Source organism: Cajanus cajan, chromosome 10, assembly GCF_000230855.2.
Source record: "Cajanus cajan strain Asha chromosome 10, NIPB_CcT2T_4, whole genome shotgun sequence".
In the NCBI taxonomy this organism is placed as follows: Eukaryota; Viridiplantae; Streptophyta; class Magnoliopsida; order Fabales; family Fabaceae; genus Cajanus; species Cajanus cajan.
The window spans coordinates 17,464,116-17,536,204 of NC_138526.1; the positions used below are offsets into that span (position 1 = coordinate 17,464,116).

The window sequence follows — 72,089 nt, forward strand, 5'->3', positions numbered from 1 at the left end:
CCAATCACAAACTGGCTCTAGGTGGTTGAAGAAGTAGTTCCAAGGATGAAAATTAACCAAGGTGGGCAACCAAGGTATCCTCGGCTAGTGGGCAACCAAGGTATCCTTGGCTAGTGTTGGTTGAACTAAAAATCAAGGAATTGGTTTGCTTTGATTAACCAAATGAAGGTTAAACCAAGTCAAATCAATTTCTTGGGCTAAGAGAAGAAAAACAAGTCCAATATCACTTTGGTTATTTTCACACCTATACTACTTCCACATCATTTAGAATGACTATTGCCACACCACTAGAATGACTATTTTCACTCTAACTACCAAACTAAAAAAAAAAAAAAAACAAAATAGTAACTATGAATACAAAGTCAAAAGGAATACATTTCAATAAGGAACATCCCTCTAACTCCTAAAGGCGTGACCTACAAATAAGGAAAGATACACCCCTAAATACAAGGGTAAAAACAACCTATACATTTAACTACTACATACAAAGAAATGGAAAACAAACTATACAAAGTATATACAGACTAGGCAACTAGGAGGGGAACACATACTCTATGTTCATAATACGCACAGGTCTAAGAAATACATTCTCTCTAGTAACTTCTTCTAGCCTCCTAAATATAGATCTTGTTAAAAGTTCCATGATCTTCAAGAATGGTCATCCATCAAAGGGTTTCTGAGAACAGATTGCTAAAAGCAATTCAAAGAAACCCTTAATTGGCAGCAAATACTAGAATTGATGTCCAATCAATTCCCACTTGCACAACCCTTGCATCCACAATGAACTCACTCTATGAACTTCTCTTCCCCAAGTTGCTTGGGAACTTGGCAAACACAAGTGGTGGTAAAATTGTGATCCCGCGGCTGCGTGCACCTCAGGCAGCAATTCAAACAAAAAACGTAAGTACTCAAAATCCAAGAAGGCACATAGAATGTACAAATGAAATAAAATCTTAGAAACAATAATACGATAATTTGTTTTTAACATTTTTTGCAACCAGCGAACAATAACTTTACAACAATTAACATCTTGGAGAAGGCACAAATGAGTATAGCATTATCATATTTTTTTCATTTCACAAGTCCTCAACATCAGACTGGGAATGAGTTCAAACTTATTTTTGGATGATCTTGACTTTGTAAAGTTGATTGATTATTTGATTATAAGTGAATTTGAAACAATGTAATAATATGGGAAGACTAAATATGACAAAAACATAGTAAAAAGTTTGAGCCATGATTTTAGGCGTGGCAAATGCAAACTAAATATGATAATCTAGTTGTATTGACTATTGAGCATATATCATGGTTGCAAATCCTAGAGAGCAATTCAAGCAGGCAGCCCAAAAACTCTAGCCAGATGGGTGCTATACTGAAGGTTATGCTTACAAGATAAATTATTGTATATTATACACATAAATGCTAAAGAAACCCAAAATTGAAGACGTTTCTTTAATAATCAAATGCAAGGGGTATAAGTCCAAGGCATGATCAAAAGTTTCGTAACAAACAAAAGTGAAGGATCATAAGCCTGCAATGAACAACAGGAATGGCAATGAAAGTAAAAAGAGACGGATGATGCCAGGGTATGGAGTGTGTACACAACATACAGAGCAGGGGAAAAATAAGAACAGAGGAAGTCTTAAAAGAGCATGCTGCACAGACCTGTGAAAACCTTGAGCACAACAGAGGGACAGGACAAAAGGTTTGTTCTAGGCTTAAAATGAAGGGGAATCAGGCTTGGTAATTTGGCATCTTAACAGAAAAACATTGCCTCAGAGGTTAAATGACTTTGGCACCAAGCATATCAGAGAAGTACAACTCAATAGAACAGGTGGGATGCAAACCAACCGAGCAACACTGACCACCATAGTAGTTTTTGGAATTGGAAATTTTCCAATAAAATATTTCTATTGTTTGGGTGATGGCATCCTTGTCAAGCTTTTCCCATATGATATTTCAAATACAAAGCTTCTTAAACATTCAATGAAAAGTGAGGGTGGCTGTTACCCAGAGAAAAGAACGGAGGAAGTTAGGGGTTCAGAACAGAGGTGATTGAGAGTGTAAAATAAACAGAAGTATGGAAGGTGAATGTTGCTAGAAATATTCCAAAGATATGCACATCATGGATCTGCACCTAAGAAGGTTGATACCATCTCAAATCTACTCGAGAACATATGAAGGAAAGGAGTTAATCTATAACTGTACCTTTGCAGATGCTTCTATGAGGCATTCAAGCACTAAAGCAATTGCACATTCGTCAAACAATGCTAGTTGTGTAACTATTTCAACGTTAGCTTTACACTGAAACAAGAATATGAAGCATTAAGCACAAGGCTTTAACCCAATACAAGTTACAATAACCCTATCACTAAACCATTCAGCAGAATCGACAGTTACATCTCAAAACCCAGAAACCAACCTCATGACTTTATGAGCATCATTGCTTGATGTGGAACCTATCTAGACACCTCATCCATAAAACCTCAGCTGAGAGTGTGTCTCTTACCTGTGTGATGATAATTCAATATGCAGCCATAGAAAAAAAAATGATAAAAGGAAAGAAAAGGGGGTTCATAACTCCAAAGAAAAATATTTATTCAAACAAAACAACTTATGCTAAAAGATTAGAATTACAAAAAAAAAAATGTTGTAGAGATATTTCAAAGTATAAATGTTCAACTAACCTGTCATTGCTGAAAGAAGGTCTTCCCTCGTACGTAATATATAACTAATTGAGTGCATAAAGTGATTCCAATCTGCAAATCAAGAACCTTGAAGTCAAATCATTAATTTAAATGGGGGAAAATGGTCAAATGTTAAAAAAAATGTTCAAGATTCTGTTAATTAGACTTGTAGAAGGGGCAGCATGCATCCATGTAATAGATCTCAGATTTTTGTTTCCTAACAGGTAATAAATATAAAAAAATATAAAAAAATTATAATAAAAAAAAAAAAACTATCACAATGAACTAGGAGAGAGGATAAGTACAGTGCAGGATGAACAGGAATCCTCCTAAAACAAAAGAAAAACAAATAAATACACAAGAAGGAAAACAAGGTATAAAATAGAAATAGCTCAAAAGAGCGATCCATGATAAAAATGAAGCTACTGAACACTTGCTCATACTACAGTAAATTTGAGTGAGAAGTTTCCATGATCCAGAAAATTTTTGAGTGCTCCACTAAAGTTCACCTTTTGTATAACATATCATAGAATAGATCAATATATATTGTCTAGTTCATCAGATTTTTTCTGTTGAACTTGATGGTTTGTACCTTCATAGTTGAAATTTATTAATTTAAATACCAGTAGCTGGAAAAGGAATGAGCCCTAAAACCAATAGATAGAATCCATTTGATAAATGTGTAACATTCGGCAATTAGCCAATTACATGATTTCTTACAAGTATTGAATTTACTTTGACAGAATTTATGCTGTCAATTATCATTTCCTAGCAACATTAATTTAATTATTCTTAATGTTATGGGGAGAAAAGGCATCCTAATGTAACTTGCTTCATCGGTAAACTTACTTGAAGGCAAATATATACTTTTAAGTAAAAAAAAATAAAAATGCAAGGATAAGGCCTAATTTCTAAATTGCATATAGGTCTTCTTAGAACTTAGTCCAAGACTTAACCTTACAAAATTAGTTTGCAAGGTGAAAAATTGTTCTAGCCTTACAACAACTACATTGGTTATATCTCTAGTCAATATGGGATCTCAATCGGTCAATTATTTATTCTAAGCTATTTTAATAAGTTGAGAATATATCAAAATAAATGTGCACGCAAAAGTGGTAATACTCACCACTAAAAATGTCAAGGAACAATTCTCTTAAAAGTTTTAGCTGTTCGGTGGAGCTTAGAAAGCCTATGCCAGTTCTCACTTTGGGATCCTATATGGACTTGGAACATGAATAAATTGAGAGGCTGGATTTGACTAAACGCTAGTGAAACTCTTGAAATTTGCTATCTTTTTGGAAACAAAAATTCTTGAATTCTGGTGTCTCCTTTATTAGTAGATAAGTAGTTGATAATCATTTCTGTGGTGGCAGCATCTACTGAAAAACCTTTGTCTCCCATTATTGTAAGGTATTTTATTGACTTTACAACCTCCCTTTTTGTCAGCAAGCCTTGAACAAAGACATTGTAAGTGCAATTATTTGGAAGGCAGCCATTCTCTTCCATAATCATCAGCAAGTCTTCAGCTTTATCCAACAGCCCATGTTTACAGAGACCTTTAATCATAATGGTATAAGTATAAACATTAATTTGCAAACCTTTAGCAGGCAAACTAGAAAAGAGTTCCCATGCAGCATTCAGTTTTCCAGCACCGCACATTCCGTCAAGCAAAATACTATAACTCACAATATTAAGATCCAAATTACTCTTGGCCTGCATCAGTTTTCCTTCTTTGCAGAAAGCATCCACTAAAACATTGAGTGTTTGCAAATCCGGCATCATCCCCGTTTTCACCATCTCATCCAGCAGAAAACTAGCCTCTTTCCATCTTCCCAAATTGCAAAGACCTTGAATCAAGCAAGTGTAAGTGACAAGATTAGGCTGAACACCTTTGCCACTCATTTCCGAGAACAAATTTAACGCCTCAGAAACCAATCCATCCTTGCACAAACTATCAATAATTGTGCTGTAAACGACCACATTAGGTTTCCAATTTCTTTCCTCAATCTTCCTTAGCCACCCAACCGCCATGGAAGTGTCTCCCATCTTACACAACCCATTGATCAACACCCCATATGAGTAAACATCTAAGGGATACCCCATTTTTTCCATATGATCAGCCAGCCTCACTGCCTGAGCCACATTGCCTTGCACACAAAGCCCATTAATGAGAGTGGTAAGAGTCATCACAGTTGGCTCCAAACCAAGTTTGAACATAGTACCCAAGACAGAGAATCCAAAAGCTATCAACTTCAAATGGCAAAGGCAATTGATGACAATATTAAGAGTAATGGTGTCAGCTTCTATGCCTAGAGAAGAAAACATGTGTTTAACTAAAGACATGGCAGTGGTGTAATGCTTCAACCTCACAATAACCCCTAATAACAAAGTGAAGTCCTTCACAGAAGGCAAAGGCTTCATTTTGGTCATGCCACTAAACAAGTCCAAAGCTTCATCCAAGTTTTTCACTTTACCTGACCTACACAGGCTTCTCATGGAAATCAAGAAGTGGGTGTGCTTCTCAGAGTCGTCGGAGTTTGCAGTAGGGACTGTGGAGCAATGACAGAACTTGAAAAGGGAATGAGAGAAAGTATCATTGGGATGAAGAAGACGAAAACGAGAGAGAGAGGGTATTCTCCGAAGCATTCAAAATCACTCTTTTGCTTCAAAACACCATCTTCGTTGCAAAATCTGGTGAGGGTTTAGGATTCTTACTTTTGCTAAGAGGCACAAGGTATAGTTTCTTTTCTTTTCTCCACCACGACGCTACGTGTTTCACGATATCTATTTCCGTTTCTATAATTGGTATAATTTTTGTCATATCTAAGTTTTTATCAGATATTAGGTATATTTGTACTTGTATTTATATATATAAAAAATTATTTTTTAAAAAAAAATACACAATATTTTTTAATTATTTTACAATTATAATTATATGCCTATACTTGTACCTGGTCAAACCGAGTATTCTTCGTCAAAGTCGAAACGAATTCGAGTATTATCCATAAATATGAATTTATTTATCATCCCTTACCACAAGTCCTACTTTACCCCCAAGTCCCTAACCCTCCCTATACTCATTATGGGATTGATATCAGAAAAGTTGGATTTTTAATAGGTAGGATTAAATTTTTTTGTAATGCTGAAATTTTCAAATTTTTAAGGAATTATAACAATATTTTTATAAATTAAACTGTTTTGATATAACTAATTTTTTAAATTAAATAATGTAAGGTATGAATTTTTTTTTCTTCTCCTTTTCACTTATTTTTCCTTTACACTAAGTGATGTGTTATTGATAAATAGATAATCCATGTAATTAACTTACTCTTTCTTCTTATCAAATAATAGTTCAAGTGTTTTAAATTATTTTATAGAAATTACAATAACTTTGAGAAAAACACAATTAGATTTTATTTGCTGAAGTAAAGGAAGATTTATATTTAAATAGAAAAGATAAACTTCATGAAAATTAAACAATTTTAAAATCAACTTTTCATGTATTTAAAAATAAATAAATAAAAATAGTCTCAAAATTCTTTAAATATATAAGAATATTTAAAGGGTTTTGAGAGGGTCATCCAATGTATAGTGATCTAATCCAAGACTCCTAGGTTGTCGTGTATTGGTGATGATGAGATTGGTATTACATTCATGTAGAGTTAAGAGCCTATATTGCATAAGTCGTTTTTTATGTGAAAATTTATATGGAATAAATGTATTGGTGTTGTTGAGATGAGTGTGCTTTGGATGTTGGACATACATACATACATACTTGTGTGTGTGGTTGATGTTTATTCATGGATGCATGTGTGTTAGTACTATTCATATACCTTGTAAGTGTTATACATGGATGAGATATATTCTTACTCTTTGCATTTGTGTTGTTATGTTTGTTTGGGTTGATCAATTGTAGAAATAAAGCAAATACATGAGGTTAGGTATATGATAGAGAGGAAGCTTAGTACGTTGATGTTGTTTTGAAATCTTGCTCTAACAATGTGACATTGGAAGTTGAGAGTTTTTTATGGTTTCCTAGTAATAAATGGGATTTATTTTACTTATGATTGTTTATGTTTTTCGTTTAGAAGTTTTGTATAAAAGATTGATTTGTCCTTTATTTTTGGACGTGTGTTGATGTTTATTAACCTATTTATTAAAGAGTTTTTTTTATTCAATATATTGTGAACCCTTTTACTTTATCGAGTTATATTTAAAATATTTATAACATTTTAAATTTAATGTATTTTTATTAGAAGTCCTTATTTGTAATGCTTTAAAGTAGAAGGGTATCACAAATTAGATTGAAAAATGCAAATTTAATAAATTTGTATCGGATAATAGATTTTGGTGTTGAGAATCAAATCCAAACCGATTCTTTGATCAATTATTATATATTATTATTATTTTTTATATTTTCATAAAGATTTAAAATTTATTAGTAAAAAAAGGTTTAAACTTTAGAGTTTTGATTAAAAGCTCAGTAAAATATTTCTATTTATTCTTAATATTATAACACTTTAATTAACACAACATAGTTTACACACACTTCTATATTTCTATATTTTTATTTCCCCTTTAATATGTTAGTGTTAAAGTTTAAGTGTATACTAGTATTTTCATTTATACAATGCACATTTTAAATATTTATTATATATAACTAAAATTAAAATAAATTATGTGTAGAAATAAATATTATGTTTGAATATAAATTATATTAAAATTTAAATAAATAGATATTTTTAAATATATAAATTACATTTTAAATTTATGATAAATAATTTATATTCTAACACAAGATTATTTTTATTTATTGATAATTTATTTTAAAATATTGAAATTCAATTCATAAATAATTATAATAAATAAAAACTTAACCAAATATGAAATTATGAAATCACTAAAAAATTTATTGTAAAAAAAAAACCTTTAATAAAACTCTAATATAAGATAATCATTCGTATTATATATATAAAAGTTGATTTGTAACAATAATTCATTTTGTATGAGAATGAATATAACATTAATTTAATTTTTTTCAATATTTTATTTTGTGTTAATTTTTAATTTTTATATGATAATTCTAATAATATAATCCATACCAATCTAACTTGTAATCAAATTGGTTTGGTTTGCATTACAACTTTTTTTTAAGAGAAATCTAATCCAAAATGATACAATTACATTTAATTAAATTGAAAAAGAAAATAATTACACAAATTCAATCCAAATTGATTTGTGCCCACCCCTAATTAATGACTAAAAAAATTGTAAAAATTAAATGCCCAACTTCATAAAAGTCTTATAAAGACACAATCACTCTTTCAAGTTACAAATGTACCAAAAGTACATGTGACAAATAAATAAATAAAACTAAACATAAAATAAGGTCTAGCAAAACGCATCATTGCATATGAGCATAAAATAATGAATAAATCAAACAAAGGATATATAAAATTATATTGACATTCTTTATACAACATGTGACACCCTTACTACCCCAACACATATATAATAAAATTTAATTAAGAAGAATAAACTTCCAAAGGGTTCGTAAAAGGGTTCACATAAAACTTCAAATCTGTTCTTTCTTCAATATAAGAGAATGACTGAAAAATAAAACTTGAAAGGTGAAATTTAAGAGTTTACAATTTTAAAATCATTTATTACAATACCAAATCCATATAAATATTCTGTCCTAGAAATCCTCTGCCCCGATGTCACACTATCAGAACATTCCCATAATTTAACTATTGGCATTCTAGATGTCACTCGTAGCCGGATCTTCTTCACCTAAAATATCCACAGTTTATACGGTGAGAAAAGAAAATATCTATATGCAAAGTACATACAAACACATCACAATATAATCTCATCATAATTCATTATTTAATAATATATATATATATATATATATGTATATATATATATCAATCATTCATCATCTTTACATCTCAATTCACATTTAACATATCTCATTTCACATGCATATCTCAATCCATCATAATCCACACCAATTATACAATTTACAACATTATTTCCATATTCATAATTCATGTCAATCTTACAATTAACAATATCATTTCCACATCCATAATTCACACCAATTTTACATTTAACAAATATAATTTCCACATCCATAATTCACACCAATCTCACAATTAACACTATGCCAAGACCTCGCCACATCTGACACAAGTGATACGGGTTAATTGCCTCCCACACCAAACCAGGGTCACGCCCTCCCTGTAGCATCACTTACCCAGGGGCCGTGCCATCCCTAGTCATTAAGGAGTACGCTCGTCCCTGAAGCATCACCTACCCAGGGTTCGTATCATCCCTGATCATCCAGGAGTACGCTCGTCCCTGAATCATCAACTACCCAGGGTTCGTATCATCCCTGATCATCCAGGAGTACGCTCGTCCCTGAAGCATCCACTACCAGGGTTCGTATCATCCTCGATCCTTTAGTGTGAGGAACCACAATCACATTACAATCCACATACTCTCTTGCAATTAACTCTATGTCAGGGCTGCCATAATCGACATAAGTGGTGTGTGTTAACTGTCTTACTCATCCCACACCATGCTAAGGTCACGCCCTCCCTGTAGCACCACTTACCCAGGGGCCGTGCCATCCCTAGTCATTAGTGTGAGGAAACACATCGCAATCACATTTTTAATCATGTCCATACAACATCTCATCTCATATCACGATTCCATATCACATACACAATTCCATATCACATACTCAACAAATAAGTCTAACAAAATAAGGGTTTACACATCCTCAAGCAATTCACATCTCGATCATCAATTCTTATAAAATAATATAAGAATAACATTCATAAACTAATATAATAAACATTGGAATTATCAATTTAATATAATTTTAACATAAACAGTAAAATTTCCAATTGTTCCAAAACCTAACTCACAGGCACTTTTCTACAATTTCGTTCTCCCTCTCAGATCATCATTCTTACAAGTTATTAGCATATCTATAATCCTCAACACATACAGAATCTAATGGGATCCTCAATTTCTCAAACAGAAATCATCCAATTTTTCACAACCTAACTTGCAGGCACTTTTCTATAATTTCGTTCTCTCTCCCAGAGCATCATTTTCACAAGTTAAACATATATTCGTAATCCTAAATATATATAGAATCACATAAGATAATTAATCCTCCAAACAGAAATAATTATAAAATTATTCATAACCCTAAGGGCTCTTCCTCTACCCAATTCCCTCATGTAACTCTACATATAAATAATCTCATTTTCCCCCGTACCTGGATAAATAGGAACTCGGGCAGAACCTCCTCCTCTTTTTCCTTAAACAAGGATCGGAACTAAAACTGGAGTAGAACCTCATCCTCTGAGTTCCTCTTGGTCTTCAGAGAGAAGAAGAGGAACAAAAGAGAGAACAGAAGAGAAGAGAGAGTGAGAATGAGAGGTGCGTAGAAATGAGAGGATTTGAGGCCTATTTATAGGATTTTTCGCCCACCTACCACTACGGCCCGTTCCAAAATCGGAACGGCCCGTTCTGGGCCCTTCAAACCTACGTAAATTTTTCAACTGGAACGGCCCGTTCCCAAACCAGAACGGCCCGTTCTCAAACCCAACAGAACGGCCCGTTCTGCTTCCAGAACGGCCCGTTCTCCAAACCAGAACGGCCCGTTCTCCCATCAGAACGGCCCGTTCTGTTTCTACAATTTTGGCCATACTCACTATTCCAGAACGGCCCGTTTCAAAATTGAAACGGCCCGTCCTGGGCCACGAATTGGGCCTTTGGCCCACGAAAAATGGGCTGTTACAATACTCCCCTCCTTTAAGAAATTTCGTCCCCGAAATTTTTGTAATGGTAGACTTCTCTCTTCTTACTTTCTAATCCTTATGCAACCTCACTACCTTACTGATATACAACTCTATCAATTTTATCAAAGGATTTCTAAGGGTAAGACATATAAACTTGGCGAGTCTATCCACTGAAACACAAATAAAATCAATCTCTTAAGCGTCTTAGACAAACCTACCACTAAGGTCTATCCACTCACCATCTCACTTCCAAAATGGAGCGTGTAAGTGCTACAAAAATTCCTAAAGACTTCCAGCATACTAAACACGAGTATACAAATTCCTCTACTCCTCTCTTTATCTTAGGCCACCATGCTTCTATTGCACCACTCTGATACATCCTTCTAAGGTCCCGACACATCTCAGTAACTCCTAAACGAATGTTAAGAATACTCTTATGTCCTTCCTCTAATACTCACTATTCCAGAACGGCTCGTTTCAAAATTGAAACGGCCCGTTCTGGGCCACGAATTGGGCCTTTGGCCCACGAAAAATGGGCTGTTACACAACACACTGATATCTTTTATATATTACACCATGCAAAAAGAAAATTCTTTCTATAATTTCATGTTTGTGTGATACTACTAAGACATCCTTTTCATATTTTATGTTTTGTTCTTACTGTTTTCGATTTATTATATTTTTTTATAACTTGAAGGTAGTTGCAACTTTACTAGACTTATATGAAATTTTATATCAATGTTTTTATTATTTTTATCTGGTCATGAAAATTAAGATTTTTATTTCATGTAGGCAAGTTAAAGTTTAAAATTTACAAATTTATCTAAAATAAAAGTTTAGTCCCTTTAAGACAAGATTATTTTAATTTTAATCTTCTTAATTCTAATTATTTTCATATTAATCCTCTCAAATTTAATAATTTTTGTTTTGGCCTTCTCAGATTTCAGTTATTTTAGTTTAGTCTATTTTCTATTTTGCTTCCTATAATTTTCTTGCTTTTCTATTTTGGTCATATATATATTACTTTTTCAATTAGATTTAACAATCAATTTGTTGGGAAGGAATAAAATGAAAAAAAAATTAAAGGGACAAAAAAAAACTAAAATGAAAAATACCTTATTTTAGGAGGAGTAAAAAGCTATTTAAACTATTTGAATATATAATAAAATATCATATAACTTTTAAACTTTGCAAGAAATTATTGACCCAATGTATTCATTTAAATATTTTAATTTAACAGTTTGATAGTTAAAATTCAATATAGATAATGAATTATTGAGTGAAATAACTTTACCTATAGTTACTCTACTTAATAACTTATAATATACGTTAAATTTTTCAACAATCATATTGTTAAATTAAAAGTTCTTGTGGAATAAATAAAGTTTACAAAATTTTCAAAATTATTTGAAAATTTGTTTGATAAATTCAAATTAACTTATATGTAACGGTAAAAAAATTAACTAATATTCATAAAATAATGTTATACATTAATATTAATTAACTTAAATATGTTTTTGTTCCTTATAAAATAGACGAGTTTTGATTTTAATCTCTATAAAAAAATTTCCTTGTTTTTGATTTTTTTAAAATATGTAAACATTGTTTTTGATCCTTATAAAATATGCTTCGTTCTCGTAAAATGAGTAAATTTTGATTCTAGTCCATATAAAAATATTTCTTTGATTTGCATCACTCAAAAATTTAAAATCATTATTTTTTCACTAACGATGGTTTTAAGATATATAAATAACATTTATTTTAAGAATGTATAAAACTTTTTAGAAGTAGCATGCACTAATATAATATCATGTTGTAGATAACACCCAGAATTATCACTTTACCTTTTAATGAAACAAACAAATAGTTAAAAATGAATACATATTAATAAGGATTAACGAAATATCAAGTCATTTCTAAACTTTGCAAATATTATGTAAACTTCATCTACTTAATAAAAACTTCTAATTTAATAGTTAAATTTTTGAAATTTAATATATATAATAAGTGAAATAATTTTATAGAAATTACTCTTGAAACCCATATATGTGTGTGTTTATGATCACATTTATATTATTGTTTCTTAAATGTTTGTAAAATTATCACTTAATTTATACTTAATAATAAAAAAATTATATAATTAAAAATATGTTCATGATCACATATATTTAAATTATTTCTTAAATGTTTGTAAATTATCACTTAATTTATACTTATTTATAAAATAAAATTATCTAATTTAAGGTTTTTTTTGTAGCTATGTAAGTAAAGATACGAAAATATAATTATCAAGTGGTATAAATTTATTTTTAAAAGTTTGTATTTAAATAGTTATACTACCATAAATTATGTAAAGACGTAAAAGAGGTTTAAAATTTTAAGCTAACTTTTAGTTATATTTAATATATACATTACCATTTAATTAATAGTAAAAAATAAAAGATTAAAACAAAAAAAACAACCAACTCGAATCTGCTTTAATCGATTTGGGTCGAATTTAAATCGAAATGAAATTTGATTAAAAGATGAATTTTGAAAATTAAAACAATTAGATAAGATGATTTTTATCTTCAAAAATCTCTGAACAAATTCAATCCATAAAAGTACTTTATTTTCATTTTATTTTCCGTATTCAAAATTCGGCAACTCATCCCAATGAAACAATGACCTCTCACAGCCACATTGAAAACCACCATGTGTTCAGTTAACTGCTATGTGATTTTTCTTGGTTGTTTCGCAATCCTTTATGTACTGAGATTTCCTGTCTGCCAATGAAATTTATTTTTCACTCCAGTAACAACAATATGTCCTCATTGATGTGTGATTTATACCTATTATAAAAGGATTACCGGATACATAACTATTTTTAGCTTCCACTTTTTCATAGAATATTATACCTCATAATTGCCAAAAATGAAAAGAAAAAAGAAACAACCTCTTATGTTTCGTGAATAACTCACCCACAATTACCATTAAATTATTTTTCTTTATTTTTTTTTCATTTTGAAGAAATTAAGAGACACAATGTGCCTCTTTTCCTTACTAGTGTTCATAAGACTACTTTCATATCAATAACCTGAACACGTCAGACAATAGAAAAAGCGGCACCAATTTCCTCCAAAATCTGAGAGACTACGAATTAAAGACATGATTTGTTAGCTCATCATTTTACCTATCAAACACTCGTTGGGCAGGGACCAAAATATTTTACTTAAAGTAGGCAATGAATCTTACACCATATTGACTGCATTTGTCAGAATGCTAATAACACTCTTTTTTGCCTCCAAAAGCACGGCAAAAAATAAGCATCAACATGAAATACAATCAATGTGAAATGTGGAAACAAACCGGGTAAAGTGTCCCATATACGAATGCCAGTCAACCTGAAAATTCAAAAATATTAAGATGAAGACAAATACTGCGGCTCGTTATATCTCTGCTAATTTTTTGGTAGCAACCGAGAACATGCTTAAATCCAAATTAAAAATCGCAAGTTTATGTCTCAATCTCAAATAATGACAGACATAACATTAATTATGATAAGGGGTAGGTATGGCAAGTCGTACATATAGAAATACGACACCAAATTTAAAGCCTGGTCTATGTCAGTCAGCCAAAGACTTAAGTTTGACATAAGAGTGGGGCCTTGCGAGACACTTTTGTTCTAGTTATGATTAAAACAACTTAGCACTCACGACCTTAAGTATGGTCAGATACAGATATACAGAGTGTCATGTTTTAAAACAGCAGAAATGTAAATAATACTGATAACATGCATGCATGAAACTGGTGCCCCAGGATTCTACAGCGATATACTTGCACTGGCTTATGATCCAAATGGCTGACAATAAAATGAAACATTTGCATTACCATTAAATCCATATATAATTGAAAGAGAAAAGCATGCCAATAAGAATGGATGTAATAAGGAAGGATTTACCCTCAGATTTCTGGAGAATTTCTTTCTTCACTGAGAGGCTTCAAGTTGCTGTGTGTTAGATGCATTCTCTGAAGTGTCTATGCAGGGACTGTTTTTAATTTGATCCATAGACTGGGCATCAAACCAAGAATTCTTAATCCCAAGATGAGAAAGATGTTGATTATTTTTCAAGTCTTCATCTGGTATGCAACTCACAGGAAAGTTCACCAGCTTAGCTTCTTTGCTTTCACATTGCAGCTTAGTAGACATAGGCGACTCCAGCTTGTCAGCATAGTCTTGGGTTAACTCCATAGGCCTATGAAAAAGTAAATGAGCCACAGTTCTATCGATGGGATTCGTCTCTGTTTCAACATCAGGCATCCTCGCATATCTGTGATACCAATATGATTCATACAGTAAAAATAGTTAGCAACATAGCATCTTAACACTGCAATGAAGGTAAACATTTACCAATATCTTAGATACATAACCATGCTTATATTGAAGATATTACTGCATCTTTAATAAGGTAACTATGAAATAGAATCCATACTCTAGTCATAAAAAGATGTTCAATTGGATAACAAAGGCACACAAGACCTCAAAGATCAAACTCAGAAATAAGAGAATGATAAAAATGAGAGAAAAAAATCTATTAATTTTTCTTTGCCAAGGAAAAAAAAAACTCTTTTACACTTGAAAACAGTTGATTTCAGTAATCCCCAATAATCCCCCCTATTTCATATAAATTGTTAAATCCTTCGCTTCTTAACTCCCAAATGATTAAACAGACCTTTCTAGAATATACCTTCAATACCGGAACCTCTAACGATTTCTTCCCCCTCCTGTTGAACAAACAACTAAATAGGCTTTGGTTGTTCCTCATTGAAAGCATGCCATGTAGGCTGAGATTTATGTTTTAATTGCTAATCAAGCTTGGACTTAACCCTCTTTACTAGCTGACAGATCTGCCATTGGTTGTAAATGGGTGTATAGGATCAGAAAATCCTGATGGGACAGTTAACAAATATAAAGCATACCTCGTGGCTAAAGGCTTTCATCAAAGGCCTGATTATGATTCTACAGAAACATTTTCTTTATTTGTGATGCCTGTACTTTTGAGAGCTATTCTTACTCTTGCCCTGACTAATCAATGGCCACTACCGCAAACTGATGTAAACAATGCTTTCCTTGATGCGTATCTTGAGGATGTGTGTATGGTTCAGCCTCTAGGATGAGTCTAATGATAAGAGTCTTGTTTGTAAACTCAGTAAGGCTATCTATTGGCTATGAAAGGCGCCCACGCCCAGGGCCTAAAATGACAGATTAACTCAGACCTTTGTGTCTTTTGGGTTAGTTCACCAAAAATGTGGGGCAGCTCTATGTTCTTGTTTATGTTGCTTATATTATTATCACTGTATCGCCAGCTTTCTCAGCTCAGATTCTAATTAACATGCTAAACAAAGTTTTTGCTCTCGAACAAATGGAGAATCAAATTATTTTTAGAGTATTGAGATTAAGAGGCATTCTACAGGTGTTCTTCACTTGTCTCAAACCAAGTATACATTCGGGACTTGTTACACAGTGCCTAATTTCACCAGATTTGGAAGTGGTTAACTTGGGGATCCTGCTTTGTACAGGTCCATCGTGGGGGACTCTGCAATAAATCAGAGTGACATGACTCAACATTGGCTTTAGTGCGAATACTGTGTCAATTCATGGCATAACCTCTTCAGCAATATAAGAGAAAGAATTGAGAGAACTTTTGTGAAAAGATATTATTGATTAAAGAATTAAGACGGTGATACACGAGAGGTATCACTTACATATATAGTCCTAACAGACTAACTAACTCGAGGGTTAGCAAGCCTACAAAACTAACCAACTTGAAGAGTTGGCAAATACAAACAGAAAATACATTTGAATAATACAGCAAATAATAAAAGTGTTTATTATCCTATTCTCTTCTCTAATACACCCCCCACAAGCTCAAGGGGGATGAAACATAGCAGATAAATCAACAACATTGAGCTTGGAGCGAAGAAATAGAAATCTCTTAGGCGACAAGGCCTTGGTCAGAACATCTGCATATTGATGTTGAGCAAGAATATGCGAAACAACAAGAGACTTGCTGAGCACTTTTTCACGGACAAAAAAGATATCAAGCTCCATGTGCTTAGATCTTGAATGTAAAACAGGATTGTGAGATAGTGCTACTGTGCTTTGATTATCATAGAGCACTATAGGAGTGTTTAGGGGAACCTTTAATTCCTTTAGAAGTGACTGAATCCACAAGACTTTAGTTACTGCTTGAGCCAAAGCTCTATACTCAGCCTCAATGCTTGATCTTGCAACAAGCAGCTGTTTCTTGGACCACCAAGACACTAGATTAGGACCAAGATAAAGGCAGGCCGCTAAAGTAGACCTTCGATCGTTCGGATCAAATGCACAATCAGCATCAGTAAAGGCAGTAAGATTGAAGGAGGCTTGTATACTTTGCAGGCGAGAACACAAGTCCATGTCCGACAATTCCTTTTAGGTACCTAAGTATTCTTTTAACAACTTTCCAATGTTCTTCCATGGGAGAGCACATAAACTGACTTACTTTATTAACACTAAAGGAAATCTCAAGACGTGTAATTGTGGCATATTGCAATGCACCAACTACGAACCTGTATAAGGTAGGGTCATCAAAGAGAGTACCATCTTTAGTAAGCTGCTGGCCGCCAATCATAGGAGTGGAGATGCCCTTGGAATCTTCCATTTTGACCTTGGTAAGAAGATCAGTAATGTACTTGTCTTGGGAAATAATCCAAGGTACCAAGGTCTTTAAGAGAGAAAATTTCATTAAGTTGAGTAATGAATTTTTGCAGCAAGGAAGGAGAATTCCCAATGAGAATAATATCATCTACATAGACAAGCATGAAGACAATGGCAGTAGATGAAGAGAAGATAAACAAACTAGGATCACACTTGCTTTTGTTGAACCCAAGCATGAGTAATACAAACGTTAGTTTGTCAAACCAAGCATGGGGAGCCTGTTTCAAGCCATAAAGAGATTTGTCCAGCTTGCAGACAAGGTGTTTTTTGGCAGGATCAATGAAACCAGGAAGCTGAGACATGTAGATGTCTTCTTCAAGCATGCCATTGAGAAAGACATTATTAATATCAAGCTGTCGAAGAGGCCACCAAAAAGAGACAGCAAGAGATAGAACAATTCGGATGGTGACAGTTTGACAACAGGAGAGAAGGTTTCAGAAAAATCCAGACCAGGTTGTTGATGAAAACCCTTGGCAACAAGCCAAGCCTTGTATTTATTAATGGAGCCATCCAATGGGTTTTCTTCCAGAGGGCAGGGCAACTAATTTCCAGGTGCTGTTGTCATGTAAAGCTTTGATTTCAACTTGCATGGCAACAAGCCAATTAGGATCAGCTAAAGCAGTTTTAACTGTCTTAGGCACAACATGAGAAAATAGGAGTGTGGGATGAATTCTGGGTTGAACAATGCCATTTTTGGAACGAGTGGTCATTGGATGAATATTGGGGGGTCTGCCAGGGGATAAAGCTGAAGAAGAGTCTCGTTCAAATCCTGTGATTTGACAAAACATGAATGAGGATAGAACACAAAGTAGACATTGTTGTCTTTGGCAAACTTAGAGACACTGATCAGATTTTTGGTTAAAGTAGGAACAAGTAATAAATCTTTTAGATAGAAAACTGTGGAAGGATGAACAGGGGACCTAAAAACATTAGAACCAATTGAAGCAATAGATGTACCTTGGCCATTGGCCATGACAATGTGCTCGGCTCCTGTAAACTGAGCACTCTGGAGGAGATGTTGAGGATCAGGCGTGACATGATGAGAGGCACCGGAATCGGGAATCCACGCAATAGCAGTGTTCAGAGTTGGTGCAGCACGTGGAACAAAGGAAGCAGCACCAGAATAACTTGGCTGGGTAGGTGGTGAGGCAGGGAAGGTGAACCCAGGTGGTGGAAGGAAAAAACCAGAAGGAGTAGACCCAAAGGGGCCACCCAAGGCATAGGGAGGCCACAAGACTTGTCCTGAAAGACCAAGCATATTGGTAGAACCAAAATGAGAAACCGCACCAGTGTTAGGAGGAAAAGCAGAACCAGGACTAGAGTTTTGAGACAGATACGAGTGTTGAGGATTGAGACCAAAGGTGGGGTAAGAGGCAAGCATTGGATTGAAAGGCATTCCAAAACCGCCAAGGAAAAGCCACTGGAACGCTGATAACACGTGGGAGCCCCATGTCCACGTTTGTGATAGATTTGGCATTGGATAGGCGGATCACGATTCTGGCCACCACGACGACCACGACCGCCATCACGATTCTGTGCAGAGAAGTTGGAAAAACCACCTTGAGACTGAGCCGGAAAATTCTGGAATGTATTGGGCTGAGAATTGGACAATTGCAGTTGTTGAAAGGCTAAATTGACATTGGGAATCCCATGTGGAACAGAGGTAGTTTGCGCAAGGTTGATTGTTACAGGTTCTTGAAGGACAGCAGCTTTCGCTTGTTCAAGACGAGCTTCTTGAGCAAGAATTATGGTCTCAAGTTCTGCAGGAGAAAGGATGTCATCTCTACTGAAAAAGGCAGTGACAGTAGAGATCAGCGAGTCATATTCAGGTGGAAGCCCACCAATAATGCACTCAGCATGTTCTTGGGGTGAAACAGGGTTTCCAATCGAAGCAAGAGTTTCAATTATAGTGCTAATGCGAAGCATATATTCAGAGCACGACCTTGTTCCCTTCTTGATCATGCGAAGATCAAGGCGAAGTTGTGTGGCTTTGATTTTGGTGAGGGACTGAAAGTGTTGAAAAACCAGATCCCAAATTTGATAGGAATGGCGGCAGGAGACGTCACGAGCTTGGATTGATTCAAAGAGTGTCGTAAGGAGCCAAGAAAATAGCAGCGAATCTTTGCGATCCCAGGCCGTGTACGCAGGGTTAATATTGTTGGAGTCACGATCCTCAGCAGTAAGAAACTTCAGCGAAATCTTTGGATTAACAACAAACCATTCGAGATCATGAGCACGAATCACAGCAGTGACCTGTTGTTGCCAGGTCATGAAATTCTTTTCATCCAATTTGCACGTAACAGATTGAGAGAATGTGTGCGAAGCGGAATTGTCAAAGGTAGCGGAAGCAGAAGCCATTTGAACAAGAGGAAGAGAGAGCGCAACAAAAACAAGAGAAGCAAACAGAGGCAAAGAATCGCACGACAAAGAGAGCGTGAGCGAAGAACAGAGAAAAAGAATCAGCCACAGGGCACGCACACCAAAAGCGCGGGCAACATCAAAGACTAGGCGCGACAAAAACGCGGGCGAAGGCAAGGTGCGACGAAAGCGCGGGCAATAGCGAAGGCAAGGCGCGACGGAGGTTGTGGGTAGAAAAACGAAAAGAACCAGATCTCACCGTGCTCACGATGATACCATATAAGAGAAAGAATTGAGAGAACTTTTGTGAAAAGATATTATTGATTAAAGAATTAAGACAGTGATACACGAGAGGTATCACTTACATATATACTCCTAACAGACTAACTAACTCGAAGGTTAGCAAGCCTACAAAACTAACCAACTTGAAGAGTTGGAAAATACAAACAGAAAATACATTTGAATAATACAGCAAATAATAAAAGTGTTTATTATCCTATTCTCTTCTCTAATAAGCAACAGTTGAAGACAGCTAAAACAACTGTGATCTAGTTAAGAGGTACTCTTGACTTTGGGTTATTGCTCTACCTGCATTTTCAAAAGTTCCCCACACCCTCCGTGCCTATTGTGATGCTAATTAGGCATTTGATTGTGGTGATCGTCACTCCACTTCAAGGGCTTGCATTTTCCTTAGCCCCAATTTGATTTCATGGAGGTCCAAGAAAGAAAACGTGGTGGCTTGTTCCAGTGCAGAAGGAAAGTACAGAAGCTTGGCAATTACAACTATAGAAATCCTCTGGGTACAATCCCTGCTATCTGAACTTCATTCAGTTTTCCATTCCTACCATTAACATAGTATCGTTGTGCCTCATAATCCAGTTCTTGACACTAGAACCAAGCATATGAAGCTCAACATTTTCATTATTCACGAAAAAGGGATTGCTAAATCCTTGGTGATTGTACAAATCTCTGCCCAGGATAGAGTTGCTGATAAATTAACAAAACCCTTGTCATCTATCAGGTTCTGCACTATTCTAGACAAATTCAAAGTGGTTTCAAATTTTCAGTTAAAATCACCTTGAGTTTGAGGGGTGAATGTGTATACATGAATTAGTAGCTTGGCTTTCTGTCATGTAATCTGTTGTGACTAACTTATTGAGAGTTACTTGGGCTGAGATGGTAATTGGTTAGGCTGAATTCTCTCCTAGTATAGTTAGTTTAGCTTCCTGATACATTTAGAAAACCCTTGTCCTTCAATCAGATTTTGCAATCATATTCTGATAGAAAACAAGTTTTGTATTTATCTGTATAAATACAGATAGACTTGAGAAAAAATGCCGAACCCCACAGAAACCTGAACTAACCGATAAAAGAAAAATATTCACAAGTAGATTCTAAGTTTCTAACAATTAAATGGGTTGTGGCGGGTGCATAAATCAGAACCGATGGGTTATGACCAACGGGATCGGTTTTGAAAATTTTTCCTTAAATAACCGAATCTGACCAAATACATTTATAAAAAGCCTAAAAATTTATGACTTAGTCAACCAATAAACTTAACATACTTGAACCAATGGACAGAAATTAACAAATGAGGACAAATTGCAAACTTAGAAAAGTAAAAGTTCTTTTACTTTTACCAATGCCTTTTCATCTTCGAAATCCAACAAAATCCAATGGCTGAAAGGTGCATAACTCTGTGTAAGTGGGACCCTTTAATGAGTTTTGGTTTTACCTCACCGACAAGAACTTCTCATTCACCTTAGTATCAATATCAATGTTGAAAGGTTTGTTTAGCAGCCATTTTCTTTTTGCAAAGCAATGTTGAAGCTCCATTTTTTCTCATTCAATACTACAATTCAAAAGGTAATCAAAAGTACAGTTTTTATGATTCAAGCTCTACCTCCTTCACCCATCTTTAGTTTTTTAAGCTCTGCTCTTTGTCTCGATTACTCCTTCACTGCTGCATTTTGTGTACTTCAACTTTGGCTCTAGGGGAAACATCGATTTTGTATGACGCATGTCCTTGAATCATCCCACAAGGAGCTTTTAGATTTACAAATATAACCCACCCACTAACATTCGAACCCGCTCAATCCGAACCCTAACTAATCTAAGGCTAAACGGATAGTACCGGGTCTAATATTTCTGCATTTCGATTTTCAGTGATTCAACATTTCTTAACCTGAACCCATCCAAACCTTCCCGATCATCACCCTTAAATACAGATAGTTGTAACTCAGTTCAATTAATAAAATCAGTTTTCAATTCTCTCAAGTTCTCTCTATAATTTTTCTCCAGTTTATATTGCAGTCCAGTGCTAATCTGGACACTTTTGCAATTCGTGATCTTCTGTCAGCACCTAGGGTTGGGCGGGTATCCTTCTTTAACAGTGATACATGAAACACCAGATGAATTTTACAATGAGTGAGGAGTTCAAGCCAATATGCTACTGCCCCTACCTTTGCTCCATCAGTATTTTTTGTTATGATAAAAGTAAAAAAATATTTAAGTCAAAGAGAAGACGGCAAAGAATGATGAGTCTTAGAATAGTAGATTTGAGCCTAGCTCAACCCTACAAAACCTGCTTGTAAAGTGAGGGTTGCTCTCCACTTATATACTGTTTAATTGTCTAATCTCTAGTCAATGTGGGACTTGGGTTTTTCCCAATACACCCCCTCCCTTCCAACACTATTGGACTTGGTACGTGGATAAATGGTAGGTGACCCTTTTTAATGATCTAGGATAGGTGACCCCTTTTTAATGATCTAGGATAGCTCTGATACCATCTTAGATAGTGGATTTAAGCCTAACTCAACCCTACAAAACCGGCTTGTACAGTGAGAGTTGCTCTCTACTTACTATTTAATTTCCTAATCTCTAGTCAATGTAGGACTTAGATTTTTTCCAATAAGGAGGATAAGAATCACCCCTAAAAGATAAAAAAACAAAAAATATAGAATGAAACAAACATTGACTAAACAAAGCTACCTAACCCATCAACATAGCAGTAGGGGATAGTCATTAAAAAGACCACGTGCTTTGCACCAAATAGAAGCTATTGGGAAAAACCCAAGTCCCACATCGACTAGAGATTAGGCAATTGAATAGTATATAAGTGGAAAGCAACCCTCGCCTTACAAGCCGGTTTAAGCCGGTTTTGTAGGGTTGAGTTAGGCTTAATCCACTATTCTAACATGGTATCAGAGCCATTTAGATCCACTTTAAAAATGGGTCACCCACCATTGATGCATGCCTCATAGGTATGAGGGGGTGTATTAGGAAGAACCCAAGTCCTGCCTATCCTAGATCATTAAAAAAGGGCCACCCACCATTTATCCACGTACCAAGCCCAATAGTGCTGGACGTGAGGGGGTGTATTGGGAAAAACCCAAGTCCCACATCGACTAGAGATTAGGCAATTGAATAGTATATAAGTGGAAAGCAACCCTCGCCTTACAAGCCGGTTTAAGCCGGTTTTGTAGGGTTGAGTTAGGCTTAATCCACTATTCTAACAAAAGTCAAATATCAACCTTATCCGAAAGAGTGGCTCATTCAAAGAACTCTCGGTAAAGGTGCAAGAATTAAGATCCGGCCAAATGCACCAAAGTCGGTGTAGCATAGGTTGCATAATGCCACATAAAGAAGTCACTTATTTACTTTACCAAAACAAGTACAGTTAGTAAACAAAACTGATTCAATGACCTAGGGCATACTCTAGAATCAATGTCAAAGTGAGCCAACCTAGCTCACATGGGTTGGCCCACCATGGTTGGTACTTTAAACGGGTCAGCCCAACCCGCTCACTTTTTGGTGAACTAGGAAAATACCAACTTGACTCGATTCACCACAGATTGGCAAGTTAAGTTTGCTAGCTCAATAGATTTAAAAAAAGAATTAAAAAAAATTACATGTTCCTACTTTTAATAGAAAAAATAAAGAATTACAACTTTTTCTATCAAGGAATCAAGTTTATCATTGATTCAAATGCAAATACAAAAGAAAGTATCACTAAAAATTTCAAATGCTAACTACATAAAATATATGCATAGAATATTTTTTTTTAATTTAGTGGGTTAAACAGGCCAACTCGGATCACTTAGGCTCGAAACTTTTGGCTCACGGGTTAAGTGATCTGGGTTGGAATTTAGCCAAAATCAGTATACATTTTTTTTCTAACGTTGATTTACCGGTTAGGCTCACTTTGACACTTCTACTATAGATCCAACAAGTATTACCCAAAGAATTCCATAAAAAACCAGCTACAAAACAATGTAAGAACACAGTAAGCACATAAACCACAAATCAAGGAAAATAGATTTCCATGGCCTACAAATCTGTTACATGTCATTGGTATTAGTTATATTAAGAACTTTTGTCCAAACAACGGACTTGACCTTAGATGAAGATTGGGATTTCTAAGAATATAAAAGCAAGATACAAACACCAAATATTTTACTCAAACAGTGGTGCCAGAAGGCACATATAAACCATAACATATTCTGACTTATCCATGTTTAAATTTGTCTGTGATGTAAAAGGAAATATACACACCAGATATTTCACATAAATATATACTTCTTTCTGCCTATTCAGATTTTCATGTTCATCATGGAAGATGTCATGATGGAATGATACTGAATTCATGATAATCAGTGCTTGACATAAAACAAATATGCGATAGCCAATAAGTAATAGCATTTAAAGTTGCAGTGCCTTTTGGTAGCTTTCCTACCTGTTCTGGCTATTGCTATCTTCTCTTGCAGCAATTTCAAGTTCTTCTCTGCTACTTTTGTTTGTACTACTAGTATCACTAGCATAATGCCTTTGCGTTGCACTTTGTGCCAACCGGAACAAACTATCTCTGATGCAGAGTCTTATTTTGATGTCTAACTGTAGAAAAAGTTTGCCTCGGGATTGTAGCCATGTCCGGATTAGTATACAAAAAAATTAATTATACTAAAATACCATATAATATATTATAAAGTATCAAGTCAACCATACCTTTGATATAATATCCTGAAGCCTGTACAGTATGGTGTCTTCAACAAAATCATTACCAACTGCCACTGACATTGTATTAGAATCATCTTGTTCAATTGGTGGATCTAGAACAGGAAGAGTTCTTAGATCTTCATCAGTCCCATCACTAAGATGACTTTGAATGTCCGGGGGACATTTTTGAGTGCTGGATTTACTAGCACTAGGAACTTGATGGGCTAATTGTTGCCGTTGTCTCTGAATAGCAAGCATTGCTTGCATTTGCTGCCGCCTCCTCAACTTTTCAATTTTCTCCTGAGGAGTCATGATTTGGGGCTTGATTGAGTCCACAGAATTCTTTACAGGATTCACTATACCGGGAGACACTTCGTACCCAGAAAGTGCTGGCTGATGGCTAAGATCGCCTGACTGAGTCTGTGATAGCATTGGGATAGCAGGATATGTATTAGAAAGGTTTCCATACACAGAAGAAGCCATATATGGATTTATGATATTCTGATATAGGGTTTCAGCTCCTTGGATCTGCTTTGCTTGCCCAAGAATTGGAGAGGGAGAAGATTGTATGACTGAAGGTGGCAACTGATTCTCAAATTGTTTTGCTTGTGCTGTTGAAGGAGACCAATTACCATAAAAATCCTGCAAGGCATTCTCCTCATGTTTTACCTGTGATTTTTTTCGATTTTTCAAATGATTCTTTTGCCTAAAAACCTGCACATATATGAAATGATCAAATACTTACTTGACTTTGAGAAGGAAATAGGTGAAATAAATCTCCTGCTAGAGCTGTAGCACAAAATCATGCCAAGAAAGTTCAACCATTCAAAAAATACATGCACATTTAATCAGGATGAAACATATACAGAAAAGGACACAATATAAGCACAATTCAAAAGACACAGAAATAAAGTTCAAACCAAGAAAGAACATTAGAACACAATTACAAGAGGGGGAGTCTAGGAGACCAAAGTAGTGAAATAACGTGTCGCAACATATCCTTAACATATTTGTTCTTTCTCTTTTCTTTTTTAATTCAATTAGCGTAGATACTGCAGAGATACATATTCATAACATATCTGGATGTATCAATGTCAAATCCCATATTGATATGGGAACAAAAATCGCATATCTATGCTTCGAAGTCTAGAATGTACTTTTTCTTGTGACAACAATTCCTTTCTTTGGTCTTGATACCTCTATCTCAAAAAAAAATAATTTAAGGATCTGAGATCAATCTCAAACTCAACCACAAGAGAAGCTTTCAAATTAATTATTTCATCGAAATCATCTCTAGTAATCACAATGTCATCCACATAAACAATTAAAACAACCCTAATACATCCATCTCCCCTGTATCTTCAATCAAAGGGTTATTTATATCAAAAAGGGAAATTACAGCTAACCAACTTATTAACAGAAACTAATTATTCTAACAATACCCTGACTTGCATTTCCTCCTCTGGTAAACCTGCTGGGTTCTTTAAGTCCATGTGGTTGTCTTATCCTCTTGTCTAGCAATACCCTCCTCCTCAGTAACAACCTTGTCCTCAAGGCTAAACTCAGGAAATTGGTCTCTGATGGTTGAGGCATCTTCCCAGGTTGCTTCTTCCAAAGGTTTGTTCTGCCATTGCACCAATATCTGCTACGTTTGGGCTCCATACTTCATAATAATTTGACGGTCTAGATCACTCTCGGGCTGATAACAAGTTGAACTTCCTTGAAGATCTGCAGGTATCTCTGCTTCAACTGCATGATCTCCCACTACCTTCTTGAGTTGGGATACATAGAAAACAAGGTGAATATAGACATTCTCTATAAACTACATTTGGAAGGCCACAACTCCAATCTATTCAATAACAAAATACAGTCCATAGTACCTAGCTAATAACTTGGGTTGGAGCTTACTAGGCATTGAAACCTGTCTACGAGGTCTGATCTTCAAATAAACACAATTCCCCAGTTGAACCTTTGCTAGTCTTCTATGTGCATTAGCATAATGAGTCATCTGGTTTTGAGCTCTTTCCAAATGAAACTTTAGTTGCTTTATCGCTTCATCCCTGTCTCTCAGGTCTTGGGCCACAGCTTCTACTAAGGTCTCTCCTGGTATGAACTAGGTCACAACTGGTGGAGGTCTTCCATACACCACTTAAAGGGTGTACAACAAGCCGCGCCTTAGAAGCTAGTATTGTACCAATACTTAGCCCAAGGAATGTATTCTAACCCAGAATTTGGTTGTTCTGAGTTGAAACACCTCAAATATGTCTCTAAGACTCTGTTTAACACCACACCTCTTTTTTCCCATCCGATTCAAGATGATAGGCTGTACTCATTTTCAATTAAGTCCCCTACATCCTGAATAATTCCGGCCAGAAATGGCTGATGAAGGTAGGGTCCCTATCACTAACAATTGATATTGGTATCCCATGGAGTCTCACAATTTCACAAACAAACACTTCAACAATGGATCAAGCAGAATATGGATGCTTAATTAATATAAAATGCCCATATTTACTCAGCCTGTCAACAATAACCAACACTACATCATAACCTTTTGATTGAGGTAACCCCACAATAAAGTCCAAGCTGACATCTTCCTAAATGGCATTTGGAATAGGTAATGGTTAGAGCAACCCTACAGGAGAAGAGGCTTGGTATTTGCTACGCTAACAAGTGTGACAAGCATCTACAAATGCAGTCACTATACCTTTCATTCCAGACTAGAAAAGTGACTGCACCATACTGTGATATGATCTATAAATGCCCAAGTGTCCACTTGTAGGAGAGGAGTGAAATTCTTGTAGAAGTTTTGGAATCTAGGTTGAAGAGGCTGCCAACACCAGCCTTCCTTTATAATGCAGTTTGTCGTTTTCCAAAGTGTAGTGAAGGTGAGAATTACAATCCCGCTTCAACTCTTCTCTTATTTTGGCTAGTACAAGGTTAGCCCTTACTTCATCTATAATGGAGATATCCAAATTGGTCTAGAAATCACTTGTATTTCCTTGTCCTCTTCGATTCTTGAGAGTACATCAGCCACCCTATTTGATGCTCTTACTTTATACAAAATATCAAACTCATAATCCAACAATTTGGCCATCTCCCAACCTTACTTGATACGGTTTGGCTTCGACATCTAATCCCAACCTCTACATCAATCTTGTTGAAATGAAATTGTGGTTGGCCTCGTTGTCAATCAAAATTATAACCCTCTGCCCTTGAACCATTCCTTGGAGCTTTATGGTTTGTGGCAGGATTAATCTTCTAGCTGAACATATGGATAGATCCATCCATTGATAGGCTACCTTTGGTCTCCCTTCTTCTCGTCCTTCGTCATTGACATCCTCCTCCTACTCAATATGTGCAATATCTCATACCTAATCAATTTGTTCATCCTCTGTCAAGATTAACACACTCAAATTCTTTTATGGGCAGCGATTTCCTGAACCAAAAGCCAAATTACATTGAAAACACTTTCCCTCCTCTCTTCTCTTCATGTACTCAGGATAGGGATGACTCCTACTTCCCCTTGCTTCTTGAACTAGAGTAATTGTTTTCCCCTGATTTTCATCCCTCACTCTAACCATACCACCCATATTCTTTTGAATCTTGCATGATACTGGAACTCCCAGTTGTGTTAATGTGCGAAAAAAATTCTTCCTCTCCCTTGATACCGAGAACCAGAATTGACATTACAGCTCAAAGATCCCCCAAGAACTCACGCATCTTCCATAGCATCCTCTGCATCGTGTGCAATCTCCATAGCTCTTAACAAATCTTGTGGATCATGTAGGAAAACCTCATTGTGAATATTCTGCCACAACCTTGCAAAGAAATAACCCATCAATTGATCTTTTGGAGTCGGAGTAGCTTGAGCCACCAAGAGTTTGAATTCTCAAATAAAATCTTCTACACTACCCATTTGTCTTATTGTTGCCGGCCTCTCATAAATCTTACCTTACCACTACTTCCAAATCTTCTTAACAACACTGCTACAAATTCATCCCAAGAAGGGTTCTTGGACTTTTGATGCCAAAACTGAACCAATGAACTACATTTCCTTCCATACTAATGAAGGTTGTTAGTGTATATGGGTTACAACAAAAAGGGAATATTTGTTTGTTAGTCCTTTTTGCTTTTTGCATTCTGTGATATCTTTAGGATATCTTCAGAATCTTTTAGCGGACAGCTGTCCTGCCACCTCTCTTGTTTTTCTCTTTCCGCTGGTTGCTTTTACAATCATTTTCTCTCTTTTCTCTAGCTGCTGTATTTTAGAAAAGGTTCTCTATATATTCAGCTCTCCTTGTAATTTTTCTACAGCAACAATGATAATAAAGTTTCACTATTACATTTTACCTCTCTTGATTTTATCTAACAAAGGCTAGGCATAATTTCTCAAAAGATTTGACACTTTGCACTTCAAAGAATTTTTCAGCCTTTGTTATCCACCCTAGTGGATCACTCCCCTCAAAAATGGGTAATTCCACCTTTTTCATCCAAGAACATTACAACACACCACCTTCCCCTTTTAAAGATTCTCCTTCACCCTTCTCCTCCATGAAGATATTCACCTTGTTGACTAGACTATCATCCCCCTCCTCAAAATTAGGTTTTTTCTTCTTGTTCGACATACACTCCGGAATCAACTCCCTAATTTGTTTCATATCTTGCATATTGTCTTTAATGTAGACAATGTCACGTTTCAACTCCCCCAATCTCAGCCCTTGCTCGCTGGTCAACTTCTCTAAAGCTCCTACTCGATACTCCACGTTTTTGAAAGATTCGATAGGTCGGACCAATTTGTTAAGATCCTCTCTTTAGAAATTAGAAAACAACTCCCAACAACATAATCAAATAATAGTAACTATAGAAAAAGACAAGTAGAGAATGAAAAAGATCTTTGTATTATTCAAGAATAGGGAAAGCACAGTACAAAAGTGTACCCAAAGGAGGACTCTCCTTTCACACTAGATTCATCAGCAGAACTATAATACATTCCTCTCCCCCTTTCTTCAATTAAAGGGTTATTTATATCAAAAAAGAAAATAACAGCTAACAAACTTATTAACTGAAACTAACTATTCTAATTGAATAGCTCAGAACCCCTTATGTACTGTGCTTTCCCTAAACCCTAAACAATCCTAATCACCCTGATTACAAAATAAATATAAAAATAAGATAGGAAAAAATAAAGGAGAATCAAATCAGATTTTAATAATCTGATCTTGATCTTATCTAACTAATCTCCTGTAGTAAAGGAAAATAAAATAAAATAAAATTTAATATGATTTTGATCTTAACTGCCCAAATTTAAATTTAAATAAAAGTACATTTAGCTTTCAACAAGTCTATGGGACAAAAGTGAAACAATTTGTTTATTTAGCCCCTGTACCAATAGAGATAAATAATAGAGACTAGATCAGTGTGAAAATTGCCATACCTGCTGTTCCTTTCCAGTACGCTTCCTTCTAACTCCATCACTTCCCAAATTAGTTGTGATTGTGCATGAATTTTGTATAACTTGAGATGCAGGACTCCCAAAGCTGAGGTCCAAGGATTCATCATCACACTGAACATATTCTTCTTTGATTTCCGAAGGCTCAGTTCCGTTCCTTAAAGCACCTGATGAACTTGGTGTGTCCAGTAGTAAAGGTGCTGGATTGTTACTCAAATCTTTAGAGGACCAAAGCTCATTAGAATTATCAAGATTAACATGGCCAAATATAGGGTCATCATTGCTGCAAAATCATCACTTGTGAGAATATTCAGTCAGATAGATGCCACTGTAAAATACAATGCTAATAACTATAAAGATACACATATGTTTACACACATTCACTGCTAATCAACTATCAAGACTTCGGAACTTCTTTCCTATGTCATCCATCACATGCACTGTATATTGAAAATCAAAGAGTAAACCACTATTTTGGTTCCTGAAAAGTATAAATGTTGTCACATGAGTCTCTAAAACTAAGAAAATTCAACAAGTCTAGGAAATTTCAGTTGTTTTAACGAATTCTCTAAACTTAACCACTTACGTGAATCTGGTCCCTAAACATTAATACTATCACTTAAGTCACATTTTTTTAAACTAAAAAGGAATGTGATTTACAGGTTGCACTTTTAGGGACATATTTGGAATTTCTTTAGTTGCTGGGACTAACATGGCTCAGCTATATACTTTCAGGGACTAAAATAGTGGTTTACTCAACCCAAGGGATGTAAAACTACCTACTGCAATCATTCTACGTTCAAAATTTCACAAAATGAAGTCTTCCTTCCTAATTTAAACTATAAACTAAAAAATTGTTCATAAATTGCATATTGTAATCATTCCCTTTTCACTTTTAGTGATGTTACTTTATCACTGAACTACAAACTTGCACAGCTGCACATGCTTTTGCATTCGAGTTTAAACTAGATTGAGCAAAGTGTGAGCATGGTGAAAACAACATTAATAAATAGGATAATAGGAGAGAGATGGTCCATTTAAGACGTCGGTAGTTCAGTAAAAAGAATTACATGATATTAAATACAGTGGTAATCATGATGCTATCACACACACATGCATTATATAAAGTGATAGAGATGATCTACGTTACCTAAATATTCGATCAAGGTCATCAAAACTTCCTATATTGGCCCATCCATAATCAACAAAATCACCTTGCTCTTTACCTTCATGACCATTTTGGAAAATTTCAGCATCCTTTTCATATTGTGTAGTTTCTTCTGTCAAACATTAATACAATTAGGAATGGAAAAATATAACTAGACATCATGCATTTTATTATTTTTCATATAACGATGGAAAGACAAGAAGAAAAGGCATCAACAGATAGGCTTGCACATACACAAAATCAATAGACAGACATGTTATCTAGTGATTCTAGTCATAATTCCAGCAAATTAGAATTTTACCACCTCTTGATGAACTGAATTTGCCAAGTTCAGTTAAATTTTTAGATACTTCAGTACCCAAGGAACCCTGATCAATTTTAGCTGAAGTGGATAAAGACAAGTCAGGCCATGAGTTTGTTCCATATCCTGAGGCAGGTAGTTCCCCACTATTATCAAGGTTGGAACAGCTTCCTAACTTTCTTTCATCAAAATCATTTTTAGCCTCTGGTCTCTTCAGCTCACTGAGCTTATTTGCAGAAGCTTCCTGGTTCCATTCTCTCTTGTTGCTAACATCTTCATTTACTTCTGGATAAGGCACAATATGATCATCACTCTCACCTCCTTCACCCCATATTATGTTAGCTAGCTGAAAACAATCCATTATTAAACATTATTATTATAATTATTGATTATTGATGAGATGAGATTGAAATCAACAATTATAGAAGTATACTCTAGATGTTGACAGTAGTAACATTAATAGACACCGGGAAGACTAGAAATGTATATAGCAAAAGGAAAAAACATAAACAAAATTTACAGCAACTTTATTACCAACTATCACACAGCATTAGAAACTAATGAAGGATATGTCCATTTAATTGTTTATTTCAGGTAATTACCCAACTGATTTGGCATCATAACAAAAAATTGTAAACTGATTACAACTGATGGATATTTGAGTGATTGTGGATCACTGCATTACTCTACAGTTATAATATTATATTAGTGCAGCAGTTACTCTATCTTGAAAGTCAGTCAAGGCGTACAGCTGACAGTTAAACTGAATCACTCCCTAGCTATACAGGGCTGGATGAACAAATAATAATTACAGGCAAGGAAGGTTTTTTACTCCTTATTACGAATCATCAAATCGCAGTCACAATAGCCACATATTGGTGTGAAAGTGTGAATTGGGGTGCTAAAGTGGGTGCAATGAGCAAACATGAAAATGCAACAACAACTTCTGTGACACAACATTGTAAAATATAGGTATTTTTAAATAGAGTAATCATGTATAGCTTATCTATAGGGCTGAATTCTAGGGGTTTTATCTTTCTATTATTTCCTTAGTTACCCTAATTGTTGTATTCCTCTTGACTATAAATATACCAGTTTGTGTGGTATCAGCAGTAATGTGAGGAAGCACACACAATTCTTGCAATTCTTATATAGTAATAGTAGTCCAGGATTCTTTTTTATATGGCTAAACGACTAATTTGGTGCACTTTTACAAACAAATTACCAAAATAGGGTTGTTTTGAAACATATTACATCTTTGGGGCTGTTTTCTTGGGTGTCGCTATGGCCCATAGCGACACCCATGACACCTGGCCTTTTTTTTTTTTTGGTCTTGGTTGGGCTGGGATGAGTCAGACGAGTGTCGCTATGGGCTGAACCACCACAGTTGATGGACTAAGAAAAATAATGTAGCCCATAGCGACACTCTGTAAAGAAAAAAAAAAAAAAACGAAAAATTAGCGCAGCTATGGGCCATAGCGCCCCATTTTTTTTTTCTTTTTTAAAATATTTTCACATTATATTACGAAATTTTTAAAAATTATATTTTTTGTTATTTCAATTCTTTTTTTCGCTTTTATCCGAAATTTTTTTATCAATTATTTATCAAATTTTATATTTATAAAATTATAGATATAATTTTTAAACTGGCGCTATGGCTCAGTTCCGCTATGGGCCATAGCACCCCATTTTTTTTTTCCTTTTTAAAATATTTTCACATTATATTTTACGAAATTTTTAAAAATTATATTTTTTCTTATTTCAATTCTTTTTTTTGCTTTTATCCGAAATTTTTTTATAAATTATTTATGAAATTTTATATTTATAAAATAATATATATTATTTTCAAAGCGGCGCTATGGGCCATAGCGCCTCAGTTCCGCTATGGGCCATAGCGCCCCATTTTTTTTTTCCTTTTTAAAATATTTTCACATTATATTTTACGAAATTTTTAAAAATTATATTTTTTCTTATTTCAATTCTTTTTTTCGCTTTTATCCGAAATTTTTTTATAAATTATTTATGAAATTTTATATTTATAAAATAATATATATTATTTTCAAAGCGGCGCTATGGGCCATAGCGCCTCAGTTCCGCTATGGGCCATAGCGCCTCACTGTTATTTTTTTCAGTTATTATTTTATAGTTTAATTATTATTTTTTAACAAAATTTATTTATTTTTCTTATATTACGTTATTTTTATTCGTTTTTTCTTCACATAATATTTTATATTTTTAAATTTATATTAATATATTTTTTATATTATTTATATAAATGTGTTGTTATAGGCTATAGCGACTTCAGTTTTAGCCGTATTGAGTCGCTATAGTCTATAGCGACTTTGTTTGGGACTCCACCAGCTACTGCGACTCTACTAATATGGCGTTCATGGCTTATAATCAGACCCAAAATTGCCACGTGTCACTGGTGTCGCTATGGGCCATAGCGACACCGTAGAAAACAGCCCCAAAGGTGTAATATGTTTCAAAACAACCCCATTTTGGTAAATAGTTTGTAAAACTGTTCTAAAATGGTCGTTTAGCCTTTTTATATGGTTCCGTTTCTGCATCAGTGGTCGTACTATTAATAGTAATTGGGAACAATCACAAAACCTCTATTTGGCGCTCCACCATGCATCCATTCGATGGTGTGCCTCCACGTCCGGCAAGGGGACTCTCTGGCAACTTGTTTTGTCCAAGAACTGTCGCCCCATGCGCCACCACTCTCCAATGTGTATTGTTCATGCTCCTAATGTAAAATTGCAATTTTTGCAAGGATGTCTAGATACTAGAGCCACTTTCTCTTACCTCCTTGCATTCAGGCTCCTGTACCCACTATTTTTTTGTTACCTAATTCATGGCCTCCGACGGTTCCTCCTTCGATGCCATTGTAGCGGTGACATTCACCAACATCCCGTTGATCCCATGCGAAAAACTAATCGAGTCAATGAACTATACCCTAGTTACCTCTTTTGCTCCATCAATAGATGTTACTATTGTTATTACCTTGCTTGTAGCTTTTGTTTCTCAGTCCTCCTCCCTTGGACCTTAGATACTTCACTTTTGTGCTTCTAATCATATGTCTAGTAACCAATTTCTTATCTCTCAATTGTCAAAATCAGACACTTTTCATTCTGTTATTCGTAGATGACTCTCAAATTAAAGTTCGTGGCATTGGTCAAACCCCACCCACTTCCTAACCTTTCTTTAACTTATGTTTTGTTTGTTTTTGGTTGTCCTTACAATTTAATTTCAATTAGAAAATTCACCCACTCCCTTAATTTCTCTGTCCTATTTGTTGATAATTTTGTACATGTTCAGGATCAACATATCGGGCGAAAAGATTGCAGTAGGACATGAGTCTGGAGGATTATATCAACTTATGTTCTTGGTTGCTTGTGTCTCTATTGCTTCTACAGAACTTGCTCATCAACGCCTTGGTCATCCAAGCCTAGAAAAATTGCGTCTTTAAGCTCCTAGTCTTTCTATACTTAACTCTTTACGATGTGAGTCATGTTAGTTAGAAAAACATATTCACCACTCTTAAATTTCTTAAGTCATTAAAATGTGTTACATTACATTTTGCTTTAGTTCAGTTTAATATTTGGGGGCCTAGTTAAGTTTGTTCAAATTTAGGACACGACTATTTTTTTACATTTATTGATGACTTTTCTTGTTGTACTTGGGTTTTCTTGATGAAAAATTATTCTAATGTCTTTTCTATCTTTCAAAGTTTTTCAAGTGAAATTCAAAATCAATTTAGGACACCTATCAAAACTTTTCATACTGATAACATAAAAGAATATTTTTCCTCCCAATTTCAATCTTTCTTGGCATCACAAAGAATTATTCGTCAAACTTTCGTGTGCTCACACCTCAACAAGATGGTGTTGTTGAACAAAAAAATCATCACCTAGTTGGAACAACTTATACCCTCCAACTTCATTGTAAAGCTCATATGCACTTTTGGGGTGATGCAATTCTTACCGCCTATTATTTGATCAACTACATGCCCTCATTTGTCCTCAATAATCTAATTTTGTATTCCATTATTACCCATAACAAGACCGATATCCTATTCCTCTTTGTTCTTTGCAATACCTGCTTTGTCCATGATCTCATTCCAAGTAAAGATAAACCCTTCCAAACCTTTAAAAATGATATATCGTTCAATGATATTTTGTTTCCGCTAATGTCACTTTCTATAAGTCTACTTTGTTCTTCTCTAAGATTATTGCCCATAATGCTTCTCTAGATGTTTCACCTATCATCCCAACTCCTACAATTGTTGTTGTTCTACCACCACTAATAACCTATTGGTGATGACCATGACTTCCCTTAATAGCTCCACCCATTGATCCCCCAACATCATCTCCTACTCCAAATGCCCCTCCATCATTGCTACCTCCACCTAAACTTCCCATTGCCCTATATTTGATCCTCTCATAACCCTAACCCATTATATTCTTGTACTCTTCATTATGATCGTTTATCCCCTTCCTATTTCTCTTTTATATCCTCCTTTTTTCATTTTGTGCCTATTCTTAAGTCTAAAGGTGAAACCATGGCTCAAAGAAATGATTGTTTTACAACCTAGTGATACTTGGGAAGTTGTCCCTTTGCCTCCAAATAAGACTGCAGTTGCTTGTTGCTAGGTGTATATAGTGAAGGTTGGCTAGGATAGACAAATTGACCCATTCAAAGCTCACTTAGTGGCTAAGGGCTACAAACAGATTTTTGGTCTTGATTATGGAGACAACTTTTCCCTTATGGTCAAAATTACTTCAGTTCGTTGCTTTCTTGCTATGGTTGCTATTTGTCATTGGCTCCTTAACCAACTAGACATCAAAAAATGCCTTCTTACATAGTGAGTTGCAAGAAGTGTATATGACTCAACCCCCAAGATTTATCTCTTGGGGTAACCCCCATCTTGTATGTCATTTTCATCACTTTTGTATGGTCTGAAGCAATCTCCTTGTACCTAGTTTGGTAGTTTTAGTTCTACCTTACTTCAATTTGGTCGGCTAAAATCTCATCTACACAATCAATTTCAAACAAAAGACTTGGGACCACTCAAATATTTCTTGGGTATTGAGGTTGCTTAGTCCTCTTCTGGGATTGCCATTTCCTAGATGAAGTATGCTTTAGATATACTTATGGAGATTGACATACTCAATTAGCGCCCAGTGACACTCCTATGGATCCTAATGTGAAACATCTTCTAGGTCATGTGGAGCCATTGGAAGAATCATTAAGATACCAATGACTTGCTAAGACTTAATTATCTCACTATCACCAGGCCATTAGGATGTTGTCATGTGCATTTTTCATTACATCAAGAATGCACTAGGTTGTAGCATACTATATGAATTATGAAGACAAAGCAATGCCAAAATTGTTTGTTACTTTAATGTTGATTAGGCAAGATCACCATTAGGCAGGAGGTCCACTTCTTGTTATTGAGTTCTAATTGGAGGAAATTTGGTCTCATGGAGAAAAAAAATATAGTTTCTCAATCTAGTGCCAAAGTTGAGTATTGTTCTATGCCAACAACTGCCTCCAAAATTACATGACTTAAGCAACTTCTTCAACAATTACAATTTGGAGATACTCGAGATGCTAAACTAATCTATGATAACTAAGTTGCTCTACACATTGCATCTAGTCTAGTCTTCAATGAGCGATCGAAACATGCAGAGATAGACTATCATTTTGTGAGAGAAAAGGTATTCTTAGGAGAAATCGCCATTGACTTTGTTAATTCCACCAATTAGCTAGCAAACATTTTCACAAAATCTCTCAAGGATTCTCAAGTGGACTACATATATAACAAGTTTGGCTCATGTGACATACATGCTCCAACTTGAGGGGAGGTGTAAAAGACATATTTATCTTTAAGGCTATATTTTAGGAATTTTATATTTTTGTTATTTCCTTAGTTTCCCTAAGTATTGTATTCCTCTTGAATATAAATAAATTAGTTTGTGTTAGGAAGGACACACGATTCCTTCAATTCTTATAACCACTATAACAGTTCTTATATGCACTGTTAATAACTATGAACTACCACGAAAAAATCGCTTGAGAAAAATCCCACACAATCTATTCGCACGTACCTAAAGACGAAGATGTGAGCACTCCTCTTCAGCCAAATGAAAATAACTTTTTAAACCTATAATATAGCATTGTTTAAGTTAGTTAGATATTCCTATAGTCCTTAACAACTTAAAACAATCACTTCTGAAGCTATGCTGTCCTTCATTCAATTCAATTAATTCTCATAATATATCATCAAAAAACACTACCACAAATTTCCTAAAAAAATGGCAAAAAATATCATTCGTTAGAGCTTAAAAAGTGGATGTAGCATTGGTTAACCCAAAAGGCATTGCCAAGTACTCGTTATGTCGCTCATTAGTTCTAGAAGATGTCTTATGTACATCACTTTCTTTAAAATTACAACCCACATGATTCATCTAATAGTTCCTCTATGACTAGAATAGGAAACTTATTGGGTGTGTGATACTATTTAAAGTCATGTAATCAGTACAAATCAAGTGCCATCTTTTTTTAACCAAAATCAAGGGACTTGAATATGGGCTTGCACTAGATTTAATGAGGCCCACAACAAGCATATCTTTTACAGAAGCTTCGACATTCTCATGTTGATGATGGAGATATCATACGACCCGACATTCACAATTTGAGACCCTTACTTGATCACTAATTCACTATGGCATGGTCATATTTCCTAGGAGGAGGTAGCTCTTTTGCTTCTTTGAATAATTCAGCATATTCCTCCAATGCTCCCTTTATGCCTTCTGCCTCCCTTTGTACCTCATGACAATAAATAGTTATCATCCCCAAATCCACATAGTAAACCTCATTACCTTTCCTCAACTCCTTCATCATTGCCTTTAAAGAAGCTATTGTTCGAGACAGAGATGGGTCCTCCCTAACTTCAACCTTCTCACCATTTATCCCTTGCCTTGTTCCTTCAGCCCTTTTTCTCCCTTTCCTTCTATATACTTGCATAATGGGACTATCACTTTCTTTGGATTAGGCTCTATTAAAATCATATCTCTAGTTGATAAGAAACTAACCAACGCCCTTGAGGCTACAATTAAGGAAGCTCCCAAAGAGACCACAACTAAGGTGGACTAGGGTGACTACAATTAAGCCAGCTTTCCAACAGAAGTGACTAACTATATAGCATATGATATTGGACATCTACTTTACCATTCCACATTGTGGTTAAGGCCCAAAAGAATTACCATAAATCTTCACTAATACTTAGATTGGGACATCAGTTTCAAAACACTGCTTGCTGGATCAAGTCCATAGTCCATTTCTCATCTCTGCAAGCACTTCCAGCCCATCAAAGAAATTTCTGCCACACCATTTAAACTATTCTCATCTATGTTTTACACTGGGAAATTCTGAACTCAAATACATTATTATGAATAAAGCCAACCGAAAAACAAAATCAGCATTAAGAGTAAAACAGAATAACACGATTTTCCCCTACTGAAAAAACCTTTCAAAGATATTCCTAACTGAGAGTAACCTTCTCATGTTTCCCCCCTTAAATGTCTGTACTTTGACATTATCCAACAGCACAAGTGAAAAGAATTCTATGACCATCTAAACTAATTAAGTACTGAGCAATCTCTCTCTCTATCTACTTATCTCTAGCTGAGAGTTAGGTCCCCAACACATAGCAAACACTTGTTACAGTCACCAATTTTCGCACGACATTTACGTTTTGCAATTTTAAGTTCCCCGAAAGCACTTAACCAAAAGGAAAACCAAAAAGAAAAAAGAAAAAAGAAATTTTACAGCTACATAAACAACATCTTCAACAAAAATGTCAAAACCAAAAAGAAAAAAAATCCTCACCTCATTCCATGTTTAAACCACCACACACAGACACACAACATAACATCAAATTCATCGCAGCAACAAGAATCTAAGCACATTTAATAATACCGACAAAATTAGAGAATCCCAAACTATGACCAAAGTTTAAACTAAAAAATAAAAAGTTCAAAAAAAAATTACACACCTCTTCGTCGTTCCAATCAAACATTTCATATAATTCGAGCAAACAAATCGACAAAACCGAAACCAGTATCAAACACCAGGCACCGAATTAGCTCACTCATCGCCGGACTCCCCTTGAGATCACAGAGAAACGCACTCCATCGAATCGAGGCGAGAACGAAACAGCGTCGTTTCACAGTTCAACGGTAAAGAGAAGATAAGATGAAGAAGCTTTCTGTCGCAACGTTCACAGAAAAAACGGTGAAGGAGTTTCGAGAGAGGGTGAGAAAGAAGAAAGAGAAGAGAGATAGTGTATGGGGTCGGGTGCACGTGACGTCACGTGTGTAGGCGAATGGCTTAAAATCAGAGGGTGGGCCCGACACGGGCGACACGTGTGAATGAGAACGTATCCAAAGTAGTGGCCAGGAATCGCCCTATCAAATACTCGAACTTCATTGGCTACATTTTCTCTCTTTTGATTTTGCGTTTCGCCCTTCGGGGGCTGTCGTTTTGGGGTTTGGTCGTCGGGTTCCTCGTGAGCTGTGTGGGCCCCACCAAGGCTTGTTTGGTGGCTTAGGTCGTTTAATGGGTCGCTTTCGAATGTGCCTGGCCTCGTGTCTGTATTTATCCATCAAGAAAAATCAACTCCATTCAAATTTCTAACTATGGTCAAACAAATAAAAACTTGAAAATTCAAAACATATAAGTTTCTCGTTTCGCAATGTTTGGTTACGTTGTGTTTGTGTTGTGTAACACCTAAATTTAGGGGAAATTGTTCCCTTGATTGGGTTTCGTGCATTGATTTACAAGTATTAGAGTAACCAATTCCATGTGTTCGGGTGTAAACAAATTAAATTGAGATGGATTTAAACTATTTTTTATTCAACTAAATTAGATTTGTTGAATTGACTTAGATTGGGTGAAAGAATTTTTTTTAAACAATTTAATTTGATTATAATCATTTTGAGTTAAGTTAATATCGAGGTTGAATCGCTCGCGACGAAGCTCAAAGTCGATCAGGTATTTACGCTCATCGATTGTCGCAATGTTCTGAGAAGGGAGATGCCTCTTCACCTCGCAGTGCGTCTTAGAGTTTAGGGTTTTTTGCTGAGATTCTCATGTGCGCCGGCATAGATTGGAGCTTCCAGAACGACAATGGGTGGAGCACGCTCCAAGAAGTCGTGTGCACGAGAGAGAAAGCCATCGTCGTCATCATCATGCACTACTACCAACCTCTCGCTTGGACCAAGTTGTGCTGAAGGCTCCCCCGCATCGTCGCTTCCGCCGCATGAATCTACGACTTCTACATGGAGATATCCTTCCATTTTGAAAGTTCCGTCATTTCCTTCCAACTTTCTTCGTCATAAAGGCGTTGTTGCAGTGGTCCATGGCGACGTCGTTCGCCGCGTTGACGTCTTTGGAGGGGAGCGGGGAGAGTAAGAGGTGGCGGTGTCACTGATGAGAATCACGATCATGACTTGGAATCACGAGCGTGATTCTCACGGACCTTTAACACGTCTATGAAATTTTGACAGAACTCACATTGAAATATTTTAAATAAATTGAGACTAAATTGAAACTAAAAATTAAAATAAGACTAAATTAAATTTTTTTAATATTATAAAGGACCAAATTAGGATTTTAGCCAATAAAAAAGAGTAATATATTTAAATTGATTTAATTGAAATTTTAACATATAATTCAAATTACAAATAATATTATAACAATCACAAATAATAAATCATAAATATTTTAAACAAATAAATATTGTGTCATTATTGTGTCATTAGCATAATAAATTTTGAATTACATGATAAGTGAAATTAAATTATTTTTTATGTTTCATGTCCTCTTCAATTGTAGTATTTTCTCTTGTATACATTGACTTTAAAGCAAATTTCAAAATAAATTCGTTTAAAGTTGTGTTGTATCGTGTAATATTTTTAATTTAATTTGATAATTTATTATAATTTGGATTGACTTGAGCTTATTGGATAATAAACTTTTTAACCTATTATACAATCTAATTATAATCATTTAACAAAAAATATTATGGATCTAACTTTATAAGTGAGTTGTATCCACTTACATCCTATTTCAACTTTTAAGTTTCACACATTAATTGGGATTGTTTTGCTTTATTAAAAAAATAAGAATTTTTATGGTGGACTTAATAGTGGAGATTTCCATTTACATAATTTTGTAGTTTTACAATTTTTAGATATCAGGAAAAAAAATCTCTGATTATTTTTTAAAGATATTATATTTTTTTTCATCCGCAATAATGTTTTCAAAAATAAATTGTTTGAAGGGGGAAACCATACTGTAAGTTCGAATTTGCATGTTTTTGTATGTACTTACAGAAAAGGACATAAAGGAAGGGCATCAGTTAATTGTACGAAATGCACACTTGTTGAAAGTTTCTCAAAGACTCAATAAAAAGTTTTTTTTTTTTTCTTCTTTTCATTCATATGAAAATTTATAACCATAATAATAAAAATGAATTTTAATGTATTTATCTCGACTCTTCTATCACTTGAAGAACCTTAATAGTGTGTTTTGATGAGAAATTTATATAGGGTAATTCATTTATTTGAAGAATTTCAAATTCTTTGAGGTGAAATGCTTTGTTTGGATGAGGAATTTACAAAGAATTTGAAATCCAAGCATTTGTGAAATTCCTTAAAATAGTAGAATTTCAAATTCTCCCAAAAATGGGAGAATTTGAAATTCCTCATATTTGTTTTTCTTATTTCATCTATATATTTTATCTTATCTCTTCATTCTTTTAATTATTGGATATTCAAAAATATTTTTAAAATTATTAAATATTATTTTATATTAATTTTTAAAATTATTAAATATTATCTAATATTAATTTTTAAAATTATTAAATATTTAAAAAAGGATTAATATTTATTTTTATAAAATTTAATTTAAAAATCTCAACATATAAATATATTTTTAAAATCAATTTTACTATGATAGAATCAAATTATCATATTCAATCTAACAATTTAAAATTTAAGAAATTTGAATTGACTCATCCAAACAAAATATTTAAAGAATGATAAAAATTGAAATCAAAGTAATTCAAATACCAAGAATTTAAAATTTCTTGAATTTTTAAAATTCCTCATCCAAACACACTATAATAGTTCAAAGAAAGCATTTGAAAGATTAATTTTCATTTATATTATCAGGATGGATTATATTTATTAGGAGGATTCGAGGGAAATAAACAAGGAAGCACGACTATGTTTTGTTCGTTTTCTGACATTGTTTATTTGTTTTGATTGTTAATCATAAATTATTTTTTATAAGGATATCGAAACATTATTAACTTTTGTACTGACTATTTTAAAATATATATATCTACAATAATTTAATTAATTAATAATATACAATTTTAGATGGTATGAAATTATCAAGATAAAATTAAAGTTAATTATTTATAACAAATTAATAGATGTAAAACTTTCACTGCATTGATTATTTTTTTTATTAAAAAAACCTAATTTATAATTACCATATTATTGATAACTTCCTATTAAAAAATCCCAAATTAATATGAACAATTTCTAAATGTGCAATCAATTTTATTTTATTTTTTTATCGTGTATGAATCAAAATGGGTACTAAAATTTTACAATAACTTACAAACACCATTCAATAACTAAGTTAGAATTAATTGTTTAATTTAGCCTTTGAATAAATATACGAAGTGGGTTTCCGCGTTCAATTTCAAATTGAAAATTCTTCCCCTACAAATTAAGATAAAATATTTTGAAAATTAAATACAAGTAATAGAAAAGAATTAAATTCCCTTGAGTCGTAAAAGGAATTGATTGATATCTTATTGTTCACTTACAAAATAAAAAAAATAGATTTTTTTTCTTAAGTATAAACAGGATCCCAAGTGGGAATCATATGTTCTACATATTACAGATTCATTGTCATTCTTTAATATCTAGTAACTTCTGCAAGTTGTGGGTACACAATTAACAAAAACAAATAAATAATGACAAAAGTATAAGGTAGATATGTCTTTTTAACGAGCCAACTTGCATGTAAACGGAATGCTGACAATATTTTCACAAACAATATGCGTGGTGGTAAGTTCTTCATATGTCTTGTCGACTTATCGGGTTGTACAGAAGAGTCAAAACCTTCTTTAAAGGAAATTACGAGTCGCGTGTGTTTGTAATGTCAAAATGGATAGATGTTTTCCAAAAACTCAAAATGGTATTATTATTTTTTTTTTAAAGAAAGTTTAGGTGATTAGGTTTTAAGGGTTCATCAGGGTTAAGTTAAGTCTTAAGGCTCTTTCTCTCTTGTTATATCTCTTCGTATTTTATCATTGTACTATTTCTTTCTTGTTGTCACATCTATCCATTTTTGTCGTCGGGCTCTTTCTCTCTTGTTAAATCTCTTCATGTTTTGTTGTCGCACTATTTCTTGCTCATCGCATCTTAGTGTATCTTGTCATCATGTTATTTCTCTCTTGTCGCACCTCTTCACGTTTTGTTATTGAGCTCTTTGTCTTTTGTCGCATCTCTTTGTGTTTTGATGACAGGCTCTTTCTTTCTCATTGCGTCTCTTCGCATTCTTTAACAACCTCTTTCCTTCTCGCTCTTGCATCCTCTTTTTGTAACCACCACATGTTGCATTTCACCACCACTACGTTTGATTCCAAACCACCACACTATCAATATTTAAACAATAATGATAGGAAAAAATAGACAAAATAAAAAATAATTTACTTGGACGTGTAAGAAGGAGGATCATGAAGAAAAAAAGACAAAACCAAAAACAAGAGTTTGGAATGCGAATTGCATTTTCGATCTAAAATTTTAAAACACTTTTATGTCGAGTATCATTTCATTTGTCATAGAAAGTTTCTTCTATGCCGGATGTCATTACACCCATCATATAAAGGTTGCGGTCAACTACAAAGTTGACCCTTTCCAACACATTTTATGACAGGTGTTGACTCATCTGACATAGAAAAAAATTATGACGGATGAGGCAATACCTGACATAAAAAGTCTTGTCATATTTACAACTTTGTCATCATGTCACTTTCTATATGTTATGTGGATTACACATGCCATAAAATCACCATTGTGACACCCTCTACCCCGCAATCGTAGATAAATTTAAACTTTTTAACACACACACACACATATAAATTAACCCAAACCCATGTATAAATAATCCAAGTGAAATCTCTAACATAAGGTAAAAAGTATCACATAACAAACTCTTAAACAAACTCCATACTAAGTGGAAACAAAAAACTAAACTTGAATCCTATCATAAGAATTAATAAAAACATTATTCTTAATCTAAGTCTCAATGTTACATGTCCTATCAGAACACTCCAAAAACAAGAATAATGCATCGTCACCGATATCATCAAGATCCTGATGAACATTACTTGTAACAACATACATATAGCCAAGACATGGAAACAAAAGGGAGTGAGAAAACTTCTCACTCTAGCTCATGACATAGAATAAAAGATAAATAGTCAAACGTAATCTATACATTATTAATACAATAACATGACAATAAAAATATTTATTATTCAATAACTTATATATCACCATCACACAATCACTCATTTATAACACATTGAATATAAATAATTTACATGCAAATATAGAATCAATGGACACAGACTCTTGATTTGCATGCATGTGGTACTAATCTCAAGATATGCACAGTAAATATAAAATAATTTGTTGATTTGCGTGCATATGATGCATGTCATACAAACTCTTTATATAATGAAAACACTACCTATATATATATACAAACACACACGCTCTCAATGATTTGCCACATATACAATTTGCCATGCTATAATTGTTATCAATGATACATACACTTTACCATATACACAATTTGCCAATAGGAATCAAGTATTTCATTCAAGCAAATATTCATGCTACACTCATCAACATTCGAATTACTCCTTACATCTCTTAGCTCTCATAAGGAACCATCTATTTATATATAGTCAGCGTCTGGTGGAAATCCATTTAAGCCTAATGTAACTCGTCAGAGAGCACTCATAGCTTTTGGGATGACTCAAACCCGTCGTGACTCGTATCACACCCAACGAGATAACAACAAGGACTCCCTTAGAATACCCACTCCCAACAAGCCTTAGCCCACGCTCGACGTGAGTGTCATAGAGACTCGTTGTCTCATTAGTGCCTAGTAAGGCATATCCCATGTCCAACACAAACAAAATAGGGAAAGAACCCTACTCTTGGGCATCCCAACACCTAGTGAGATGCAAGTGGCACTCGACACCATATCATACACCAGAAACTTGTAGAATCGCGATTTGCGAGCAACAAATCCAACACATACATTTATAATTTCAATCGATAAAACACTTTATTTTACTCATATAATACATTATAAGATACAAATTTCGTTCAATTACAACTTCCATTAATTATCCACATAATGATCATTCACTTGCATATTCTTAGGGTTCCGATAGGAACCCTTAGGGAACTCAATTCATACCAAAAAGGGCTCAATGCACGAAATTAATCATATATGATTACAATTCATATTAATCTAAGAGCAATAGAATCACATGGGGAAACAACAAATGAGAACAAAAAACAATTAGAATTTCCCACTTCATACAACGCATGCAACATACAGAGGTTGGGGGTCAACCTTACTACCCCATCATATACCCTACGTCTTAGAGCGAGGATTCTCACTCTTCCCTTACCTCTATCAACAAACAACAAAGAATGTGGGTGATGATCTCCTCTTGTCCCCTCTCATCTCGGTTCTTTAAAGTGTAAAAGAAAAAATGAGAAAGCATGATCAGAAATCTGACACATCTCTCTTTTTAATATTAAACCTAACTTAACATCCCTCTAACCCATCCATGGTTACTTAACCTTGATTACAAATCTCTTTCCTTCACTTAATAATAACAATAATAATAATAAAAAAAAATAATAAACATTATATTAAAATATAATCCTCATATAATTTAATCAAAACAAATATACAAAATAAAATTTCAACTTTAAAATGCTTTATAACATCAACCCTTTAAATTTTATAATAAAGTATATATTATTAATCTAATTATGAAAATGTAACATGTTACAACTGTCATAAAAAGCTCTTTTTACACTAGTATTTTTTTTAATTTATTTAGAAAAATAATTAATTGAAATATCAAATAGTTAAACCTTTATCTATACTAGTAGAAAGGTAAAAATGAAAAAAGAAATTATAAGAATTATATATTTGTAGAATAATTTAAGAAGTTATAAGGGTAAAAGTTATTTTCTTTATTTATTATAAAAGAATAGAGGATTATGGATAATAAAAATTGATTCATTCAATTTTTTTTAAAGAATTATTTCACTATATTTGCAATTTTTTTCATTCTCTTATTCACATAAACAACTGAAGAATATTATCATAATAATTATATTATTATTAATTATAAAGTAAAGAAAATATTATATGAATTTAATGATAATGTATTAATAGTATAAAATTTTTGCACTATCTACACCCAATCACAAATCATGTTAAATATAACTTTTAAGTAATTTTTTTTAAAAGTCAATAAATTTATTATACATTTTTTTAATTAGATAACCATGTAAAAAAATTATATTGTTGGTGCATAGACTATATTTTCATATTATCAAATATTATATTAATAGAAAATCATACCTCCATTTAAGTATATATATTACCTATGTTCTTATAGATAAGAAACAAATGAATATCTAATTTTTCATAATATAAAATGTTGAACCAAAAATAATTTTATACATTTAATACTCTAGTTTTGATAATAACTAAATTGTTAAGTCAAAAGACGATTTTGGATCCATCAAGCTTTCAAGTTTTAATGATGACAAACAAGATATTTTTTTAAAGGAATTTTTTTTTCTAAAATACAAATAAGACAAAGCATAAGACGCAAACCTGTAGATAGATGATGTGTCATCAGACGAAGCATGCAATCTTACTTCATAAAGTCTTAAATGCATATCATTTATCATGAGTAATGACTACTTAGTACATGACAAACTGGTTCCTTAACACATCGAACAAAGAAAACTTATTGGAACTCATACATTTGTTAAAGTAAACGAAGTCATGTTGTGCACAAAAAACAAGGATAGGTGGATCCCTAAACTTATGGAGAAAGTTAGTAAATGTTGATGCAGAACTTGCTCTTTGTTGACACACCATAGTAAGTCCATTTGGTATCCTAAAGATGATAAGTACCCTCCTTGATAATATAAGAAGTGAAAATTTGGTGAAATATAACTAATGCAACCATACAATGCTTCAACGAACACTTCTCATCTCAAGGGACCCATAATGAAGACAAACAAAGGAAATTTGTGAGGAACCCTCAAAGTTTCACAATGGTCATCTTCATCCAAGTTATTATATAAAGAACATTAAGATCAGAAAGAAAAGAATTTTTCTCGAAAATAAAAACTCTTGTACAAGTTATTATTCATTCTTTTTATAAAGATATTGTTCTTAATTGGTTGTATCACACCTTGTCTATAAGATGAAACAACATTTGTAAGATTTTACCTAGATATAACTATTGTTATAGGGTTGAACCTAAACATGCTTGTTAGTAAGAGAATACTTGGTTGAGTCTGGATAGACTTGTCTATAAAAGAATATTCATTTGAGCTTGGATAGGCTTGATTATAAAAGAATACTTGGTGTTGAAGTTTGGAGAGGCTTTGTATTGAAAGAATACTTGGATAGATTGCTTGAAGAGAGAATTCAAAGAACACTTAGGTTTAAGCTAGAAGTGGCTTGTTAAAAGAATACTAATTTAGACTAAAGAATATTTCATTAATTGATACTGATTGGTAAAAGAAATAAAAACTATGTGAAAGAAAGATAAAGTTCTCTTTGGAACTTTTTCAAACACTTAAAAGGCAGTTTGGATAAAAATTAATGTTTGAATTAGACTTTATCGAACCTCACTCTCATGCATTTAAAACACTCAAATCTTCTAGCATATTTAATGTTAATATCAACCCACTAGTTTACTCAAACCCTAATTCCTTAGAAGAAAGAGCATAAGTTCCCTTATTAAGCATCAATTCCTTGAATACTTAATAAACAAACTTGCATTAAAAGAAAAGGGCTTAAGACAACTAATGGGTCAAGTTCTATTATGAAGTTAGCGAAAATACACACAGAAGGGGTGGGTTGAATGTGTGTGTGTGTTCGAAGGAAGATTTTTCAAAATTGTTTCGTAAAGATACTCTTTTTTTATTTTAATAAAAGAATATTCAAGCACTGTTGAAAACTTGTGCAAGCTTGTCTAACTAGAAAGCTTTTTGCGTCCAATAAAACTGATCGTCTGCTTCAAGAAACAAGTTGAGTAAATATGTTTTTCGTCTGAAAGGATTTATTGTCCAAAAAAAAATGTTTCTTCAAAAATAGTGGACAAGTGTGTTTTCGTCTAACAGTTTGTTGAAATGAAAGTATATGAAAGACGAAGTTTTTAAATAAGTAGTGTTTGAGAAATAGAAAAAGGTATGCACTAATTTTTATACTTGTTCACTCAATCTGAGCTACGTCCAATCTCCTTCAACTAAAGGGTTTCACTAATCACAGAGGATTACAAGTATTCTCAACCACTTCTGGCTCGTCAACCTCACTTGTCGACGCTAGTATTCTTAACCACTTCTGGTTCTCCAAGTATTCTTGACCACTTTTGGCCCGCTAGCTTCACTCACTAGGGCTAGTATTCTCAAACCACTTCTGGTTCACAAGTATTCTTTCAACTAGCCTCTTTAGGCTTTACAACAAATAAAGGTGTTGAGTGTGTTTGCAACTCTCACAGAGAGGATAGGATAGTTTCTACACTCACTAAGGTGCGTAAACTTATTTTTACAGGAATAAGTGTCTGAGTGTTTTTGTTTACTCTCGTAGAGAGGATAGACTATTAGAAACACTCACTAAGATAAGCTATCTTAGTTTTTACACAGATATACAGGAAATGCTTTGAGAAGAAATGTAGCTTATGCTTTTTTCGCTTTCTTTTTCTTATTGCATGTTTTCTCTACTTCTCTGTTCTCTACCTCTTCTTCTTCTTTACCTTGATACTTATAGCCAGTTGATAAATCTGCCCGTTGTTTGAATTCAAATTTTCCCGTTGGAGCGTAGCTTCATGTCGTTGCAGATGGAGGCTTGTTCATAGCTATGTAAATCTTTTCATTTAATGCAATTGATCTTGCATTAAATATTTGCTTGTATATGTGAAGTCCTTCTGTGTAGTTGATTATTTCAATGTCTGACTTCAATCATGATCTAGGCATATTTGTACTTTTCTCATCAGTTTAGCTGCTGAGGTGTTGTCTTTCTTTGAAAAGCAGGTGTCCTTTTTCTAACACATGCAACCTTGACTTGTGAATCCAAGCTTTCCTATTTTTTCTTCTTTCTGTATTCAGGTTTGATGTCCTTTTGTGTTTCTTGTATGATTTCACTCAGTGTGATTAGTGGACTTCAGACGTGCTTCATTATTTTTCGATTGTGTCTGGATACACATTTTAGTTTTAGTTCTTCGTCTGGTCTTAACTACCCTTTACGTCTGGTAGTGATGACTTCGTCTGCTTGTTTGTTAGGCTTTATCTGATGATTTTGCAAATCCATGTTGTTGTTTAGCCAACTTTCGTCCCGTTCTTGACTTAGTCTCATATGTTGCCTATTTTGGTCTTACATCTGATCCCTTAGACTTCTGCTGATAGATTCGTCTTATCTTGTTTTTTACTTAGGTCTGGATCAACCCTAGTCTTGATACTAGCTTTGCTATCGTCTGATGTCTTGTTCAATTTGATTATGCTTGATCATACTTTGTCCTTCATTTTTGCCTGAACTTATTGTTATCCATCCGAAACACTAATGCACATGTTAGGAATAATAATATGTATTATATTTGTCATATTCAAAACCTCGGTGGGAATTGCGAATGCGCTAAGTCTGACTTAACATATTCCTATTATACCGCCTAGCTCAGATAAATTGAGTCGAGCTCACATTAGGCTCAGACTGACTAAACTACCTAGTTAGTTTGTCACATTAAATCTAAAACATAACTAATAAGAGAAACCCTCATACCATACCTCCTAGAATCTTGGAACACATTAAAGGTCAGTACATCAATAGTCCATTGAATATCACGCATAATCACAAAAGCATATAAATAGATATCGTGCAAGATTATCTCCTACAGTCAAGAAACACTGTAAACTACATTTATATATGGGGAACCAGGTATCGTTCTACCATAATTTCATCTTTACCCTAATCTCATTCTTAAACTAAACACCCTTCTAACATGAGCATTATAGTGTCTTTATAGGCACCTTTTTACATCGCGAATATTAGAGCAACTAGGACATCGTCTCCATTGTAGGAGCACTTGCAAATTTTGGTAATAAAACCTACATGTTAGAAAGAAAAAAAATGGCTCATCCAAGATGGGGTGAATTGGATTTTACAAAAATTCTTTCTAAATTTTCTTGGATAAAAAACTTTTCTAAAGTTTTCCAATAAGTATATTGATTCACAAATATATGTAAGATGTTGTGTTGAGACCACTTATTAATGCAAGTTCAGATTCTAATTTCTATATGCAATGTTTATGAAACATATCACATTATTAAGCATATAATCAAAATTTCAAGAATGAAAAGACAAGTGTATGGATAGAGAAAAATGCACAACAAATTTAATTGGTTTATTTACATCCACTTGTGACCTACATCCAGTACCCAATCAACTCGATTGAGATTTCTCCTAATCCTTAATGTTATAAGATTTAAAATCACAATACCACATGCAATTTACTCTTAACTATTAAAGAAACTACTTCATGCACCCCGCAATAAGCATTTTCTTTTAGCACCCTACTATAAGACTTTTTTCTTTCTTAATTTCTTGAGAAAACTACTCAAGAAATCTATCTACTATACACAAAAAGATTAAGGAACGATTTCACCTGTAGTACAAAACAAATCAGAATAGGTGAATCAAACCAAAATTGCTTAGCCAATATCTTCAAGTAGATGATGATGGCAATTCACCTTGATTCATGCTTGAGGTTCCCACAAAGGGGTTCAAACCTCTTTTCAGAAAAAGACTTTTCTAGAGCTCACTCAAAAGTGTATTTTTACAAAGTTTCTAATCTCTCCAATTTATGAGAACGAAAGCCAATATATAAGGTTTTTGATAGAAATAATCGATTATTAATTTTTATGAATAATTGATTATTTTTTTTGTAAATTTGGGAATCCACCAAGAATAATTTGACTGATTATTTTGGGCGACAATCGATTATTCCAAAAATTTGTTTCTAAAATAATAAATTATTTTGATGGATAATTGATTATTATAACAAAGTTTCTCAAGTTATTGAAAAACAAAGCAAATAATCAATCATTAATAATGATAATCGATTATTTTATGTGAAAACTTAATATTTCAATTTTTTATACCAATCTTTTTTTCAAATTATTTTTAAACCTTACTATCATCATAAATCATGAATCTAAATGAAGAATTAAAGCTAAGTAAATTTAACCACAAAGCAAAAACGCACGCAATAAAGCAAAACAAACACCAAATTACAATTTACACTTTTATCTTTCAAGACTCTATATCCTACATATTTGCAATCATCAAAACACTTAATATCTTCATCTTGAGTTTGATCAACACTACATACAAGCATCATTAGGTATTTTATTCCAATTCAAGATTATAATAGATATTTTCCAATATCTAATGAATCAAATATTAAGTTATGATTGATCACTCCATAAAAAGCATTAAGAGTAGAAACAAAATACGAACATTGAAATGGAAAGACATAAATATATATAATCAGTACAACTTACATGAAAATTTGATTGGTTACATCCAACTTCAAAAAGGATGAAGTTAGCTCCTCATTGTCACAAAGAGCACAAAAAAATAAAATAAGGTGATTCATGGAAGATTAAGAGCCAAGAAGAAGCTTCAAAGTGGTGAAGGAAGCCCTATAAGCACTTCAAAGACCCCTAAACTTGTCCTAAGATTGAATGATCCCAAAACCCTTAAGAAAGAGGGATAAAATGAACCAAAAAGTGCTATGTAATAAAAATGGCACCCAAAACAGGCCAACCCACGTCATGCATATGTATATGAATAAACAAGAGACCCTTTCTACCAAGGTCACGTTGGGAGTGAGTAGACTAGTGTCTGGTGCAAGCGAGACAGAGGCTCTCTTCAAAGATTGCTTAGGCATGAGTAGAATGATGCCCGATACTAGAGAGATAGAGGCTCTTTACCAAGATAGTGCTGGATGTGAGTAGAGTGGCGCTTAGTGTTGTAGAATTTTCAAGAAGAACTTCTTTGGATCTTTCTTTTTCACTTCCATATGTCATTTCTTACTTGTCTTGCTCCAAATTCATTTTTTTGATCAAACAGACAAAAAAATGGGGATTGGTGGTATAATTAAGTAATGGTAAACATATTCCAATTAATTATAAGAAATCATTAAAAGAAGACTAAACTAGTTAAAAGATAAAGGAAAATTTATTTTGTCAATGTAAAATGACTAATAATTATAAGTAAAAGTTAACATTATAAGTAACACTTAGTAAAAATATGCTAGTCAACATCTACGTCCAACATCCAATGCATGTTACAAGTGTCTACGTCTTTTAAGTATTCAAAAGTCCAATGCTTGTAGAACATTTATGTTCCCTCAAACAACATATTCAAATGTTCAAAACACAACAAAAAATCTATAAATTAGAGGCTAATTGTAGAGACAAAAAATATTCAGTCTTTATAAAATTGATTTAGCAACTACTTTGATGGAAACCTTCTAGAGAATCCAAATAGTCATGGATTTTCCTTCAAGTTCTTTCCTAAACCTTTGGCTTATTGACACTTCTCAAGCTTCTTCAAGGCCTATAAAGGAGGTAGAAGCCTCAGGTTTCACCTCAGGAGGAGAAGAACACTCTTCAAGTGATGTCACTCCTTGGAAGAAGATGAACCACTTCAATCTTCACACTTTTTAGTAAGAGGATAAGAGAATTGGAACCAAATCAAAGAGATTTTAAGACTTTAGGAAGAGAGAATTCAGAGGAATAAACTCGACAACTCTCAAATATATCATCTAAAGTGTTTACAAAATGGAAAAATTACAATATATACAGTGTAGTTGGCTTGTGGTGCAAGCTAGACTAACCATGGTCAAGTGGAACCATGGTTAGCTATCTTGTACTTAAGCTAACCAACTCTAGTTACCTTCCTAGAAACTTTTGGAGCAAGCTAAGCTAATCCTAGTTTAGAAATAATCTAGGTTAACTTAAATTAGCTTCATCTAACTAACCTAATGATTACTTTTAACTATTTTGTTGCGATGTCACTTTTAAGGCTATGTGACTTATTTTAAAAAACTTTGATGGCTTCCTCACCAAGTTTGGACGTCCAATCTTAGTGGATTTAAAATTTTTTTGGGCCATCCAAGCCCAAATAAGTCCATGGTCTACTCTATTTACACCTCCCCTAAACTACTATTTACACCCTTAAGTAAAAACAATACAAGGACAAAATTGCCTACACTACTTGACCCAAAATACAAGGTCAAATGAAGTAAAAGTCTCCAAGCAACATACCCTCAAATCTTAAGGGTATGACCTACAAAGAAAGATAAAGTTACAAAGGCAAAAATAAGCCTATACAAGTATCTACTATATACAAGGTATAAGAACTCAAACTATACAAGGCATGCACAATGAAGTTAGCGGAAAAACACACAGAAGGGGGGTTGAATATATGTGTGTTAGTACAAAGGAATTTTAGAAACATTTTCGCAAGAGTAATGCTCTTCGTCTAATGCACTTTTGAATGTCAGATGGTTACACAGAATTTGGTTAACATAATGTCATTGCTTTTGAAGAATTCATCGTCTACTGAGAAAAATGTTTTATAATGATAATTATTGAAGTTCTAACATTTTCCTTTTCAAGATAGTTTCATTTAAGGATAAGCAGAAAATGAAACTTCTAGTATAATATGTTTGTTAAACAAAATTTGCGTCTTCGTCTGAAAAATGGTTTTAATGAGAATTATACAGTAGACGAAGTTTTCAACAAGATTTGTCAATTAAGAAGTGTTCGCGTCTGAAGAATAAGTAAAACAGTGCAATCATTTTTATACTAGTTCGCTCAATCTAAGCTACGTCCAGTCTCCTTCAACTGAAGGGTTTCACTAGATATGAAATGAAGTACACAAGTATTGTTGACCACTTCTAGCCCGTTGACTTCACTCATCAACACTAGTATCTTCTTCTCAGCCTCTTCAGGCTAGCAGTGAGTATTATGAACCACCCAGGTTAGAACCACTCCTGGTCCAAGTATTCTCGACCACTCCTGGACTGAGTATTCTTAACCACTCCTGGCCCGCCAGCTTCACTCACCAGCGCTAGTATTCTTACACCATTTCTGGTCCAAGTATTCTCGACCACTTCTGGCCCGTCGGCTTCACTCACCAACGCTAGTATTCTTACACCACTTCTGGTCCAAGTATTCTCGACCACTTCTGGCCCATCGACTTCACTCACCAACGCCAGTATTCTTAAACCACTTCTAGTTCCCCAAGTATTCTCGACCGCTCCTGGCCCTTCGGCTTCACTCACCAACACTAGTATTCTTAAACCACCTCTGGTTCCCCAAGTATTCTCGACTACTCTTGGCCCGTCGACTTCACTTACCAACGCTAGTATTTTCTTATTAGCCACTTCTGGCTAGCAGTGAGTATTCTTTGACAAGCCCCTCTAGGCTTTACAAGTATTCTTTCTCTAGCCTCTTCAGGTTTTACTACATTTGCTGAGTAGGTTGGGTTTGAGTGTTTACATAACTCTCACAAAGAGGATTGGGAATTTCTACACTCATTAAGGTTTGCTACCTTAGTCTTACAAAGACTCGTGTTTGAGTGTTTGGATTACTCTCATGGAAAGGATACATAGGTGTACAACACTCACTAAGGTTTTGTTCATAACTAACATTTTGAACACCTTAGTTTACAGAGATAAAACTACAATATTATATTGTACATACGACTATAAGTGCTCATTCTGGTCTCTTTATTTCTTGGGCTTGATATCACTATTTCTTGATTAGGTAAAAGTCAACCTCTCAAGGTTTGATGTTGAGGCTTATGTATAGTCTTGATATATAGTCTTGTGAAATCTACCCATTACAATTGTCCGTTGAAGCAAATATAGTCGTTCACGACCAATTTGATCTTCTCATTTAATGTTCAGATTCGCGCATTAAATGTTGCTTCCTGTTTATAGACAGTGCGTGAAGTTTTCCTGCTCAGTTGGTAGCTATATCTATGTGTAGCAGAGTCCTAGGAAACTTCTGTCCTTTTTCTGATCCTATAGCTGTGGAGCTTTTGTCCTTGCCTGAAAAAAGGATGTACTTTTTCTGACATATGCATGATTTATCGTTTGAGCATACTCTTCTTTTTTCTTCTTTTCTTCTAATAATTCAAATGTCTTTGTGTGTTCTTTTGTGAGTGCAGATGATGTTCAAGATTTCTTTTTGAACCATGATTACTCAGATGATTGTGTGTCGTTCTTCGTCTGTGTCTGATAATCAACATGTAGTATAATGTCTTGACCTTCGTCTGATCATTATTTTGACTTTTCTTCTGTCTTGGTCAACCTTGTATATGATCAAGCTTTCCATTGTCTTCCGTCTGATTTTTTATGTGCTTGTGTTGCCTTTCCGTCTTGTACCATCTGATGCTTATGCCTCTTCATCATTTTACATGTTCTTATGTTTTTATGAAACACTAACTCACTTGTTAGAGATAACAACATATATTATATTTATCTCACTCAAAATCTTTTTGGGAATGTCTTCATCTGACTTAACACACAATAGAGACTAAAAAGAGGAATCGTACTTAATGCTCATATGGAGTATAGGTCTAAGAACCACCTCTTCATTAGAAGCCTCCTCTAGCCTCTTAACCATGGACCTTGTTAAAGGTCCAATGGCCTTTAAGTGTGAGCTTCTTATAGATCAACCTTCACCCTTCTTGATCTTATCTATTTTAAAGGAAACCTTGGGAAGTAGATTTCCATCATACTTTAAAGACTAAAATGAATCAATCTCTTAATCCATCTCTAAGGATCATTATATGATATTTTTACTAATTTAGAAACTGATATTTTGGTGTCTAATTATAATATAATTAGGGACCACTTTTCATGATTTATAGGTTGATATTTTGGTCTTTACTTGAAATATAACTAAGGATTGATTTTTTAGTTGATTTGAAATTGTTTTGGCATGCCTAAGGGTCTCATATTGCTTAGGAGTAGAGGTCAAGGATCATTTATAAACACTCTTTCTCCTTAACCCATTAAGACACCTTTTCAAAAGACAAAAATGTGATGATTCAACGAGCACTAAAGTGGACAATATCTCGGACACAATGACTTTAACAATGTCCACCGACTTATGGTTGGAATATTGGAGCCAGAAGGAAGGCTCATGCCATTCTTTCCCCTTATCCTTGACTGGGAGACTTGTTCTGATATATCTAAAAGTCTCACATTGCTTAAGGGTTGAGACCAAAGGTCATTTATAAACATATACATGAACGACCACAAGCATATCTCCTCGCCCATGTATACACGTTTGCCCTCAGTGCAAGGTTGCACTGCAAACAAATGAGAATCACCAGGAGTAGACAAAACACACTTTTTAAGTAACAACACCACTACCACCTTTGTATCTAAACGACTCTCATACTAGTCCAAATCACTCTTCACCTATTCATAGCCATTGAGATCCAACGAACCCTTACCTTTTTATCATCACCTACCTCTTCTGATTGTGAGTCTGCAACTTCCTCAGCTCTAATAGAAATCGATTCCTTGACCACCACTTATTACATAGTGTCACCAGTACTCACCCCTACACCATCCACCCTCGACATACAACCTTGAACGACAACATTCTCACCCTCCCTTGGCAACCTCGTCACCGTGTCAAAATAATCACTATCATCAAATGACAATAATAAACGCCTATATATATTATCAAGATTCATTGACACTAGGTTTAAGTATAAAAAATTACACAAAATCTAATATTTTCGATAAATTTTGATGCAAACTTAATTGATATAATAGTTAAATTATGTGTTATTATACTCACGGTTAGGGTTGGGAGAATGTAATGACTCACCCACGAACTCGACCTTCCTAAGCCAACCAAATCACATTTTTTAGTTGAGTCATATCGGGTTGAGTTGGGTAATTTTTTTTATTAATCAATTATATTTGGGTTGGGTAACAAGTCATAATGTTTGCTTGTTTAGGATATTTGTGATTATTGTAATTTTGTTTGTATTTTGAATCATGTATTGAAATTTGATTGAAGTATCCTTTTTTAATGTTTTTTTATTTGTTTCATTTTTTAAAATATATTTGTTTTTTAATTGCTCAACCCGATAACTTAACTTAACCCAACCCCTTTTTAGTTATATTAGGTTGGGTTGCCTAGAAAAAGGTTCACAAACCTAACCAAACCTAATTAAGTTTAATTAGGTTGGGTACAAAATAGTCCAAACCCGAAGCAACCTATTTATACCCGTACTTAAGATTACATATATCAAATTTCATAGTATTCCAAAATTATTTAGTAATTCATCAAATTATTTTATTTTAATGTATAATATGATATTTAAAATATGTGTAAATATTCATTGTTGGATAACATATATAAAAAAGTTCAAATTATGTAAAATTTGATATACATAATTTTGAGTATAATGTCACATAATTTAACAATTGGATTGATTAAATTTGCATTATACAAAAAAATATTGAAAGTATAAGATATTTGGTATAATATTCAAATATCCGTGTGTGAGTGTGTTCATGAATATGTGTAGGTGCATGTGTGTGTGAGAAAGAATCAAATTATATATCGATATAACTTTTATCAATTATTACATTGTTCAATAATTTTGAATCAAGTGCTATTATCTCAAAACACACAGTTAGATTCAAGATCAAAAGTTTCTTTTACCTAAATTTTACATACAAATTGTATATTAATTCAAAATTATTAGATGCCTCATTCATATAGATTAAAACTGACATAATATATACTTTTAAAAATATACAAAAAAAAAAACAAAAATAATTTGACTATCTTCTTAATATTATTCAATAATAAAAAAGCTATATACACATTTAAATAATAATTAATAAAAATCATATCTTCTTCAAATGTATATAAATAATGAACTTAAAATGAAAAGAAGGAAGCACATTGAAATTGAAGGTTGGTGAAGACCGAAGAAAAGTTTGGTTGCTTATGTTAGAAAAGCAAAAAAATCTGTTTACATATAAAAAACAAAATAAAATAATAAAAAAATAACATAAATTTGGTAGACAACACCTATGTATACACATTGAAAGTGACGTAGATATATATGAGCTTGTGGTGGTGAGCAAAGGCACATGCTTAAGAAAGGTGCAAGTTATGGCAGAAAAGTCTTAACAATTTATGTGTGACATATTTGAAGAGATAGGAAAGCAGCAATGATAAGGAGAGGTAGAGAAAGGTCATAGCAAGATAATATTTTAGATTAATTTTCTGTCACCACATCAACCGACTTCTACTGAGTTTCCCTTATCAGATAAATTAAATAACTAACTTGAACATCAAACTTGTTCCAAAGGTCTTAAAGTTTTAAGAGAGAAAAGAAAGATGTCTAATGAGTAGTTGGTCTTTTGTAAAGTGTTAAGTTCTAACTTTTCATTCAAAGAGATATTCAGATTCGGTATTTAATTATAATCTGAAAAATATAACAGTAAGTGAAGAAGGAAATCATAAAAATGAATAAAATATTATTATGTAAAATATGTTTTAATTTTTTTTTAAAATTTCTTAAGTTTGATTTTAATTCCTAAAAAAAAAATTATTTTGTTCTAAATGTAGTATTTTTATCCTTAAAATATTTTAGACAATATTTTATAATTATTTTTAAATGTTATGTATAATGTTTATCAAAAGTTATACATTTTTAAATTAGAGTGATTAAAATAATTTTCAAAGTTTTATGAGGTTAAAATTAAATATAATTTTTTTTAGAGAATTTAAAAATATATTTGTCTTTATAAGTTTTAAATATTAAATATACAGTGTGCTAAATATTCAGGAAAAATCAAAATTTTGTCACTTCTAATAATTTTATATAGCTATAGGGACAAATCTACCTTGGTGGAAGCAAGGGCAAATGCCTCCACTAAATTTTTTTTATATCAATTATTTTTTATATACATATTATAATAAAAATATATATTGATCATGTTAAAAATTAAGTACTCCATTACCTTTTGTGTTTTATGTTGTAAAAAAATAAAGTTAAAATTAATATATTATTTTTAAAGTATATTTTTTTTTAAAAAAAATGCATTTGAGTGTAGTTTGTTAACTTAATTTTTCTTAAAAATAAATAGATATAAATTATCAAATGTTTGTTAACATACATTCTCTTCTTTTTAGAAAGGAGTATGTTAACAAGTTATAACTGTAATATTTTTTAAAATACATTTAGATGTAACTTGTTAGCTTTCTCCTTTTTAAAAAAATAAGCAGTTGTAAATTAGTAAATTCACATGTGTGCTCGCGTGTGTCATATTAATTATAGTTTAATAAACTTAGTTAAAAGATGATAGCTTATCCAAATTCATATTATACTTTTTTTAAAAAGACAAAATTTTAATATGAGAAATGAATGGTCAAATGATGATTTTATTACTTGTATAAAAAAATAATTTTGAAGATGTTGAAAATAAAAAAAAAAAATAACTCAATATTTTTAGAATATGAAATCTTATAGAAAATAATTAAAATGTGTATTTTTTATTCTAAAAATACAAAATTATATGTTTATTATTACAAATTTGTATATGAATAATGTCTCTACAACTTGAAATTTTTAAATTCGTGACTGTATAGTTGGAAGATTATTTCTTGTTAAAAAATATTCGTCATCTGTTTAAAAAAAATTACTTAAATAAAGGATATCTATAGGTAAAAAATAAAATAAATCAAAATAAATTTAAGTGAAAAAATTTCTTTGCAATGTCTTTTCATGATTCCCTTTAGACTGTGTTTGTTATGCAAGAGATAGTGAAGAAATAGCAAGGAGAACCAAGAAATACATGCGAAGAAACCGTGGTTTTTTTTTTTTTTTTTTTTTTTAATGGGAAGAAACAAAAGAAAAATAAAACTAGCCTCTAGAAAATTATTATAATGGTTTGGTATATATAAAAATTTTCAGCAAAATATTTTTAAAATATGAATTTCACACCTTTTTATTTCTTTCTAAATCAGCAAAATAATAAACAGTTTACGTTTAAATTACTTTTATATTCAAACAAAACATACTCACATTTAAATAAAAATATTACTCATATATTTATTTATTCAAATAAATAAACTTTTATTTAAATATATTTTTTTATCTAAAAATATAAACTTAATTCTATTTAAATAGAAATATTCGAATAAACATAATTCTTTCAAATAGAATTACGTATATCATTCTATTGAAACGTAATTGTATTGGACAGAATTACGTTTGTTAGAATAAAATTATATTTATTTAAATAAAATTAAATTTTATTTATTTATTTTAAATAATTATTTAATTTTTTTAATTTATTATTTTAATTAATTTTAATTTAAAAATATTACTTTTAAATTATTTATTTATTTTATTTTAAAATATTAATGATTTATATAATTTTCTATTTAAATGATTAAAATAAAGATTAATTAATAAAATTTTATCTAATTAAAAATAAATAATATTATATCTTATTTATTTTTAATTTATTTCACTTCAATTAAATAATTAAATTTTTATTTTTTTTTACTTATTTTCACTCACTTATTTCTTTTTCTTCTTTTTTTCTCTATGCTATTTTTCGTTTACTTTTTTCCTCAACTAAACAAAGGGTTAATTATTTATAGAAAACAAATTTTAAATTCTAGAAATTGTACTTTGTCATTATCGTGTCATGAATATCACACTTTTAAGGAATTTTTTATTCTTTTATAATGTGATGTGGGACATTTTATCATGTGAGTTTTGATTGTGTCATTTAGTAAAAGTTCATTAGAAAAGACTTTTTCCAAATTCAATAGAAATTAATATATCACTAAAAAAGCTCCCAAAAATATTAAGTTTTTGTTTTGGTTGTGAATAGAGTCATGGTAATTTCTCCAACTTGTATTATATGTGTAAGAATGAATCTTTTCTGCATATATAATATATGATTTAGAGTTTAGGATTTATATATATATATATAAGTTTATACATTTATTTTAAATATTTCTTAATATTTAAAGAATTCATATAAATTAATATATCTAAATAATAAAATAAATAAAAAATTACAATAAATTTATTTGATTTATTACATTATAAATCTTAAATTTACTATGTAATTATAATAATTCTTTCAACAAATTTATTATATAATAAACACTAAATTATATATAAAATAAATTTGTTACATAATAAATCACAATAACACAAATAACTTAGATAAATTTAATATTAAAAATAATAAATACAAATTGAATAGGTTAATGGATAAATTTGTTTGAACTCATCATTTGACTTAACAAATTAGGCAGATGAATTAAACAGACTAATAAATTAAGATACCTAATTCAACCCACTAATTTTTACTAGTCATAATCCACTTTAGCATCACCCATAGCAAACCAAAGGAAAAAATGTGATGTGGATCAAAATTCTCATGTCTTTTGTTTGGTTGTTTCGTGGGCCTGGAGAGCCTCTAACGCAAGTTATTCAAAGTGAGATTCCCACTCTTTAATATCACACGTCAAGCACAAAATTATCTCATACATGTAATTAACACTCAATTTTTCTCGGATAAAAAAATGTGTTAAAAAATATATTCAAATATTAAAGGAAAAAATAAATAAAAAAGACAATAAAATCACATCATTAACTGTGAATACCACATTTTGTTTCTTCTTCTCTTCATGTCTTTTAACTGCTAACTTTATTTGTTTATTTAATATTTTTGTTATTTATATTTTTCTTTTTCTTTTCTCAAATTCATATTGATTTTTTTATTTATGAAAACAAGCTCCGGATTATTGTTTTACCTTTTTTCTCTAACTATTCTTTTATTATACTTTTAAATTATTTTTGTTGATTTTTTTTTATTTATCTACTTATTCTTTATTTATAGATAAGACTAGGGATGGCAACAGGGCAGGTTGGGTACGAGTTTCATGATACCCGTTCCCGTTCCCGCGAGTAAAACTTATTCTCGTCCTCGTACCCGCACCCACCGGGTATATGATTTTTATCCTTATTCTCGTCCCTGTCAAGTATCGGGTATACCCGTACTAGTACCTGTACCCATTAATTTTTTTTTATTTTATAAAAATATATGATATTTTTAAATTTTTTTTATTATATTATAATTATAATTAGTATCTCATATTATAATAAATAATTACACATAAAAAATATTAAAATTCTTTAATATAATTAAATTGAAAGTGGATATTAAATTAAAAATGGAAACACGGACGGGTATGGGTACATGTACGGGGCGAGTAAGTACATACTCATTCCCGATTTAATATATCGGATTTTACCCGTACCCGTACCCAGTCAAACCGGGTATTCCCCGTCAAAGTCGAAACGGGTTCAGGTATTACCTACGAGTACGAATATATTTGTCATCCCTAGATAAAACCATACAAATTATCTTTCTTTTTCATTTCCTTTATTTTTTTTTTCCTTTCTTTGCTCCCTTTCTTTCTTTCGTTCCATTCTGACTGTTTTCTTACACATCTATACATCTAATTAAGAGAAAGACGATACAGAAAAAGACAAAAACAAAAGCTGGATTAGAAAAAGAAAAAAAAAAAAAAACAACTTTGTGATTAGATTAGCCCCTCTACAAGTTCGGCACTTCTTTTACTCAAGTCGTTAATTGTAGCGTGCAAGCAACCTTGCACACAATGTTTGGTCCATTAGCCAAAAGAAATGAAGCAGGAAAGCTCATACACAATTGGAAAAAAAAAAAAAAAAAAACAATGAATTAAGGGTTCTATAAGTAGCTTTATTTCATTGTGCCTATGTATTCTTCTTCTGCTTTGAGTGAAGAAATTAGGAGCTGTTAGTTTGAGAGGTTCTAGGCTTGTATGATTGTTAGTTTCTGCCAGGAATTCTTTCCTTGTGTTATGTGATATATAAAATATGCAGAATAAAAATTAATTACAGTTTCTTAAGTATAATTAGTTTTGTTCTCAAATTAGAATTAAAGATTTACTTTGATATTATGTACTTATTTTAATGTAAATTTCATTAATATATATTTACATATAGTATCAAAATAAATCTTTAATTTTGATTGGAGATCACTATCCATTACATCTAAAAATTTGTATTTAAGTTTTGTCTAAGTGTTTATACATACTACAATACAACAAAAACAAAATACAGCAACTTCAATATATATAGTTCCTCAACAGGTACCAGTTTTTATTCAAGAATTTCTATGAAAAACAAAAATTGGTGAATAAAACTAGAGGTTAATATATAAGTTAATTAACAATTATCTATTCTCTAATTGTTTTCATGGTGTATAATAGTGTCTATGTTTTCTTCTTCTTCTTTGTTTTGTAGGCTTTATATATGTGTATGTAGAGAACTGTAGACATGGAGAATTCAAAGATTGAGAATTTACTCAATTTAGACTTTCATATGATGAATTTCTAAATAGGTTTAGATGACTAGGAGATGAAATTTTGTAATTTGATTTTGGGGTGTTTTAGTTTTAAGATAATTTTAGGGAGATAATTTGATAAGGATTTAAATCCAAAAAAATAGATAATCTTGTACCACTTTGATGATCCATATGCCAAAATTAGTATTTTATTAATTGGTTTATTCTTGCTTTCAAATATTGGTTAGGAGATATTTACACTTTACACAAGGAAGTCATTATAAGATACATAGAGTTATATAATAATTGATCTATAAAAGTCTGCTAATGAAAGGGATCTATATGAATATAGTATAATTGTATTGTTCATTCTTTATATCAATGTCTCATTTTAGTCTATGTTGTAAAATTTTGGTCATTTTAGACATCATCATGTAATTAAGTCTTCGCTCATCACTTATTTGCTTTTCTAAAGATTTATAACTTTTAATTTTAAAAACAAAAATTTATTATATTGTTCATAATATTTGGATGAATCACGTTAAATGCACATTTTCATTTTCATGCCTTTTCAATTTTTTTGAATGATCATGATAAGTTGTTTAAACTTAAGATATCAAATTTGTATGTTTTTTTTCTTTTTTGAATGATCATCGATAACTTGTTTAAACTTCAAGGACTAAATACTCAATTTTCATCCAATGAGTAAAATTGTTTTAATCTTTTCAAAGTCTTTATTTTTTTGTTTTTCTTTTACAGTTTAATCTTTTCAAAGTTAGAATTTGGAAAAATGTAAATAAAAGTCCAAGTATGTCAAATCAAAAATTGCGTTGTTCGTGTTCTGTAATTTCTATAACAGCTTTGTCTGTATATGTAGAGCATGAAAAATTTTAGAGATTATGAATTTTATGTAAGAAATTAATGTCTCATGTGTCTGGCAAATGAAAGGATATGACTTTTTAATTATTTTAAATGAAAGGATATGACTTTTGGGAAGGAGTTATTATGTTTTAATGAAGGGATATATTGTTTGATGAAAACAATATATATATAATGGAAGGACATGAATAATCCCTATCTCTACCTATGAAAATTTGTCTCTTAAAATTACCATCAAGAAACAAAGAGTACAAAGAAAAGATAAAGAGAAAAAGATAGAAAAGATTCTTCTTACAAATTCTACAAGATTCAAAGTTATCAATCTCATCATGGATAAGGTTAGTGTTTCTATCTAATTTTATATGCGAAAACTATGAATTCTAAGATCTTATTTGATCATTCAAATTAAAGAAGTTTACATGTGATATCAAAGCACGTGTTTAAGAATTTATAATTTTCCATAAATGGTAATTTTAATAATTGCATGAATGTTTTCCATCAAGAATTTAAGAAATAATATTTTCCGTTACATTATTGTATTGATAATTTGTTATGAATTAAGAAAAATAAAAACTTTTTATCGAGGCTTGCGTTTTAAAACCAAATTTTCTGGGCTTGCATTTCAATGAGAACATTGATCGAAAATATGGATGCCATCACGCGAGACAATTATTTTTTTTTTCAATGTGTACGGATTTTTAATTGATATAAGGAGTGGATTGTCCCTTGAATTGAAATTCTTTACTCATAACAGGAGATTTCAGATTTCAAAATATATATATCAAATTGAAACCAAATGTTGAAATCTTTTCCAATTTTCCTGTCACGTCTCTTTTAATTTGAAATTATAGTTTATATGTATGGAATGCCAAAATTATTTTGGAATTGCCATTTACATTTACAATTCCGACATGATTGGAAATTTGAAAGTGATTGTATTTTATATTTAATTGAATTTTCAATTGAAAGTTCTAATTTTTTTTTGAATGATTGCATTAAACCCTTATGAAATAATGTATTTTACAATTGAAAGTAATTTTATTTATTTTTTTTTTTTTATTTTTTTGTCGTGATTTATTTCGAAATTAAATGTATGAAAGATTTGTAATCACCAAAATGGTCAAATCTTTATGTTTTATTTAATTTCAAACTAGTGGCAATTTTATTTCAATTACCCATAGCATGGATGCTAACTTATGAATTATTTGTTTATGGATATATTGAAGTTCATTATTATATGACAGTTACCCAAAGGTTGATTATTTGTTCTTATAATTAATGAGCATAAATGTTGGTAGTGTAAATGCATTATTAGTTATATTTATATATCCAAAGATAATAAGTATTTCTAATTAATGCACATATCATTGCCAAATTATGTATACATTTTTTGCTTCATTATGTCAAGTATGGTATATTGATGGATTGCCCAAAGGTGAACATCAATATGCAATGTATGAAATTATGTTATGAATTTATTTAGCATATTAGTATGTAACTCAAAGCATCAATATTTTAAATCTTTATTGCTTGCAGTACCTTTTACTTTGCATTCACATTTCTCATTTATTCCAACTTTTAATGGACTTAATTTCTCTAAGTGGAGTGAGCAAATTCAATTTTACCTTGGGGTAATGGATTTAGATTTGGCTCTTCGTGAAGAAAAACCAAGTGCTATTACTGATTCAAGCACTTAGTAAGAGAAAGTTCATTTTAAAAATTAGGAAAAGTCAAACAGATTGAGTCTGATGTATATGCGGATGAGTATTGCTAATAACATTAAGTCCGCTCTTCCTAAAACTAGAAGTGTAGAAGAAATGATGAAGTTTGTGGAAGAGAGCTCCCAAACTGCTGATAAGTCTCTTGCCGGGACATTGATGAGTACTTTAACAATCATGAAATTTGATGGTTCTTGTATTATGCATGAACATGTTACCGAAATGATAAACATTGCAGCAAAACTTAAGTTATTAGGAATGAATGTGGATGAAAATTTCCTTGTGCAATTCATATTGAATTCATTACCGTCTAAGTATGGCCCTTTCCAAATGAACTATAATACCATGAAAGATAAATGGAATGTGCATGAATTGCATAGTATGTTAGTTCAAGAGGAAACTAGACTTAAGAATCAAGAAAATCATTCCATTAATTATGTTAACCATCAATGAGCTAGAAAGAAATTTGGCAAGAAACATGACAAGAAATGGAAGGGACTCCTAAAGATCAATGAGGCTTCTTCCTCTCAAATCTACAAGAAGGAACATCATGGCAACAAATGTCATTTTTTTTAAAAAAAGAATGGGCACTTCCAAAAGGATTGTCCAAAACGTAAGACTTGGTTCGAAAAGAAATGTAAGCCTAGTGCTTATGTATGTTTTGAATCAAATTTAGCTAAAGTTCCTTATAATACTTGGTGGATTGATTCTGGATGTACAACTTATGTTTCTAATACAATGCAGGGATTCCTTACGACCTGAACCACAAAGCCAAATGAAAAGTTTGTCTTTATGGGCAATAAAGTGAAGGTTCCAGTGGAAGCAGTCGGGACTTATCGTTTAATCCTCGACACAAGACATCATTTAGATTTGTTTGAAACTCTTAATGTACCTAGTATTTCTAGGAATTTAGTTTCTTTATCTAAACTTGATGTTAATGGATACTCTATTAAATTTGGTAATGGATGTTTCAGTTTGTATAAACATACCCATTTAATTGGTAGTGGTATATTATGTGATGGATTATATAAGTTAAATCTTGATAATCTTTTTGCTGAAACACTTTTGACCTTGCATCATAATATTGGTACTAAACGTGATTTAGAGAATGAACGTTCTCCTTACTTGTGGCATAAACATTTAGGACATGTTTCCAAGGAAAGATTACAAAGATTAGTGAAGAATGAAATCCTTCTGGATTTAGATTTCACTGATCTGAATGTATGTGTGGATTGTATTAAAGGTAAACAAACAAAACACAAAGAAAGGAGCCATAAGAAGTAGTCAACTTCTTGAAATTATACACACCGATATTTGTGGACCTTTTGATGTGAACTCTTTCAATAAAGAGAAATACTTTATCACCTTCATCAATGATTATTCACGTTATGGTTATGTCTATTTTCTACATGATAAATTTCAAGCTATAAATGCCTTAGAGATTTACATTGAAGAAGTAAAAAGACAATTAGATAGTAAGGTAAAAATTATCAGATCTAATTGGGGTGGTGAGTATTATGGAAGGTATGATGAAAGAGGACAACATCCTGGTCCCTTTGCTAAATTCCTTGAAAAGCGTGGCATATGTGCACAATACACAATGTCAGGTACACCGCAACAAAATGGTGTATCAGAAAGGCGTAATAGAACCTTGTTGGATATGGTTAGGAGTATGTTAAGCAAATCTTCTTTACCTATTTCATTATGGACTTATGCTCTAAAAACTGCCATGTATTTATTGAATAGGGTTCCTAGCAAGGCAGTTCCAAACACTCCTTTTGAATTGTGGACTGAAAGGAAACCTAGTTTAAGGCACCTACATGTTTGGGGGTGTCCGACAGAAATTAGATTTTATAATCCACAAGAAAAGAATTGGATGTTAGGACGATCAGTGGATATTTTATTGGTTATCCAGAAAAGTCAAAAGGGTATAGATTTTATTGTCCAAACCATACTACAAGGATTATTGAAACGGGGAATGCTAGGTTCATTGAAAATGGTGAAGTTAGTGGGAGTGAAACACCACGCAAAGTGGAGATTCAAGAAATGAGAGTGCAAGTTCCATTAACTTGCATCTCTAATAAAGTTGTTGTTCCTCAAGTTATTGAACCAATTAATAACCATGAAGAACAACAAACTAATGATCCCATTACTCACAATGAGGTTGAAGTAAATGAACCTATAGTAGAAGAACCACAACAAATAGCATTAAGAAGATCACAAAGAGAAAGATGATATGCTATTCCAAATGATTATGTGGTTTATCTACAAGAGTTAGAAAATGACTTAGGAACTGAAAATGGCCCAGTTACATTTCCATAGGCCATGAATGGCGATAATGTTGAGAAATGGTTAGATGCCATGAAATGAGAGCTAAAATCTATGGAACAGAATAGGGTTTGGGACCTTGTTGAGTTACCAAAAGGTTGTAAGAGAGTTGGTTGCAAGTGGGTCTTTAAGATCAAATGTGACTCTCATGGTAACTTAGAATGTTACAAGGCCAGACTAGTTGCTAAAGGATTTACTCAAAAGGATGACATTGATTATAAGGAGACATTTTCACTAGTCTCTACGAAAGATTCTCTCAGAATTATCATGGTATTAGTGGCTCATTACGATTTGGAGTTACACCAAATGGATGTGAAAACCACCTTTCTAAATGGAGATTTAGAGGAAGATGTATAAATGGATCAACTAATGGGATTCATAAAGAAAGGAAAAGAACACATGGTGTGTAAACTTAAGAAATCAATATACAGACTTAAGCAAGTTTCCCAACAGTGGTATCTCAAGTTCAATGATTCCATTATGTCCTTTGGTTTTAAGGAAAACATTGTTGATCAGCGTATATATCTGAAGGTCGGTGTGAGCAAGTTCATTTTTCTAGTTTTGTATGTTGATGACATCTTGCTTGCAACTAACGATCTTGGTCTTTTAAATGAGACTAAGAAGTTTCTCTCTAAAAAATTTGAAATGAAAGATATGGGTGAGGAAAGTTATGTGATTGGAATAGAAATATTTCAGGATAAGTCACAAAGATTACCAGGCTTGTCTTAGAAAACATATATTAATAAAAAATTAAGAGAGATTTAGAATGGATAAATGTTCGACATCTCCTGTTCCAATTCAGAAAGGAGACAAATTTAGTCTTATGCAATGTCCAAAGAATGATTTGGAATGAAAACAAATGGAAGAAATTTCTTATGCATCTATAGTTGGGAGCTTAATGTATGCCCAGACTTGTACGAGACCAGATATTAGCTTTGTAGTTGGGATGTTGGGAAGATACTAGAGTAATCCTGGTATAGACTACAAAGAAAGTTATGAGATATTTGCAAGGTACAAAAGAACACATGCTTACTTATAGGAGATCTGAACATCTTGAGGTGACTGGATATTCAGATTTAGACTTTGCCGGATGTGTACATACAAGAAAATCTACATTCGGTTATTTGTTTATGTTGGCTAGAGGAGCTATCTCATGGAAAGGTGCGAAGCAATCGGTCATTGTTGCATCCACTGTGGAAGCTGAATTTGTGGCATGCTTTAAGGCCACGGTTCAGGCTAAATGGTTATGTAAATTTATTTCAAGACTTGGTGTAGTTGACAGTATTGCCAAGCCATTAAAAATTTATTGTGACAATTCCGCATCAGTCTTCTTTTCTAGAAACAACAAGTATTCTAAAGGTGCTAAACATATGGAATTAAAATACTTTTCTGTTAAAGAAGAGGTTTAGAAATATAGAGTGTCAATAGAACACATTAACATTAATCTTATGATTGCAGATCCTTTAACTAAAGGGTTACTGCCCAAGACATTTACTAGTCATGTTGTAAATATGAGCATTATGTTAGCAACCGAATGTTGAATATTATTGTAATGTCTTGTATGTTTGACACTATGAGCTCACTGATGAAAAAAGTTTCTAAATATTTTCTGTTTTCAAACTTACATGCACGTGTATGAATGTTAATATTGGAAACAATTTATGTCTTTGAAATTGACATTATTGTTATACAAATTATGTACTTCCTATTAAAGTGTCATGTTTGGAAGAAGACTAATATAGTAGTACATGGAAGGGACTATGTCAAATAAGTGATGTACAACCGCCATGACTCTTATTAGTTATTGTTCTTAATTATGACTTATGATATTATAAATGTATGATACATTTATTCTTGTTAATGCGCATTATGATTGATATTTTATTAAACTATGATGTTGTATTTTGTCACATGAGCCAAGTGGGAGAATCTAAGAAATTAATGTCTCATATGTGTGGTAAATGAAAGGATATGACTTTTGGGAATATATTATTCAATTATTTTGAATGAAAGGATATGACTTTTGGGAAAGAGTTATTATGTTTTAATGAAGGGGTATATTGTTTGATGGAAACAATATATATATATATATATATATATATATATATATATATATATATATATATATATATATATATAATGGAAGGACATGAATAATCCCTATCTCTGCCTATAAAAGTTTGTCTCTTAAAATTACCATCAAGAAACAAAGAGTACAAAGAAAAGATAAAGAGAAAGAGAAAGAGATAGAAAAGATAAAGCGAAAGAGATAGAAAAGATTCTTCTTACAAATTCTACGAGATTCAAAGTCATGAATCTCATCATGGATCAAGGTTAGTGTTTCTATCTAATCTTATATGTGAAAACTATGAATTCTAAGATCCTATTTGGTCATTCAAATTAAATAAGTTTACATTTTAACCCTAAAAAATGACTTTTTAAAGAGTTTAGATGACTATGTGAAAAAAAAGAAGAAACTTTTCAAGTAATTTTTAAATTTTGATTTTAGAGGTGTTTTAATTTTTATATAATTTTAGTAAGTAAATTTGATTGAGCTAATTTGATAATTCATATGTTAAAAATGGTATATTTATAAATTAGTTTATCTTTATTATCCAATGTTTAGTGTTGTTCATGTCCTATAATTAGCTTTCCAAATTTTGTGTGTATATATTTAGAGAACTTTTAGATAAAGAATTATAGAGATAGAAAATTCTAAGCTCAATATAATGA

At 32.7% G+C, this 72,089-nt stretch overlaps 2 protein-coding genes and 1 long non-coding RNA gene across 11 annotated transcripts; all 3 read right to left on the reverse strand.

Moving 5' to 3' along the window:
• Positions 1 to 351: 351 nt before the first annotated feature.
• Positions 352 to 5,495, reverse strand: LOC109805497 (uncharacterized). 3 transcript variants are annotated; one of them, XM_020367580.3, is made up of 5 exons: positions 3,814 to 5,495; positions 2,688 to 2,759; positions 2,423 to 2,509; positions 2,209 to 2,304; positions 352 to 864 (listed from the first exon to the last, which is right to left on the reverse strand). In XM_020367580.3, exon 1 carries the CDS (start codon positions 5,331 to 5,333, stop codon positions 3,975 to 3,977), a length of 1,359 nt encoding a protein of 452 aa, XP_020223169.1. In that variant the 5' UTR covers positions 5,334 to 5,495; the 3' UTR covers positions 352 to 864; positions 2,209 to 2,304; positions 2,423 to 2,509; positions 2,688 to 2,759; positions 3,814 to 3,974. The 3 variants fall into 3 exon arrangements, with proteins under 3 accessions (XP_020223169.1, XP_082921727.1, XP_082921728.1); XM_083065601.1 differs by lacking the exon at positions 2,423 to 2,509; XM_083065602.1 differs by lacking the exons at positions 2,209 to 2,304; positions 2,423 to 2,509.
• Positions 5,496 to 13,696: 8,201 nt separating this feature from the next.
• Positions 13,697 to 39,898, reverse strand: LOC109806716 (agglutinin-like protein). Of its 7 annotated transcripts, none has more exons than XM_020369208.3 (9): positions 39,589 to 39,898; positions 31,524 to 31,869; positions 31,205 to 31,334; positions 30,040 to 30,337; positions 24,612 to 25,316; positions 24,343 to 24,500; positions 14,646 to 14,820; positions 14,451 to 14,561; positions 13,697 to 13,893 (listed from the first exon to the last, which is right to left on the reverse strand). In XM_020369208.3, the coding sequence occupies exons 1-8, from the start codon at positions 39,610 to 39,612 to the stop codon at positions 14,478 to 14,480; spliced, it is 1,920 nt and encodes a 639-aa protein (XP_020224797.1). In that variant the 5' UTR covers positions 39,613 to 39,898; the 3' UTR covers positions 13,697 to 13,893; positions 14,451 to 14,477. The 7 variants fall into 7 exon arrangements, with proteins under 7 accessions (XP_020224797.1, XP_020224792.1, XP_020224798.1 ...); XM_020369209.3 differs by lacking the exon at positions 13,697 to 13,893 and adding an exon at positions 14,019 to 14,351; XM_020369203.3 differs by having other exon boundaries at positions 14,451 to 14,820; positions 39,589 to 39,897.
• A 4,170-nt stretch (positions 39,899 to 44,068) lies between these two features.
• On the reverse strand, positions 44,069 to 46,473 carry LOC145952594 (uncharacterized). The gene is made up of 2 exons (XR_014430073.1): positions 46,330 to 46,473; positions 44,069 to 44,246 (listed from the first exon to the last, which is right to left on the reverse strand). It is a non-coding gene; the product is annotated as an uncharacterized LOC145952594 (long non-coding RNA).
• Positions 46,474 to 72,089: the final 25,616 nt, after the last annotated feature.

Coding starts and splice junctions, on each gene's coding strand:
- LOC109805497 (XM_083065602.1), bottom strand. CDS start 5,333: ATGCTTCGGAGAATACCCTCTCTCTCTCGTTTTCGTCTTCTTCATCCC.
- LOC109806716 (XM_020369203.3), bottom strand. CDS start 39,612: ATGTTTGATTGGAACGACGAAGAG. Junction 31,335..31,523: donor ATTCAGTTCATCAAGAGGTG/GTAAAATTCTAA, acceptor AATGTTTGACAG/AAGAAACTACACAATATGAA. Junction 25,317..30,039: donor GTACTGGAAAGGAACAGCAG/GTATGGCAATTT, acceptor ATATATGTGCAG/GTTTTTAGGCAAAAGAATCA.